Genomic DNA, 69,785 nt, shown 5'->3' on the forward strand with positions numbered 1-69,785 from the left:
TACATGCTTATATGCACGGAACATGCAAGAGATGGGGAACGTATTCGTGAGGTACTTAGCGCAAATGAGTGCTTTATACAAAAATTTTTGTGACTTTTCGTCAATGTTCACTGGGTGAAAAATAGGGGGGTTGGTCCCGAGAAGAAGAAGAAGAAAGAAAGAAAGAATTAAAGCCGCAAGCGGCATCCAACGGCCCTCGCGGGCCGCCGGCCTTCCGACTCTGCTCTCTGCATTTTACAGAGATGGCGCTAACGCAATTGTCTAAGAACTAAGACAGCTACACATTGGACATGTACAATGCTGTGCTTAACCAGTGCAAATGAACACAAATGTCGGTCAAATGTGCAGCTCCAGCGCACAGAGACCGTGACACTTGGAATAAAAATATGGATAACTTTTGATGCTCCGCTTGTGTAGATTATTTTTCCCAAATATGAGCTTGATCGAGCTATTGCCCACAGAGGACTTCATTAAAGTGTGAAGCGTAAATGTGAACATTTCAAGGATTTGGTGTTTTTCCCATTTGTGACAATATATTTGCAGCTCCACGGCACAGAGACCGTACCACTTAAAATCAAAATATGGATAACTTTTGATGCCCCATTTGTGTAGATGATTTCCCCAAATATGAGCTTGATCGGGCAATCGGCCTAGGAGGAGTTTGTTAAAGTGTGAAGCGTGAAAATGTGGTCATTTTAGAGATTTCGCTGTTTTCCCATTTCTGACATATATTTGCGGGTCCGCCACACAGAGACCGTAGCACTTAGAATCAAAATATGGATACCTTTGGATGGCCCGCTTGTGTAGATGATTTCCCCCAAATATGAGCTTGATCGGACAATCGCCCTAGGAGGAGTTTGTTAAAGTGTGAAGCGTAAAAATGTGGTGATTTGAGCGATTCTACGATTTTCCCATAAGGATAACATGGGATGTTTCTGTCAACGCTACGGTTACGCCGTACAAAATATGACTTTGGCTCTCATACTTTTATGATCAGGATGGCAAATTAGAATTTTGTTCAAAATATCATGTCATTTGGAAAAACTCTATTGTTTATAGGCCACTCTGAAGGCCAAATAGTCAGAATTCTGGGAAACGTTTGCGGCTCCGTCGCACAAAGACCGTAAAAGTTATCCTTAAAATTTGGATAACTTTAGATACACCACTTGTCTAGAGGACGTACACCGATTTTGAGGTTGGTGGGCAAAACGCACTAGGAGGACTTCGTTAAAGTGTAAAACATAAAAATGTGGTAATTTGAGAGATTTTGTGGTTTTCCCATAGGGATAACATGGGAGGTTTCTGTCATCGCTACGACTACGGCGTAAAAAATTAGGCATTTTTGTGATTGGCTTTTGTGATCGGGACGGCAAAATAGAATTTTGGGTAAAGTTTAGACAATTTTGGTAAAACTAATTTTTGACCTTCAATGTTAATTTAAAGGTCACTCTGTAGGGGGCGCTATCACTGCCATTTCAATTTTGTCATCATAAACTGGTCCAAACTAGAAAGTTTAACAACTGATTCAAATTTGGTCCTAATCGGACTGGTTTTGATCAAATGGGAGCAATTTTTAGACCTGCAATATTCCAAAATAAGTTGTCCAACTTTGCGGCTGCGCCGCACACAGACCGTAAAAGGTATATCAAAAAATTGAATAACTTTAGATGCCCCACTTGTCCAGAGGACGTACGCCGATTTTGAAGTCGGTGGGCAAAACGCCCTAGGAGGAGTTCGTCAAAGTTTGACGTAAACAAAATGGCTAACTCAGCTTGTTTTCATTTTCAAAGGAAGATGGCGGCCATAGGGTAAGTTTGGGGGCGTGGCCACAATGATTTTTTTTGTTTATCCTCACGAGAGGAATGCGTGTCCCGAATTTCGTAGCTTTACGCCAAAGTTGACCTCGGGGCGTCTCCCATAGGCGCAATGTATTTTGACTTTTGTCGGTGGCGCTGTCGCGCCATTTTTTAACGAAAAAAAAAATGGCCCAGAAAAAATAAAATTTTTCGCCGATTCTGAATTTTGGGCAAAGTTTGGTGAGTTTTTGAGCATGTTCAGGGGGTCAAATTAGAGATCAAAGCGCTGAAGAAGAACAAGAAAAATAATAATAATAATAATAATAATAATATTTTTAGCAAAAACAATATAGCCGTTTTTACTATAACAACAAATGATACATCGTTTGAAAGCTCTAAGCCTTCCCGATGCCGCCATGGGGTGGAATCATCATTACGAGCGCTTACGCGCTCGTCACTCCCTATTCCGTCGGGATGCCCCGCCCACTCCCCATAGACTTCCATTGATTTGAGCAGATACAAGCATGGCCCATGCCTGCGGCATGGATTCTCGCATACGGGACGATGCCAGGAGGGTTTTTGGAGGAATGCAGCGCTTCGCGCTGCTGTTGTCAACAATTAGTGAATGGGCTACGCCCATTCACTAATTGTTGACTATTTCTGTCATAGCAGGAGTAAGTATGCATGATCCATGCCTTCGGCATGGGCTAGTTCACTGTACTTGCCAGGGGCGACGGGGTACCAAACATGCGGGCTGCGCCCGCATGTTTGGTCAGACAGTTGCAACGCTGCCTTCGGCAGCGTTGCGGGAGCAATAGGCCCTCCCCCTGCTGGGGCTCGGGCCTAATAATATTCCGATGCGAAAACAATGTTTCCCATTTTTCAAATATCATAAACTATACATTTTCGGAAAGCGCTCGCGCTTTCCTACCTCATGGTGTGGGTCCCTGGTCACTGACGGGTACTTTCGTTAATTTTGAGTGGGCTCCGCCCACTTTGTGTTTTTGGCCCTCTATACAGTAATAATGTTCAATTTTTGCATTACATGCTTATATGCACGGAACATGCAAGAGATGGAGAACGTATTCGTGAGCTACTTAGGGCAAATGAGTGCTTTATATGGGGATGACGACAATGTAAAGTGCTCGTTTAGTGCGTACTTTTGCACGGGCTTCGCCCGTTTACAACGGTAAAGTTCCATTTATGCTGTTCACTGCACATAATGTTTATCTTATTGACAACAACTGTAAAGTTTCAGATCTCTAGGAACAGGCATTTTGGTGCTGTTGACCTTTTTGAATCAAAAAGTATATTCGGAACAAGTGATCCAAATATGTGCCAACTATGCCAAACTGTTTTATTACAATTTTAACTCCTCTATGATCATAAAACATACATTTTGATGTTTTGTAGGCCACTAATACCTCTGACAGTCTGTCAGAGGCTAGATTTTTGCGCAGGAGGTGGCTAGATTTTGCGCATAACGTTTTCTGATTTTATTAGCCTTTTGGACGTGCATTTTGTTAGATATATGTATTATTATACCAATACAAAAATAAAATAAAACATTTTTTATTCTTTTTTTTTAACCTCTATATGGGAAATTCATGGGTAAACTCATATTTACACATTTTCACATATATTGTATTTAGCAGTTATAATAGGTATTAGTGGCCTCTTTTTTAATAAATTTGCAAAAATGTCTAGACTTGTGTTTTCTTTCTGTCAAGATTATGTGCTGAGTGTACATTCATGAGAAATACAATTCACTTTTTTGATTTTAGCAAATGGATGCAATGAAACAAATAATGAAAATGTTAAAGTGGTCTGAATACATTCCATAGCCACTGTATGTGCCACTGTATGTATTAAAACTAATCAGGATTGTAGCTCTGCACCTGATGGACTTTCGTCTTCCCTCTCTGTGCTGCCAAAAAAAATCATTACATAAAACACACAAAAGACATTCTGTATTCTTTTTCTTCATTCAATTTTAATTAATTTCCAGGACTTCTACAAATTCCTCAATTTGATTCATTTAGCCATCCAGATAGTCCTGAGAGAAGACCTGACAGAAGCTGCTTAAATATCACTAAAAACCCTTTTTGTCTATTTTTAAAGGTAATTTTTATAGATAATAGATCCAAAACAACTATTGCTATATTATCCACTTTTTGCTTTAGCTTCCACCTATAGTTCTAAATCATAGATAGGATAAGATAACCCTTTGTCCCACAATGGGGAAATTCCAGAGTTGCAACACAAAATAGGTATAAAAATGAGGGGGGGGAATATCAATGTTGTTTCTTTTATTTCCTCTTTTTTCTACATTTTCTGTCTTATCTTCTGGTGAGCTTCTTCTTCTGTGGTATTCCGAGGCGAGTGTAATAAAGTATGAACATGACAGAGTGACGCTGCTCTGAGCACTCATTTGAGTCTCTACAAAAATCATTTATGACAAGAAGCCTAAACTATAAAACTATAAAACACTAAGCCCATTTATATATTTTTCATGTTATATTTTTAAGTTATGTTCGGCCTGCGAGCCAGCCTTAGCATTGAGACAGCCCTCTCTTCCTCTGAAGTGGACCAGAGCGTCCACATTCACCAGCACAGAACACCTGGTTCCAGTGGATCTGTGGATCTGTGTTCTTCTGTCTGCAGCAGGCAGGAGCTGGAAACAACATTGTTGTTGTTGATTTAAAGATGCTTTGATAATCTAAATGTGTTAATACATTTTTGAGAAAAAATACTTCAAAACTGTACTTTATCCTGTGCTGCTTGGTGGAGGAGTTCAGCAGGATGCAACGTTGTGTGTTCGAATCTGGCTCTCGTTTGATGTGATGTCCTTCGCCAGTCTCATTCTCATTTCATGCTACACTGTCCTGTACAATAAAGCCTACAGGGAAAAAAAAATTATAAGAAAATAAATTGTATTTTATCGTTTGAGAATAATCTAATACTTACCTGTCTGGGTTTGGCAGATTTGTCAATGATGGATATGTTTCTTCTCTCGCATACACTGGCAGGAAGTGATTTGGAAACAACTTTAGTGGTCCGTGTAATTAAATCAAAAGAAATGTAAAAATATGTTTGATTTCAGGACAGGATTGTAGGAGGATTAAACTGGACTCAAATGCAATGTTACAAAAATGCAATTATCTCAAATGTTTGTTCCAAAATAGAATGAGAATACCTTGTGATTCTCTGTGTGCTCTCTCCGGTGGTGCTTCAGTGCAGTGTGTGGATGATACCATGGACAGCTCCTCTTTTATGTGTTGTGAACTACTCACCTGAACATGATACTTTCTGACTCTAGCCTTATGGTAAAACTGTTTTTGTGTAAAGAAAATATACTAAAATACAACATTAACAAGATAAATGAGTGTAGAAAGCCAGGTGTAATATGTTGGACATTGTGAACGCTGGCTGCAGTTCTTACAATCTAGTAACAGATTACATTAACTTTGTTTGGTATTGGAGTATATTAATAATGATAACTATGTTAGTTACTTATGCTTAAGCTTCATTGCGAGCGGTGGAATAAGGCCAGTTACGTAAACCACCCCAAAAACCTGTGTGTGGAAAACAAGTTCAAGGTCCAGGGCCAACGACAACCTGGGACATCCTGGGGAATCGTACGGGCGACACAAACGCCCCCGTCTCATCCTATCCTGTCCATCCTGTGGAGTCGTTTCTCCCCCGTATTCCACCGGGGGTTAAAGATATGGATGGTCAAAAACGTCTCATTTCTTGTAACGTTGTGTTTCTTATCTCTCTGAGTAAAAGATTTAGGACCAATCATTTGGTCCTTCGAATGCCGGATTCCAACATGCCTAAGACTCCCGACGAGATTTGGTGACCCAGGAAAAGTCTGTGGCCACAGCAAAGAGACCTGTTCAAGGCTGACTCGCCGACTCTTGGCGGGGTCCGACGGTTGAAGGAAAAATCCGAGGAGAAGGGAGACAACGGAAAAGTAAGGAAGTTGAAGAAAAACTTAAAAGAAAGTCAGACGAAAGTGTTTGTGAGGGATAGTGGAGGAGTGCAAGCATATTATCGGGGGAAATAGAGGTCGTGGGAGAAATGCAAGGGGAGGAAGTAACCGAGGTAGAGCAGGGCGTTATAAACCAGATCATCAAGGAAATCAGGGCGGGGCCAATACAGAAGGTAAAGAAAGATTATGGTGACAGTGTGGTAAACCAGAACATATCAAAGGAGACGTGAAGGTTACAACAGAGAATATTCACCATGACTAGGCCAAAATGAAGGGGAATATTGGATGGACGAGACTGAAACTCGCCAGACTTGTTCCCTAACCCAAGAAACTACGACTGGAATGACCTAGAGAACTCAGAGATGGGAAAAGAGTGGGAGGACGAACACATAATGGCAAATATACAGGCCGCGCATAAGACCAAAATCTGAATACAGGCTTAAATAAATTAATAAGAACTTCATGGGTTAATTATGTAAAGAAAAAAATAAAGAAGAAAAATCCAAGACTAAAAGTAATAAAAAAGTTTGCTTGATTCAAAAGTGTGATGGAAATCTTAATTTAGAATTTAAATCAGAAAAAGGTTTATTGCCATTATCAATTAACAGAATTCACAACATAGGAACTTGTCTTGGTGATTTGGTGCAAATAAAACAACCTGAATCGAAAAGAGAAACAATTCAAATCTGCTAAGATGCAAAATAAGTTACAACTTTTTAGAATAGAGGTAAAATAAATATTTGAGACATGGACGACAATGACTGAAGACAAAATAAGCTATTTTGGGAGCACCGATGCCAGACTATTTTTTTTTTTTTTAATGAATTGTCATTTTTTGGACTTACAAATTAATGCAGGTGCAGGAAGCTATACAGAGATAGTTTAACCTCTAAATAACATTAGATATAGTAATGAACTGAAGATGACTGATAGTATAACTTGGACAGAAGAAGCAGAGCTTTCACAGATCTAAAACAAATGCTAATATCTAGTACTTTTTTGGCTTTACTGGATTATAAAATAATTTTGAGCTAATGGTGGAATAAAATATAAATGGATTCATGATGATTTTAATAGGACAAAGTCAGTGTTAATCTTAAACCTGTGAATTTATAACTCTTGCGTTTCAGCACTACAAATGACTTATAGGACTCATCCCTGATAAAAGGACTTGTTTATTACATCGATGGCTCAAGATGAAAACAACTCAGAGCAGAGTGAGGTGGGCTATGCCATTGTCACAGATAATGCTGTAGTTAAAACATGAAAACTACAATTAAGTTAATTGGCAAAAAGAGGTATAACATCAACAGGAAAACCTGTGACATATCAATGACTGCAGACATTATTTAAAGCTATCTAAGCTATGTTGCCAATCTGTAAATGTTCAGCCTACATAAATGACAGATTCAGTTTATAAAGGGGACGCCTTTGCGGACCAACAAGCTAAATTAGCAACAAAAAGACAACAAACTGAGATCTTACACACAGAAGATAAACAATCAGATTACACAATAATGCTAGGCATGCAAGGAAATGCACCGGAGAAGGACAAACAATTGTGGGAAAGAAAAGGTGCAACCATCTAGTTTAAGTTGATTGAGAAAACATCTCATTAAAACTTTAGATGAAAGAATTAGGGCAGAAAATGTTCTGTATTTCTGGGATAACTACACTCTAATTAATTAACTAATTAACTAATTCTGTACCAAGCGATTCTTGTGTGCAGGACAGATAAATGCCAAACCGGGTGATTGGATATTCATCTGAATGATAAGAAAAGAACTGGTCCAGTCCGTGGTGAAAAGAAGCTTACCAAGTTTTGCTGACAGAGGAGAGTGACTTGGATTAAACAACGGCTCCTGAAGTGATCTGTAATAAGTACAAGTATTCTCCGATGGCCTGTATAGGTCCAGTAAAGAAATATTTGACCTTATAACAGTCACAAGGGGAATTAAAGGACAACTGGTGTTGAGTGCGGTTGTTCTTATCCTGCTTGTGACCAGTCCCTGAATGCTTCCAGGGACCAATGATGACAACCAGAAACGAAGTCAATGCTCACATTCGGGGCGATAGAATGACAAAGGTTTTAGTGACTCAACAACGGACTAAAAATGTTTTTAAAAAAGGAGGAAAAGGAAAATGTATTTAAATGAGCAGTAATATTGAGTCATGATTATTTCCTGTCTCAAACAGGGGGGAGGTATTACAAGTAAACAGATAATCAGAATATATACAAAAAAAAAAAAAAAAAACTGGGTTAATAGAACTTGTTCGTCTCAACGTCAGTGAAGAAATAAAGGCCTTTCAGGAAGTGAACGTGCTAGTAACCTCTCCTTCCTCAAGGTGAAACAGAGACTGAAACCTGAAGAACTTTTACTTTGAAGAAGAAGAAAACAAGGAAATTTGGTCACAATTGCATGCTTTCGCCTCTCATTACTCCGAACATGTTGAAGCTGAGCATCCTGTCCCGCCACGTGCTGCTGAACTGCCAACGTGGTCTGAGGTTTTGGTGAAATCCCTCTCCAGGAAGTGAAATCAACCTCGCTGGCACGGGCCATACAAAGTCACAGCGCCATCTACTGCCGTCCAGTTGGAAGGAAAACGACAGAAGTGGTATCATTATTCTATGCTACGCCCAATTGACTCTTGATCATGTTGCCGTTTGATGTTCTGGATAGAATCCAGATCAACAGGGGGAGGGGGAAAACGACAGAAGTGAGATCGGTAGGGAAATCCACTCCCTGGCTAAGTGAAGCTGACCCAATCTACGTCGATGCCATAGGAGTCCCACGGGGTGTACCAGATGACCGCAGGATTTGAATCATTATCTTGCCCGTGGTGTACTATAAACAAAAACGTTGATAGAATTAATTACATCCATTATAATATTCAGAGATTGCGCCATGATAGGGGAGGAGCAATGGTACAACATTGCTCCTTTTATACCGAATAACACATGCAAAGGGGGCCGTTTGACCCATGTTGTTGACGGATTGTGCACACTAAATAAAAAGATGAAAAAGCATTCAGGGGTAGACACATTCATGTGGGATACATGGATGAATTACTTATGAATTATGAATTACATGGATGAATAAGGGTTAATGGCCTCTGTGATACCGCCCCTCGCCGTTTTCCTAGCCATCTTGGTCTTGTGTGGGTGTGGCTGCATACCTTGTATCAAGACCCTCATTACCCGCCTGGTGGAACGAACGATAGGCGGCTTTGTGGCTCAGGCAGGCGGAGGTCAGTATATGTTGGTGCCAAAGGAAGAGGCTTTCCTCCCGGAGGAAGAGGAATGTTGTCGACTCTAACCTTTCCCTTTGTCCAGTGTGCTGCGCTGTGCTTTATTTTTCAGAGTTGTCTGGTGAGCTGAACAATGGGAAGTTTTTTAACTAATGTGCCTCCTTTACAGTTTTGTAGTAGACATATTTATATTGATGCACAGTTTACTCACCAGGGATGGTTTAGTTCTATGTAAATTATTTTTATCTGGGTTCTGATTGTGATCTCCTTCAGAGATCAACAGGGGGAATGAAGTATATTAATACTAACTATGTTAGTTACCAGGCCAGTTACGTAAACCATCCCAAAAACCTGTGTGTGGAAAACAAGTTCAAGGTCCAGGGCCAACGACAACCTGGGACATCCTGGGGAATCGTACGGGCGACACAAACGCCCCTGTCTCATCCTATCCTGTCCATCCTGTGGAGTTGTACGAGGGGCGTACAAGGGTCCGTGCCGGACCACAAGAGGGCTCCGTGACCCGGACTTCGTCCACGCACACATTGCACAATTATATTGTGTGACTATTCAAGCCTGGGTTCATGAGATATGTGTCGTCCTTTTGTCTGACTGGCATTAAAGGCACACGTAGAAGTGTGAATGTCAGGGAGCTCAAGGCCCAGGCGCGCCTGTATTAGTAATCCTCGGTTAGGTTGAATAAACTTTTTGGGACTGATTCGGATGGCTCCTGGTCTCTCTCCCTTTGATGCGTGAACGCGCTCTGCAAGGGTAAAAGGTTGAACCCTTCAGTATCACATTAGTGAGACTTCTACGTAGTCTTCCTACTACTAGAAGAAAACCAACAATATAGCAATATTTTAAAACTACTTAAGATTGAAAATAGATAATAAATGTAAAACCTATGTAGGGAAGTTGAAATTGGCGGAGCTGAAGGTGGCAAATGCTGCTGATTTGGTGTTGCCAAGCCCTGAGTCTCAGCAGAGGCGGAGGAGGAGGGCTCGTCTGAGCTGTGATCAGACTGCTTCTTCTTCGGGGGTTCTTCCTCATCTTCATCATTCCTGTGGCGCTTGAATCCACTAAGAGTGAGAAAATCCAAAGCAGGACCCATGGGGGGAGGGCCAGGAGCAGGGGAAGAGGAGGGCGCAGGGAGGGCAGCAGCAAGAGAAGGCGGACGATGCTCCTCTTCCTGGCTGGGCTATGGAAAACATTTCCATTGCCCAACATGGTGTTCCAATGGAAACCATTGGAACACCATGTTGCAAATCTCATCCTGGAACACGCTGTCCCAAATCTCTTCCTGGAACACGCTGTCCCAAATCTCTTCCTGGAACACGCTATTCCAAAAACTCCACCTCAGGGAAACGCTGGTTGTTGTCCTCATCTTCTTCCTGCACGTCCTCATCTTCTTCCTGCATGTCCTATTCTTCACTGCTGTCCTCCGAAACGTAACTGCAGTATCCAGAGTCCAAGTAATCCCAGTCTGAGCCATCAGAGTCGTCCTCCTGACCATCAAACGGCTGTAACTCACCTTCCGCAAGAGCGTCCCCTGGAGCGCCCCATGGGTCCAGAGCCACTGCAACATTTTACAACATGAACAACAAAAGATTACAAATCTTTTCTTGTTTTGTAAGGAGTCAAACATCTACACACAAGTTTACAGATATGTCCAGCTGCTGTAGCCAGGGATTTGCAAAGGTGTGCCAGTGCTGACCAGAATAGGTTTAGTAGGTCTCTAGGCCTACTTAGCAGGAATTTTCTTTTACTTTTTTGGACGTTTTCCCTCATACTTGCACATCTATGTTAGCACTCGCTCTTGACTCAGATGTTTGGCTGGTTAGAAACAGCTGCTTATGGGCAAAACTGTTCATATCATTAAAGGCGTAATGGACGATTTTTCACTCAGCACTCAGGCGGAAGTGCGCACTCCCCCGTGCTGACTGACACAACACACACATGCGTTTGTTTATTAGCGCGACGGATCGCATCGCATCTCTCGTCTCCCGTAGATTTCTGTCTCTATTGAGTCAGCTCGAACTGTCTTTCTCCATCTTAATTTTGTCCTGTACCCTGAGGGAACTATATTATGATAGATCAATGCGCTTAGACACACAGAAACCTGCTGCTCTCCTGGGGACGAGCCGACGAGGCTGCAGTCCACGCCACGAGGAAATGAGACTCAGAAAATCATCCATTAGGCCTTTAAGCATTTTGATTATTTAACGCATTCTTTCTTTCTCTTTTTCTTTCTCTCTCTCTCTTTTACTCTCTGTCTCTCTTTCTCTCCTTGTTTTTTTATGAAGCAGGGGTGTCCAAACCTTTTTCACAGAGGGACTCATTTTGAATGTTTTACGGAGCAGAGGGCCTCAGACAACCTGACAATGAAGTGAACCATTCAAAATGTTGCATTTGACAATTTCAATGAACCCCCACACCTTTAATAAGACTTGGAAGATTAATATTAGGTTGGTAAAACAAACATGTTTGATTTTTTTTTCCAATTTTAGACTAAAAAGTACAACTTTTTGTGGTTTGGGCCAACTTAGCAGAAAGCCTGAGTGCCAACAAAAATTGGTCTGAGGGCTGCATTTGGCCCCTGGGCCATAGTTTGGACACCCCGGGTGTCGTATAACACATACTTTGAAGACGTACAACTACAGTAGGTGGCGATAAATGCAGCTTTTCAGTTGGCTGCCAACTGCCATTAAAAGTAAGAAGTGACTGATCTTACCTCCGGGGTCCAAGTCGTTTCTGACCAATTGTGCCATTTTTAAACTTGATCAACTTGAGCTTTCAAATTCTCAAAACACACTGTATTCGAAACTGTGACGAGCATTACACAGTCAGTATTAGTTCTTGCATTCTTTATTATTATTTTCTTTTCTTTCTTTTTGGCATTCAAAGTTAATTTTGTGGGGGTTAGTCATCAAAGTTGTGACTTTTCCTATCACTTAGAGCAGCGTAATGTTGGTGCTTTGTAACATCATCGTCATGGCAACTGTAAAGGATATGGTCGTGCATTACGCCTCTCTTTTTCTCTCCCTCTTTCTCTCTCTCTTTTGTTTACATTATAGCATAAAACACATACTTTGAAGACGTACAACTACAGTAGGTGGTGGTAAATGCACCTTTTCAGTTGTCTGCCAATCGCCATTAAAAGTAACAGAAGAAGAAGACATAGACACTATTAGATACTTAGATCTTTATTGAGTGACTGCGTAATCTTCTTACTTTTGATGGCAGTTGGCAGCCAACTGAAAATGTGCATTTACTGCCACCTACTGTAGTTTTACATCTAAATTCTTCTTTTTTGGAGTTTAATGGCGGTAGGTATCCAGATCTTAGCCCTGAGGGACACAGAAAATACTGCCTGTGAGGTCACAAAAATCCAGTGACTACCCACCCCTTTTCGTGGCCCACTCACCGTGCCTGTATGGCCAGTTCCTGTGATGTTCGGCCGTAGTAATCTGTCTCGTTTCTGTGGTCCCTCATCCCTTTTTGCTGGTGCGCCGTGTGCGTTGCTCCTGGATTGCCCAGATGGATTGTGATCAATGAAATGTAAATTGTTCTCCAAAAGTTATGAAAGAAATGACATTTAACGTTCAGCAAACATTCAGTAACTGACTGAGGCATCAGTAGTATTATCATGGAAAGTTCTTATTTTAAAGGTGCACAATGTAACTATTCTGATGGAGGTACTCGACTACTTAGAACAGACCCCTTGCCTATGTTTCGTAGGGCATATGATATCTCCATGGAGACAAGCAGTTGCCCCTCCAGGCCCAGTTAAAGGTCCCATAACATGCAAAATCGACTTTTCAGAGCTTTTAACCTTCTTACATTGCTATTTGTGCTTCATATATGTACCCAGAGTGTTTTTTTGATTGATTCCCGCAGTGTTTAGCTATATTACAGACTATCTCCTTTCCTCGAATCTCCAAACTGACGGGCGGTGGGGCAAGACCGGGTCATAAGGGCAAGCACGCGTCATCATCCCCCTCACCCCTCACTTGGCCCACGATTTGACAAAAGAGTTTGATTTGATGGAACACTGTGGCTCATGCACTTATTCTATATTTTCAAGGCAAGAGGCGTAACTTAACCTCCTTACTTAAACGCTTCCACGTTTGTTTGTATTTACTGCAGAGTCAGTTCAGGTGCACAGATAACTACAATAGACTAAATGTTTTGCTCTGTATATCAACTCTGAAGTTGTAATGCCCATAAACTGAAGCACAGCATTGGTGAAATTACACTTGTTTTTCTTCATACATTTCAGTTTATGAGAACAAACGCTTTGTAATTTATTTTAAAGGTGGTATGGACGATTTTTTTCAGCAATTTTTTTTTAATCATATTTCCTCGTGGCGTGGATAAATCATTAGTCCTGCCACGTTTCAATCATAAAACGCACCTACCGCTCACCTGCAGCCGCGTCTGGCTCGTCCCCACGTTTCCATGTGCCTAAGCGCATGGATCTATCATAATATAGTTCCCTCAGTGTACGGGGTAAAATGAAGACGGAGAAAGACAGTTCGAGCTGACGCAGAAGTGGACTGAAATCTACGGGAGACGAGAGATGTGATGCGCTCCGTTGCGCTAATAAACAAACGCACGTGTGTGTTGTATCGGTCCACACGGGGGAGTGCGCATGCGCACTTCCGCCTGCGTTCTCAAATCGCCGAAAAATCGTCCATACCGCCTTTAATTGATCCAGTAATTGCTTCAAAAACAGTGTAGGCTATATAAAGCTTTTTATTTCTTGTATTTTTTTTATTGTTTTATGTTTTACGATATGTTCGGCCTGAGCGTCGAAATTCGGCCCTAGAGTTTGACACCCCTGCTCTAGAACTAATAGGACAACAACAATACACTGACTGAACACATTTAGTAGTATGTAGCTCGTGAAGATTTGGAGCTTGCATCACAAGAGAACAGGTTTGGAAGTGACAGCAGCAAACATTTAATGTTGTTTTTTATTTGGACATTTTAACATAAAAAATGCAGTTCCTGCAAACAACATATCTAACTCGGTTCTGTTTGTGTCAGCATTTATTTAAAAAAAAAAAAGTTTTCGTTCTGTTTAATGACGACAATACATATTATAATATTATATTATAATAGATCCATGTAATACATGCAACGTTGTCTGGCTCGCGGACAGAGGGGGCGTGTCTCCTGCGCACAGACAGTGGGTTGGAACTACGTCACCACAGACAGTGGAAGGATCACTTCCGCTTGGGGGTGTAGCCGTTTAGCCGCCAAGAAGAATAAATTATAGTTTAAAGATGGCGCTGCCCGGTGTTTTACTCGTGCGGATGAGAGCACTCTGCAGTTTGGGCAAATGTGTTCAATCAAGTGTCCAAACTGTAACAAACTGGAGCGGGGAAATGCGATGGTATCGGACCAAAGCCCGGAGTCTGCAGGACCACGTGACAGACCACGATCAGAGCAAACAAGGTGAGTTTTAGCATCGGCGGCTAACGATGCTAACTGTTGACAGCTCACATAATGCAGCAGGACTTCAAGGGCATCCTCGTTTTGTAAAGATGCTGATCTGACGTTCTTTGTTTTAATGATCCTAACGTGTTTTTTTAAAATTATTGTTTGTGTTATTTGTAACCGTTCTGTGTCCAGGAAACCTTAATCCCAGTCTTTTGAAGGACTTTCCAGATTCTAAAAGTCTTCTGCACAATGCAATCTCCCGTTCTCTGGGCATCAGCGACACTTCCAGACTGGTTCAGTACAGCTGCAGTGAACATGCGGGTGTCAAGGTTAGCAGGAGGAATGGACATGAATGCATTGAAACAAACGAATGTGCTGGAATAATACACACTATCTTCTACTATCTACGTTTGATGGGCATATTTTGATTATAGAAAGCAACAGTGACCGTGCTCTGGCCTTGTAAAATTGAAGAGGAGGCTTATGCTTCCAAAAAGATTGAGGCTGAACGGGCTGCTGCAGCTGCTGTGTGCCAAAAACTCAAAGTAAGTCTGGCTCTCCTTCTATAACATCGCTCTCATTTTTTATATTTAGAATGTACTTATGATTAGGGTTGGGGTCCCTTTACCACTCACTATGGCGTTGATAAAAACATAGCTGTTAGAGACATTTAGCAAGTGACCAAAATATTGTTCATGTGCAATACTGATTTAACCATGTGCAATACCGTCATTTTCATGTGCAATTACTGTTGTACTCGTATGCAATAATGTCACATTCATGTGCATATAACTGATGAAAATGGAGCGTTTATTTTACCATTATTATTAGTATTATCTTGTCTTGCGCTAGCTGTTTTTATTTTATTTTATCTTTATTTTCCCCCTCCATTCCTTATTAAGAAATGAGAGGTTTTGCCCATAGGAGTTTTTGTTTATAAGAGTTCTTCTATTAAGAGTGTTTTTAAGCTTTCTTCAAGTTATCTATCCTTTTCCTTTGTATCTACCTGCGTTGCAACAATGAAATTTCCCCATGTGTGGACAATAAAGGATTATCTTATCTTAAACAAAGAACTAGCATTCCATGCTATAGGGATATACAGATAGGGTGACTGCCTGTCCCACTTATTTAAAGAAGGTCATATCTTTTAATTTAATTGTATAAAAAGTGAGATTTATAAACATGATTATCTATATATATAATCAAAAAACATAAAAATAACTCTAAACCTTTTTATGGCTTTCTGGTTTGTGTTGACACCTATCGGCATTCCAATGTCCAAGTGTGTTATGATTTGATTATAAACCGAATATCATAATTATCTAGGAGCTGAAGTTAATCCCTCCATGTCCCACCACTTTTATTTTATTTTTTATTAGAAGCTTGTAGTGTTTGCAGCGACATGTCAAAAGTCCAAAGCTCTTACATTTCTGAAGTTTTCAACGAAAGCCAGGTTCTGTATTTAGCATTTTAAAATCTCCATCATACATTAGGCTAACTAAATTCTCTGAAGTATTCTTAGGACACACTTTTTTGAATATATTTGTGTGTCTGGGATTTGATGGTGCTCAGAGGGAGGTTGGTGTTTTCTGTACCACACTATTGAGGGATATTTTAAGCACTAAAGGCCACGAGGATAATGTATGTTTTGTTATTCCTTGCAGGACATGGGTGTGATTGGTCCAAACAATCAACTCCCACAAAGAAGAGCGGGCAGAGGAAGAGGAGGGAAGAAGTCGATCCTTTTTGACAAGGAGGATTTTGGTGAAGATAACACTCGTGTGTCTAGATCAATATCAAATGGACAAAAAAGTATGCCTATTGAAGAAAATCCAGAAGTTTCTCAAGCGGTTTCCCTTTTTCCACAACCCAAGTCTCTCCTCACCAGGGTCATCCAAGTGGCCACGTCTTCTCATAGAATCAGGGTGTGTAGCATCAACAGGGACTAGTAAAAAAGTGAAATCGTTGCCCATATTATGCTTTCTATATTTTGTGTTTGCAGGAGCTGATGCAGTATGAAACGACTGGGGGAAAAGTTAAAACGTGTGAGCTGACACTGCGTTGGCCCGAAGAGATCAAATTTAAAGCCACAGCAAACGGCAGAGCGACCGCAGAGAAGAGGGCGGCCGCTTTGGCATGCGTAAAACTCAAGGTATCAATCATTGTCAGTACCACTTTAAACCATTTTAATGTGATGAACATACATCTAAATGTGTTCTTAGGAACTTGAGCTGCTGGATGAAAACAACAACCCCCTGTCTCATGCGAAGTACCACCGTGAGCTGGTGAAGGAGGTTGGAGAGAGGGAGAGGCGGCCATTTCTGCTAGACGTCCCAGAATATCTGGAGAACAGTATAAAATCATACCTTTCAGAGGTGAGTGAATACTGCAGACTTATGAAAAGCTTTTACGTTAGTATTGTAGAAAAAAAAAAACTACACTGGCACTATTTTTTAGAATGTTTTTTATTTGGTTTAAAGTAATTGTCAATATATCTAATTTTGTGATACAAGCCAAGCAAATCTCATCTCTCAATGTCTCATTTTTCTTTTCAAATGTGTTTTCTTAGACATATTTGTATCTTATAATATTTTTCAACTGACTTATTTTAGTGAATAAATTTTAAAATAATAACTATGTGCTGCCCAGTGGCCAAGTGGTTAAGGCCACAGTTTCGAGTTTGAATCCTGGCCCGACAATTTACTGTATGTCCTCCCTTCTCTCATTCCCATTTCACAATAAGCTGTCCTGTCTAATAAAGCATCTAAAATATGGGCTAAAAATAACTACATTCCTTTATCATTGGATTTATATAGCGCCTGTCGTGACTCTCAAAGTCCATGGTATTCGCATCACAGCTAAATATACAAAATGCTTTGTTATAATTGACTTTTATGGGCAAAATTTTCAGTGTAGTAAGAAATATCTCATTATCTTTCTATTTAGCTAACATTATTGTATTTTTGTACATAATCAGTATCCAGTAGCAACAGAGGTCCAGAAACTGTGGGAGGAGGAGGAGCAGGTAGCTCAGCTGCAGGCGGAGGAGGAGGATGAAGACCCTCTAACAGACGCCATTACGGGCCGACCATACAGAGCCATGTCCTCACAGCAGGCCCAGCAGCTCAGCTCGTACCTGCAGGAGCAGTGGGAGACGGCGGACCCCGGCTTCACTGTGGAGCTGCCCGTCGATGCCCATCAACAGAGAGTGCTGTCTGCTGTCCAGTCCTCCAGGGTGGTCGTGATCGCAGGGGAGACGGGATGCGGAAAAACAACCAGGATTCCCCGCTTTCTGCTGGAGGAGCGAACGAGGGGAGGAGAAGGGGCCGACTGCAACATCCTGGTCACACAGCCCAGACGAATCAGCGCTGTGTCTGTAGCACATCGAGTGGCTCAGGAGATGGGCCCAGCTCTCAAACGCTCTGTAGGATACCAGGTACACGCACGACCTATGCGATTACAGCTTCTATAGTGATAAAGTGATTCATGACTTATAATGTACAAATACAAACAAGGGAAATAAAACACTCATTCAGAACCCAGCTACTAAAGGTTACATTTTATATTGAACTATTTGAGCTATTCTAAAGTGTAGTTAATCAGCATATGTCGTCTTTTGGACTGTAAGTAAATGTGTCCCTATCCAGTTATTAATGTCATCGAGAACAGAATGTTGATTATGTATCGGAGAAATGAAACAAAAATAATGACCATAACAAATAATGTAGTGAGAAAAAGAAGAGACTCTTAAGACTAGCTTCAAATGTTTGTTTTTGCCTTGTTCCCAGGTGCGACTTGAGAGCCGACCTCCAGAGCACAGCGGGGGAGCCTTGCTTTTCCTGACTGTGGGCGTCCTGCTAAAGAAGCTCCAGTCAAACCCTCATCTCAAAGGCATCAGTCATGTGGTGGTGGATGAGGTGCACGAGCGGGACATAAACACTGATTTACTGCTGGCTTTGTTGCGCACCAGTCTGACGGAAAACCCTGACCTCCGGGTGGTGCTCATGAGCGCAACAGGCGACAACCACAGACTGTCCCAGTATTTCGGAGGCTGTCCGATTGTGAAAGTGCCTGGCTTCATGCACCCAGTGAGGGACAGGTTCCTGGAGGATGTGCTGAGGGAGATGGGAAGACCACTGCCACGCCAAGACAGTGAGACGAGGGCTGAGGTAAGATGGCGGATTGTTTTTAGCCTTTCCCAAGTTTAGATTAAAAAAAGGTCTTCCTTAAGAAAAGTATTATACCAAGGCCATGAGTGTTTTTCCAAATCCAATGTCACAGGATTGTCCAATTGCGGTGTGTTTTCAGGTGGAAAAAGATGATGCGACACTAGATTGGAATTTGGTGGCTGATGTAATTGAACACGTTGACAAACATGGAGATCCAGGTAAACCTTTTTTGGTGTCTTGCATTTTAAAAAACAGTTTGATTGTATTTTGGTCATGCCTTAATTGTATGCGTTTCCAGGGGCTATACTGTGTTTCCTTCCTGGTTGGCAGGACATCAAAATGGTTCAAGAGAAACTCTCATTTAAGCCCAATTTTTCATCAGGAAAACAGATGGTTGTGCCTTGTAAGTTCATCTAAACACATGTTACCCAATGCCCGCTGGAGAAAAGACATTGATTATTTGAATATTTTCTGGTAGTGCACTCCAGTTTATCAGTGGCCGATCAGCAGACTGTGTTCCAGCACTCACCTCCAGGCCAAAGGAAAATCGTTCTAACTACTAACATCGCTGAGACGTCCATCACAATCGATGACATCGTGCATGTAGTGGATGCTGGAATGCACAAAGAGCAGAATTATGACCCAAGAACTAAGGTCAGTGCTGAGGAAATTGACGAACCATTGTTTTTGTATTTACCGCATTCAATAAGTTAGTTTTTATTTGTTTGTTTGTAGGTCTCCTGCCTGGACACAGTTTGGATTTCCCGCTCCAACGTCACACAGAGAAAGGGCCGAGCAGGACGATGCCAGCCAGGACACTCGTACCACTTGTTTTCACAGAAGCACCTGAAATCTATGACTCCCTTTCCCATTCCCGAGATCCTTCGCACACCTTTAGAGAATTTAGTTTTACAAGCTAAAATTCACTGTCCTAGTATCCAGGTACAGAAAAAAATAAATAAAAAATTCTAACATGTTATTTTAATTTACTGGATTATGGTTTTTTTTTGTGTTTGTTTTTGCAGGCTATAGATTTTTTAGCACAAGTACTTGATAGTCCTGATAAGGGAGCAGTTAAAGATGCTGTACAAAACTTACAAGACATTGGTAAGTATTTTCTCATTTGCTTCAATATGGTAATTCAATATTATTTCCATTTCATGCCAAAACAATATTACCCTATTTTCGGGACTATAAGTCGCACCTTTTTTCATAGTTTTGGCCGGGGTGCGACTTGTACTTATATTTACACTTATATACTTGTACTCCGGAGGGACTTATATGTGGTATTTGTTATTTTCACACTTGCGACCTCATTTCATACTCCAGTGTGTCTTGTATTTGTTTTTTTCTTCTCTATTATGCATTTTTTGGCTGGTGCCACTTATACTCCGGTGCCACTTATAGTCTGGAAAATACGGTCAATTTTCAAGATAATCTAATCCTAAAGTAAAACTGTGCTGGCAAAGTCCTTCTGAATCATTTAATTTTATTTGCAATCCAAGTCATTTTAATCGATGTGTATATATACACATTTTTGTGATGTTTCCTGTCTATCTCATGCCGATGTTGACCCTTTTGCAGGAGTACTGGACAAAACGGAGACCCTCACGCCTTTGGGAAAGCGCGTGGCCCACATGTCGTGTGACCCTCGTCTGGGTAAAGTGCTGATTCTGGGAGCCTTGTTCCGATGCGTCCTCCCTCTGCTGTCTGTGGCCGCCTGTCTCACCCGGGACCCTTTCCACAACAGCCTACAAAACAGAGCCCTCGTCAACAAGGTTGTGATTTACTCAGCCATGTTATGAGTTTAGAAAATGTATGTCTTTCAAGTTGGTAATAATTGTTCCCTCGTTTAGGCTAAGGAGTCTTTGAGCCAGTCTAACTACAGTGACTATCTGGTATTGAGTCAAGTCGTTTTAGGCTGGAGAAAGCTTCAAAGGGAGGGAGACCGAGAGGAGAGGGATGAATATTTGGATAAGTACATTCTGTCCAGGACTGGGCTACGCTACATCAAAGGTATGTCTCAACTTTTGTTGTTGTTGTTGTTTTATGGCGGTTGGCATCCGAGTGTTGCATTACCGCCAGACTTTATTCCTCAGACGTTTCGTAGTCCTCAGACTCTGTCGTAGTCCGTAAAAGTACTCCCCCCATTGCTTTGGCGTACAAAGCCCATGAGGTCATGATGTGTTTTTGTGACTAGAATAGTTGTTGTGTCAGAGACCAACCGGCTTTATTCCAGGGAGACTCTTCTTCACCTTCCTCGCCCTCTTTGACGTTCGGTTAGAAGTCCTTCTTCCATCACTTTGGCGTTTCTAGGCCCACGAAGTCCAAGCGCGTTAGAACATCCTCTTGCTCCTCATCCTCGGCTCAGTCTCCAACACCCCCCACCTCTATAAACGTTTACCCAGCCCTGTGCTACATAAGTAAGCAACCACAGCCTGACACAAACCCTGTGACTGGATCGCCAGAACGTTCCGCAGATTGAACTCCCGCCCATTATTCCGAAACCACAAGGCCAACCCGGCCCTTTCCCTATCATAAGCCTCACAGCAAATCAGCACATGCTCGACAGTCTCTGGCACCTGACAGTGACCACACAGACCGGTCGGATGTTTGCCTATCCTACTCAGTGACCAATTGAGTCCAGTATGGCCAATCCTCATGCGGGCGAAGGCCCTTTCCTCCCACGCGTTCCTGCCCATAGACCCGCAAGGACCCACACTACCCTGTATGTGATAGAGATGCCGTCCAGTAACACAGTGGCTCCAAAATTCCTGCCAAAGGCCGACCACATGACTCTTGATAACAGGCTTGATTTCAGACTTGCCCAACTCAACCGCCACATCAATTGATGGCCGCCGAAGGGAATGTTTAGCCAGTGCATCAGCCATTTCGTTACCATCCACCCCCACATGCGCAGGGACCCAAATGAAGGAAACCCTCACATCCTTCCTGGACAGGGAGAGCATCAGACAGAAGATGCCATTCAACACATCCTGTCTGCAATCCGATTTCCCAGATTTAATGCTTTGCAATGCAGAAAGGCTGTCAGAGGCCACCACAATGCCGCAACACTGCAAAGCAGATTCCGCCCATTCCAACGCCAACCGTATCGCTATAAGTTCCGACGTGAAAACAGAAAGGCGATCTGTCAACCTCTTCTTGACCGCTAGCCCCAGGTCAGGCACAAAATAAGCGGCGCCAGTACGCCCACTCTCAGGATCCCTAGACCCGTCGGTATAAATAAACACATCACCTGAGTGCTTATCGATGATCGCTTGAACGGCAAACTGCGGTGCCCTCCCAGCGACTCCTCTAAGCTTGCCATGCAAGCTAACATCAACAGGAGCCGGGACAAACTTCCACGGAGCTATAGCAGACAAAGCCACCGACGGGCTCACACGCAGATCACCAACCCCCGCAAGCCGCGCCTTCGCATTTCCTACCTGGCTGAAAACCATACCGCCAGCCTCACTCTGCCCCCCATCAACCCTGAGAAAGTCCCTCACCGGGTGAGAGCTCGTATGACCTTGCACATTCACCCAGTAAGCCAACAGAAGTTCTAGCCTCCGGAGCCGTAACGGCAATTCCCCCAACTCAACCTGCAGCGCCGAGACAGGGGAGGTCCTAAAAGCCCTACAGCAGATGCGCAAGGCCTGGGCTTGCTCCACATCAAGCTTCTTTAAGTTAGTCTCAGCCGCAGACATGTAGGCTATACAGCCATAATCAATAGCCGCCCTCATGACGGCCCGATAAATACCCAGGAGCGACCTTCTGCTGGCCCCCCAGTCCTGGCCGGATAGACAACGAAGCAAGTTATTCACCCTTTTGCATTTACCACTGACCTCATCAATGTGCCGACGCCAACTAAGCCTCTCGTCAAAGGTGACCCCCAAGAACCTCACCTCCCTGACCTGTTCGAGCACCTGCCCATGCAGTCGAAGGGAGACGTCCCTATGCCCATTGAAGAAACAGATCACTTGAGACTTCCGTACGGACAGTTTAAACCCCCACTTCAGGGTCCACTGCTCCACCTGCTGTATTGCCCTTTGCAGTTTCGCCTCGTAAAACCGGAGATTCCTCCCTCTCACCCATAGAGCGCCATCGTCAGCATAAAGGCTCCTCCCAACAGACCCATCCACGTCGTCAAAGATGTCCTTAATCATAACATTGAACAAGATAGGGCTACACACACTCCCCTGCGGGATCCCATTCTCCACCCCATAGACCCCAGAGTAAGCAGCGCCCACTCTGGTTTGGATACGCCGGCCAGACAGAAAGCTCCGGACCCAGTTAAACAGTTTACCCTTCACACCACACTTCCGCAGCTTAATGAGGAGCCCATCCTTCCAAACCATATCGTACGCCTTCTCCACATCAAAGAGCACCGCAATAACCTTTTCTTTCTGAGCCCTGGCCAGCTGGATATCAGATTCCAAACACAACACGGAATCCATGGTGTTCCTGCCCCTACGGAAACCACTCTGGTGCGCAGGAAGCAAACCCTGACTCTCCAAGAAGTAATCCAACCGCTCGGTAACCATGCGCTCCATCGTTTTCCCGAGCTGCGACGTCAAGGCAATCGGCCTATAACTTGAAGGGTCAGACGCTGGCCTACCCGGCTTCAGAACCGGCACCACCGTAGACTGTTTCCACGCAGATGGAACACAACCTGAATCCCAAACACGGTTGAAAAGACCCAGGACTAGCCCAAGCGTGTCATCAGTCAAATGAGAGAGCATGTCATAGCACACCTCATCTCTACCCGGGGCTGTCTGTTTCGCCTTAGAAAGTGCTCTCCTTAGCTCAAACAAACTAAACGGAAGGTCAAGGTCATCTTGAGTCGAAGGCTGGTGCCCAATCAGCTCAGAATTCTGGGCCAAAGTACTCTCCCTGTAGTGCCTTTCCGCAGGTGAGAGATTGTCAGAGCTGTGCACCGACACAAAGGTGCTGGCCAACAGTTCAGCTTTGTCAACGTCGCTGACTGCTTCAACACCATTCAGTATTAGGACCGGGGTCCCATGACGGCGCTCAACCCCATGCATCCGCTTAATCATCCCCCAAACATCCCCGAGACGCGTTTCTCTCCCAATTTTGGAACAATACCGCCTCCAATAGGCACTCTTGGCCGTTCTCACAGTTTTCCGCACAACAGCGCGGGCCCGCTTGTAGTCAATGAGGGCACCCTCAGTGTGGGCAACCCTTAGCCGGCGAAACGCCGCATTTCTCGCCCTAACAGCATGACCACATGCTTCAGTCCACCACGGCACCCGCTTCCTATGTCCACTACCACCACTCTTAGGAATCGTGCCTACCGCTGACTGCGTGATGAGCGAGACAATTGCACTATTGAGATCATCCACCTGAGTCAATCCTCCTTCCTGCAGAACCCTAGAACCATCATCAGCTTTCCTCAGGAAAGCCCCCCAGTCCGCCCTTGCCAACTGCCACCTCTGGATCCTCGTCCCCCTGACCACACAGCTCCCAAAGCCAATCACGGTGCGGACTAGATAGTGATCGCTACCAAAAGAAAGATTACCAAGAACCTCCCAACTACAAACACCAGCTAACTCCTTGGACACAAGTGTAAGATCTATTGCACTTTCCGCACCGGTCCCCATATCATAGCGGGTCCCACCCCCATCATTCAGACAAACCAACTCCCTTTGATTGATAAAACCCTCTACCACCTGCCCATACCTATCGGTACCACTACCGCCCCACAAAGCGCTATGCGCATTAAAATCCCCACACCAGACGGCCTTTCCCCGAACATCCTTACCGATACTATGCAAGGACTCTAACGTTAACTCACCACACGGATTATAAAGGTTAACCACAGTAACAGCTTCACCACCCAGCCAGACCCTCACCGCCAGGGCCTCCGGCGCTTTACTCACACTGACAACAACGTAATTTAGGTCATCTCGGACAAACACAGCCACACCTCCGCCTCTACCCTGCTCCCTATCATTCCTAACACACACATACCCTTGTATCCCAAAACCCCACCTAGGTCGTAACCAAGTCTCCTGCACGCACATAACGTGAGGCTTGTTCAACAAGGTAGAGACAAAATGCTTAAATTCCTGGCCATTAGCACGAAGACTACGCGCATTCCATTGCAAGACAACCACCGCCATTATGAGCCCCCGGAACCTGACGGCGCATCGGGAGCCCCCCCACTCCCACTGCCAGAATGGGGCAGGGCGCCCTCCCGCAGCGCATCCTCTATCTCCGTCCACTCGGGGCCCCCAGCTCCAAAGTACTTCCCTGCAGCCTTAGCGATGATCTTAGTCTTTTCGGATCTCTTCTTGGTTTGCCCAGTACAGTTAATCACTTCCACTATAAAGAGGAAGAAATCTTTCCTCTTCACAACCAGTACATCCTCCGCACCCACAGGGCCTCTGCCCGTGGAAGGCACACTCACAGGCATCCCAGTGAGGACCTCCCCCTGGCCGCGGGCAACGCTGCCCCCTCCCCTGTCGCCTAGGACACCAGCAGCACTGGCAGCCCCCACTGCATCCACCGTCACCTGACTACCAGACACCTTCTTGACCGCATCTGCGTAGGATATGCCTTGAGAGGCCCTAACTTTTTGCACCTCAGCAGCCCTCTTGCTGAACACGCATCCCCCGTAGGCAGAGCTATGCTCTCCCCCACAGTTACAGCACTTGAGTTTTGCTCCGTCGTCACACTTCCCATACTCGTGGTCTCCTGCACATTTACCACACTTCTGCTTCCCTCTACAGACCGCTGCAATATGCCCAAAGCGCTGGCACTTGAAGCAACGCAGGGGCGGCAGAACATATGGGCGTACGCCATAGCGCATGTACCCAACGCACACCACACGAGGCAGGATCCCACCTTCAAATCTAATCATTATCGACAGGCTGTCACACCTTACCCCATCCCGGGTCATCTTCAACCGCCTAGCATCCACCACCTTAGCTCCAGTCAAATTCTCCTTTATGTCATCCACAGATGTCGTTGTAGGGACGCCTACTATAACTCCCCTAACCGTGCCTCTTACAGCATCAGACACAAGAATGTCCTTCCCCCCCAGAGACTTAGCTTCAATCGCCTTCCTTTGCTGAGCCACGTCCTTGCACACGACCAGCAGCGAGCCATCCCTAAGGACACTCGCATGCTTGACCACTCCCACAGCTACAGTCAGGCTCCTTGTCAACGCCATCGGATCCCACCCCTTAAAGGACGCATTATCCTGCGCGAGCTTTATGAACACCTTACACTCTGAACTCACATCCCCGACATCTGCAACCCCCTCGCCCTGCTCCTCACTGAGAGAGCCCTCCATAGACGAGCAAGAAGACGCCCTACGCTGCACAGGATCAGTGGCTCCAGGGGAGTCCTCCCCGCTGTTCATATCGTCACCGACCAGGTCACGCTTCCTCTTCTTCTTCCCCATCATACGGACCGAGGCGTTCCTCTATGTTGCCGTAATATCCAAACTGTTGTCGTTGTTGTTTTTTATGGCAGTTGGCATCCAAGTGCACGAGGTGTTGTTGTTGTTGTCAGACTGACGTTGTCCACGCCAGACTGTTCCAACCAAAGCTTAAATACACAGGACTGACGAGTTGTTTGGCCTGCAGGTCTTATTTCTCAGTTCAGTGAAAACCTGAATGAAGCGCAGATAGTGTCTCGTGCCAGCGACTGTCAGCGGCAGGCCTCGGTTTACAATGAGCACTGGGCTGAGGACGAGCTGCTGAAGGCTGTTTTGCTGGCAGGAATGTACCCAAACCTCATTCAGGTAAAGCTTTAGTTTAAACACAGTGTGCTTTTTGTTTTTAGTTAGTACACGTTTGTAATGTAATGTAAAAACGTTTTCTCTCGCAGTTAAAAAGAGGTTTTGTAACCAAAGACGGGCGCTTTCGACCTAACACTTTGGCCTTTAGAACAAGAACGGGTCCAGTGGTTCTTCACCGCTCCACTGTCAACAGGTTGGACTTTTACTCGCTGTATAACCAGTGTTTGTCAGATTTGTGTTCGTGGTCAATGGAAAGTCTTTTTTTTTCTAGAGGAAAAGGGGATCTTCCCTGTCGCTGGCTCACATTCTTCAGCGCAGTCAAGTCCAATGGTCAAGTTTTCATCAGAGATTCTTCAGCAGTGCACCCTCTGGCCCTTCTGCTGCTCACAGACTGTGACATCAGTGAGAGAGGTCGGGTTTCTATGTCATATGTAACTTATCCATATACTGAGGATTATCATGGTTTTGGCTAGAAGTTGGACTCAGAAAGTCTTCAGACACTATTTAATTATCTATTATTATATATCTGACTATTCTTTCTGTTTGTTTTTTCATAAAATTCTCCTGATGACTCTACAAGAAGTGATTCAATAACAGAATTTTGGGCAGTTTTGCACAGTCCACAGGTGTTAAATGCCACTTTCTTACTGATTTCATTTACAATTGTAATCCTTTTTTCTTGGCAGTGACTGGAGACAGGGTACAGGTGTCGTTCCCTGGAAATCACCTGGTGCGTTGTGAGATGGCGGCCAACACCTGGGAGCTGCTGTGGGAACTGCGCACGTCTATACTCACCATGTTGCACCGAAACCTCAACGAGCCCGAGAATATAATCGCCAACGCTACACAAGACGGCAAACTCGTCTCTCTGCTGGTGGAGCTGCTCAACAACACAGACTCTAATCCATACGTGCAGAACAGTGATGGGGAGGTGGACTGACGCATGCAATTCCTTCGTTTTTTTTATTATATTAACTTATTCCGTTTGTCTTTCGACTACTGTGTCCTATGAAACGTTTTCCGTGATCAATTATAATCCATTTCTTTGGATTGGGTTAATGTTTGCTTCATAGTAAGCAAAAATTAAACTTGTTCTTTATGAGTAAAATTATGACTGTGGTGACAATGAAGAGTTGTCAAAGGTATCGAAAATCAGATACTAATTGATATAAAAAAACAAGTACTGATACTGAAATGATAAACAGAACCAAACTTGTGTTTTTCAGAACAGTTTTAGAATAATTTTGAGCTTTAGCAGAACAAGTAGACAAAGTACTATTATTTAAAGGTTGAATGGACGATTTTTTTTCCTCGTGGCGTGGACGGCCGATTAGTCCTGGCACGTATCAATCATAAAATGCACCTACCGCTCACCTGCAGCCGCGTGCGGCTCGTTCCCATGAACGGCACTTTTCCGCGTGTCTAAGCGCATTGATCTATCATAATATAGTTCCCTCAGTGTACGGGACAAAATGAAGACGGAGAAAGACAGTTCGAGCTGACTCAGAAGAGACGGAAATCTACGGGAGACAAGAGATGCGATGTGATCCATTGCGCTAATAAACAAACGCACGTGTGTGTTGTATCAGTCCACACGGGGGAGTGCGCATGTGCACTTCACCCTGAGTGCTCAAATCGCCAAAAAAATCTTCCATTGCGCCTTTAATGTTTTAAAATGTCAGGCTATTGTTTGAAACATTGATCTAAATAAGACTTTTTTTTTTCTTCATTGTGGTATCGAGAATAGAATGTTTCTCAATATTGAAATGAAGTTTGGCATTTTAGTATCGTGACACTAGGACAAAGGATTTTCCTCAGTTTTTTTCTTTTATTTCTTTTTCTTTTACAAATGATTTCTATTCATTTTTTACATTGGTATAAATGTAAATAATATGAAACATTAAAATAAAGGTCTCCTAATTCAAGAAAACTCATCCATGAACTGTGTGTGAAAGGCGACTAAGCGCGTCAGCAGGTCCTCTATTTTGTCCCTTTTGGCCGTAATGCAAAATCTGCAAAAGAGTTGTTTATTATATGCAATTTGTGTGTATAAAGAATTCGATTAGATTTTTCATTCTCATATTTGTAGCATACCGTATGTGGTAGGTTCCATCTTTTTGTCCATACTCTGATCCAGGGGCGATACATGCACCGGTGTTTTCCAGAAGTCTGAGGCAGTAAAATGTATCTGGCTCCATTTTCAGCTCCTAATATCACAATGCATAATTCTGACATCAAGATTTGTAAAAGTATCTCTTGTATTTACTTCTAATATCACAAACCTAAGCCTGTTGGGACAATGTGCATATGACAGGTTAAACACATTTCACTAAAACTTGGGATTCTATTTAAGATATGGCTAAAAATTTTGCCCATTTTCCCCCTGTTTGACATTTTTGGGAAAGTGGATTTTGGGCAACTGTTCCCTAGCAACCATAAACCAGGGCCCTGCATTTTCAGTTATTGGAACTCGGCTTTACTCCCTGTAAACTTTTAGTTAGAATTTTAGAACTTTGATAAATATTTACAGCTGGTCTATCCCACCAAACAAGGTAATAATTACAACTTTAAACACTATAAACTTTGACTACAAACTATACAGTAATTTGATAATTCCATTATTATTTGGTGACAATCCATCAGATTCTATTGTATAATGTATTACATGATTTATTTTTTTGAGCAAGTGAAAATAAAGACGTCTAAATCAATTGTGTTTTTCTTTTGTGAATTTAAATCTTATGGCAAATGATTGTATTTCCAGTTTTATTTTTGCAGTGCCCTGACTTTCTAAATGGGCTTGTGGATCCTTAATATCAATGTTCTAACCTTTGCAGTACGAATTGCTTTTGATGGCAGGTTTAGTCTTGGAAATGCAAAGGCTCCACCCTCCACTGGCTGAGAGGAGACACCGGGCAGGCTGCTCAAAACCTCATGCACTCTTCTTACATTACCCGTGACTGTGGTTCGGATTTGTTGTGTCTCCTACAAAAAAAAAACAAGCCAAACTTAAGCATTTTTACCTTCCTAAATGACCAGTAATACAGTTTAATCATGCACTAACCACTGCGTAGAGGGAATAAGAAGGGTCTCCCGGTTGTGGAGGATTTGCCATCACACTCAGGGCAATCTGACTTGGAGTGGGAGTATTGTCTTTGGAGAATATGGTGAACACGTGCTTCATAACCGCTGGGTCCATGTTCACCAACTCAACATAACCACCTCGCAAGCCACACCTGGGTCGATACAATTAGAAAAATGTAAACGTGTCATTTAATTAAAGGTCTATTAATCTAATATAGAGGATCCCAAAATCTCAATACCAGAATCGCATAAATTGTATATAAATGTTATAATAAACACAATGATTTAATGCAATTTAATAAGGTTTAAACATATTTTGAATAGTTTATTTTAAAATTGATCAAAGTTTCAATCAGATACAAAATATTAAATTTAGATAATTGCATAAAGTGTCAAAGCAATTATCTTTTTCACCCCATTACACAACCAGTTTGGAAATCCTTGATTGAGCAGACATTGTGAATTAAAGTGAATTACAGATTTATATTATTATATTTTTCACGTTAATACCAGTAATAGGAAGGTAGTAATAATGCAGAAGTGGAAGAAGGAGTCAAGTAAAAGTATCACATTCAAAAACATACTTAAGTAAAGGTTTTGAAGTGCCTGTTTAAATATGTACATTAAGAGTAAAAACTAAAAGCATTTCATACAAGTTTTGACGCGATAAATGTGCTTAAAATGACAATTATTTTCTACTTTTCAGTCCAGTTCAAAAAAAGTATTTTCCACCACTAAGGAAGCCTGCGTAAATTCAGCCTGGAAGACCTAACTCCATCCATCTACGTCAAGGCCACCATGGAAGGACCCCTCTCCCCAGCGCCATCATCGCACTCAAGCGGGCGCCCGCCTGTCCGTCTGTGAGAGTCAGATCCCTCACTTCACCATGGACTCTCCCAGGTTTCTGCGCTTATCCCAAAGATGTTATGCAGTTTTTCCCGGCCAAGAAGTAGGGTGAAAGGTCAGGGGGCGTCTGTACCATGGCCCTCGCATCTGCTCCTCATCCCCATTCAACGCTCTCAAGTCGCTCCTCCCCGCTCCAATCGGCACCAGGCGGTCGCATTTAAGCCCTCAGGCAGATGGCTCGGCCGCTCAAACCGTACTGCGACCCACCGCCTCCCCAGCTCCTCCTCTACATTCCCCTTATCCTCTACCTTCTCTCCACATCTACCACCACCAGTCTCCAGGCTCCGGGGGGAGACATCGAATACAAATAGATCATGGAGTGCCCATGATTGCAACGTCTTCCGCCGGGGTCTGAGCGCCAAATAACTCACGTAATAAAGCTTGCTAAACAGTCCTTTCTCGTGGTCTCCGTGTCTCTCCAGGGTGAATTGTAAATGTCATGCCTGGTCAATCTGTGTTCAGACAGTGTAAAAATTAACCTGTTCAGAATGTACTGCACACCCTGTACAGAGCCCCACCGTGGTGTACATAACACTACATAAGCTCAAAGTAATATACTTATAATGATGCATTCAGAATAATACTGTGGTGCCAGTCTCCTGTTCTGTCAGGCTCCAATGAACACTCTTCAGACTCTTATTATAACTCTGAAGTATAAGGTCATCAGTCGCCTAAATGACACGATGAACTCTGTCATGGCAATGCTGCTGAATCCCATTAAAGCAAGGCATGGTTATTCAACAGGAAAGAATGTATTATTATGTATATTATATAAATCACAAAACAGTTTAAGACATAAAAGAGAAGAGTGCAAATTAAATCCATTCAGTCATATGCACAACTAAACAAAAGTGATTTTAGCTTATATATGAACATTGTCAGAGTAGAGGCCTGTCTCACATCTTAAGGAACTGTTACAGATTTTAGCTGCATAAAACTGAAATGCAGATTCACCATGTGTATCTTATCGACTCTAAATCAGGAAATGAATGAATGAATTAATGAATAATCATAATATACTGTAGTTCAAACGGAATACTAACTCTCCCAGGAAGCCTTTGGATGTAGAGTGAAACGACGCTAGCTCCACTGTGTTCGAAAAAGGTGGTCCCATCTCAGCCAGAACCCTCTTATAAGACACAAACTCTATGTTCTCCTTGTAAATACAGTCCTGATAAACCTGCAGATGAAATTGAATTTGCTCACATCAAATGTCACAAATGTACAAGTGTGTAACGGACAAACCTCATCGGCCAGTAGGAAGAGCCTCTTCTCTGACGCAAACCGAATCACGTCTTGGATAGATTTTCTACTTTGAACATGACCTGTCGTATAAATAAGTTTTTTTTTTGTCAATACAAATACTGCACTGTAAACTGTAAATGAGGCAATGTGATCTCAATATGTCTCAATAGATAGTCATTTCGTAAAAGATAAATGTTCTGGGTAAAGGGTGAATATTTTTAGTTGCAATTATCCATATTCTAAGTAACATTTTATTTATCAATTTATGGTATCAAAAAGAGAGATAAGCTCTAAATATCAAAGCTTTCCCCCCAAAATACTACGTTCTTGTTTTTATTAGCACTATTCCATAAAGAGATTTCAATTTGAATCTTACCTGATGGATTTCCAGGATTGATGATGTAAATGGCCACAGGATTACACATTGGTTTTGCAGCTTCCAGTGCTCGGTTCAGCTCCTCCACCTCCACCTTCCAGCCCTGCTCCTCGCTCAGGTAGTACGGCACGGACACACCTCCCAAACCCATCAGGGACATGATGGAAGTGACGTGAGTGGGCACTGGAGTCAGCACCCCCGACCTGACCGCCCCATCACCACCACCAGCACCACCACCACCATGCACCAGCAGGTTTAAAATGTTCTAAACAATAAGATTACATTTTAAGAATGATAGTTAGTGTGTAGTAAATGTGCAATCAGGGAAAGGTTATAAAGGAATTGCTTGAAACAGGACAAGAGAGAACAATAAATAAACAAAAACGAGAGACAAAGAGAATTAAGGCACAAGTCCAAAATAAAAGTCCCATTTAGTCCAAAGTCAGTCAAATTTGTCCATTTTCTGTATGACAGTTATAAAGCACAGATGTTTTTTTAAAGATTCACTCTCTTTGTCTTTTAAAATCGAATGAAAACTCCTGATTGAGACCAATTCTGGGAGATATACTCTGACTGGAGAAAGCTCCTCACATGAGGGTCAGACAAACCAAACAGATCAATGAGCGCAGGGCATAATGACCCTCCGCTCTGCGCCCCAGGGCACCCTAGTAGGGAGGTGCACAGCCACATATAACTTTATACACTAAAAGCATCCAATGTGTGAACCTCCTGGCACCTAAAGAAGGCCATCCAGCCTTGGTATAGAGTTCACAGTGATGGGTGAGCCTCCCCCAACCCGTTGAATCTCAGAGCACAGTGATACACAGTATCCAACAATTTACAATTTCAGACATTTGGCAGATGCATTTATTTATCGGGCATTGCTATAATCTAACAGAAGCCTAAACGTGTCCATTTCCAGATTTTCTTCAAGGGTATACTAAATACATTTTCAAAGTATTCCTTTGAACACTGGTTTACACTTTGTCAAATGTATGAGACATTAAAGCCTACCTGCAGTGCCCATTGAGAGCCGGGAGCAAGGAGGATGTTTTCAGGGTATGAGGGAACGCCACCATCCCGTCTGGTAATGAAGTCTGAAATCTCCCGAACCACCTGTGGAATGCCGGGTAGGTCTGTGTATGAGCCTGAAACAAAAGATATTTTGATGAGAAAAATACAACAACATATTATAAACAATTCCCTAACATGAAAAGCAAAGGTACAGTCATGTAATGAAATACTCTAAAATATATACATTTATGTAACTTTATTATAGTAATTGTATTTATTGTTACCGGTATTTCTACCACAGCTACATACTTACCTAAGCTGCCCCCCTGACACTCACTGAGCAGTGCTTTAGCTCTCTGTCTGGCATCTGCAGGAAGTCTATCGTTGTCCAAGAGCTGAGGGTACAAACATGCAGACAGCACCTAACACATGTGAAAATTAGTCTACTAAACATTAAACGTAAACAGATGAACTTGACAAGTGCGAGCAGAAGTCAGACCTGTCGGACAAATGTAAGAGGTTTAATCCCAGCACTTTGAGGATCGCCCCATATCAGGTTTATCAACTGTCTGAAGGACTTTTTCACACCCTGCACAAAAATGAAAGACAGTGTTTGAAGGTTCAGGCATAAATTGTAACAAAGTTAAGAGATGAATTTATGAAAGAAAAACAAAAACCTGTGTGAGCTCCTCTTCGATCTGCCCTGCTCTGAGGGCCACGACTGAGGACTGCAGAGGCTTGATGCTCCTCACACGGGGACTGATCTCCCGAAGAACACCACACATCTTGTTAGTCACAGTCTCTGCTTCTTTCACTGTGTGCTAGATGCTTTATAAATGTTATACCGTTGTGACCTTAGAAAATGATTCTTAACCTGAACTTGGATAGTCATTTTGGAGATTAATGTTTAACTTAACTGTGGATGTTCTTGAAGTATTTTAAAAAGAGGGATGGCATTTCAAACATTTCTGTTCATGAATGTTTTTTGATCAACTATAAATCAATTTACAAAATAAGAAAAGGGTTTGTCAAGTGCAGGATTGTTAACAACATCTTTTAATGTGAGACAATGCCAAATATTTAGAGGCAGAGTTTTCCAATGTTGACATCAATGGACGTTTCTGACTTTCCATCCATGGGTGCATTAAATTATAGTTTCATCTCGAGCTCCATTCATGGGTTTCTGGCTTCCTGATTTTGGTGAAGGATTTTGTGAATACCTTTCCTCATTCAAAATATATAATATTTTAAGTTGAATTGCTCTATTGCTATGATAACGGAGTCATGGCATCTTTGTATTTTTCTCAGAGGTTTGTAGATCATGGGTTTGACTTGTAGTGAACTGAAATATGTTTTCAATTTTGGTTCCTAGTCGGACATAAATAAAGGGTGTGCAGTAGTACTTCCTGTTTTGTTTTTCTTTCACTCTGTCTGCTCGGTTCGGGTAGACATGGGTCGCTCATCAGAACGTAGTGAAGACCGTACTGTCGACCCAGGACAACACGCTCTGTTGAAGGCCCGGAGGACCGTCTGATCCTCGGTCTTCAGCTGCGGGCTTCTGTTGCACCTGCGGCGGGACTGCGCTCCTGGTTCGGTTCGCCGCAGCAGAGTCATGGCTCTGAGCTCGGGATGGGCTCCCCCAGCCCCGCTGCCTGCCTCTCAGCAGGCTGTGTGCGGCGGCCCTGCTCCCGCTGCCTGCTGCAACACGGTACTCATGTCAGTGCGGGTTTCGGTGTGCCACTCCGGGATCCGGCCGCTGTGCCTTCCCGGGGCAGGGAGCGAGGCGCTCCGCCTGCAGCTCTCCATGGACCCGAGCCGTGCCGGAGAGTTCCGCCTGGCGCTGCGGGACACGAGCGGCAGCCGCAGCGTGGTGAGCTCCGCAAACATGTTTTCATATTCATTTACATGTGTCAGTTTTAGCTGGAAGGTTCTGAATCAACCTGATGCATCATGATGTCATATCGGCCTGTATCTCGCCATTTTAAGGTAGTCAAACATCACAACTTCACTGTGCCACAACAATGATCCCACAGGCAACAAACATCCACACATCCCCAAGTCACTGATGATCAGGGACATACCGTAATAGATGTTGGTTTGTAAGGCAGTATTCCTAACTTTAAACATATTCAGCCAATGTTCAGCCCTATTCAGCCATTGCCAACATGTCAATCATTTTTTTACTTTAATTTTCCCTTAAGCTGCATCACAAACACATAATATAGGCTAAAGGGTTACTATATATGGCATCATAATAATGACAGCTTGATGGACGAATTACTTTCTGTTACTGTTAAACCTTTTCTGATTCTGATTTAAAAGTGATTTTTATCTCAATGCTCAAACATCTGAGAGATTTACAAGTGAGACTCTTGCTCAGGAGAACCTTGCTGGAAAACTGTTCTGCTTTTAATTTTGTTTGTTGAATCTAAGAACCTGAACATAGGGAGTACAACACAACGTTGATTACCTTTTAAAAGATGTGTTTTTCTGCTTCATATCCTCCAGTTCATTGCAGAGTTTGACCTGCGCTCAGTGCAGTATGAGGTGAAGTCCCCTCGCTGTCATGAGATGCGCCTGGCCGCTCCACCCCATGACTGCATCCGCTTCAACTTCCGGTGTGACCGCGAGGCCGAAGAGTGGGCCACTGTGGTCATGTCCTCGCTCAGAGAGGCTCATAGAGGTACCTTCACCTTCAGAACATAGGGGAGAATAGAAACATTTATAATATAGCAATTGTGGTTTTGGAAATCTGCAAAATTAAAAAAACAAAATATATTGTCTATAATTTTATATGTAAACGGGCAGCAAATACTGCAGATTAAAAAAACAAACTTGCAATGTTGTATTTCACATATTCGTACACTGTATACTGTGATATTACACTGTGACACTGTGATATTTCTGCACTTTTTTTTTTTGTACGTTTAGCGATTCATTCATTCATTTCAATACTTTAACCTGAACATGACATTCACAGGCATGTTTTGGTATATTTCTGATGGGTTGCCATAAAAACGTTTAAATATTGTCACAAAATTATAATCTAGATTTGTCCATTGTTCCTAATGGAAGATGCTTAAAATCAACCTTTTTGGGGTTGCCATAGTTTAATGCTGTTTGTAAATGTTCATAAGCAACAACATTAATTCTGTTTTTTTCAAGTTCATGCATTTTCACCTGACTCATTTTGATTAATGCATCATCCACCATACAGGGCTGCCACGATAAAGCAACTAATTGTAACTAGTCGTGGTTTGATAATTGTAGTTATTATCTGGACTATGAAGACTCTTATACTTACATGAAAAGACCTTTTTATAACAAAGATAATACATGATATCTGATTTTCATTAATAATGCACTTTATTTGCAAATATGATCAGTCTAAAGGTTTCAGTCACCTTACTTCAAACTTTATTTGGTTGATAATGTACTTTAAAAAAGGCAGATTCTTTAAAAAGCAAGGTTGTTGTTACCTTTTAATTTATTGTGAGAAAATGAGGTTTAACAAGAAAGTCATTGGATTTAGTTTTCCCTTTTTAATTGAGTTTGTATTTTTTTTCAAAGTTCAAATTACCTCACAATGTGGTGTGTTTCATTCAGTATGCACAGTATTCCACCCATTATCATGAATATTGTACGATGACAAAAACATTTGTAGTTTCAGTTTCACATATAAACCCCAGTGACTCGGATGGTACGCAGACGGCAGTAGAGGCATTCACCTCAGCTCCCTCTCTCCCTCGCTCTGGTGGGTTCTTTGTTTGTTGTCGTGTTGTTTCTCAGATCTCATGATCCACTGACTTCTCTCCTCTTCTGCCACAGAGGAGCTGTGCCTGGAGCTAGCTAAAGCAATAGAAGCCGGGGACAGTCAAGCAGCGTCACAACACGCCTCAGCACTGGCACGACAGAAAGCAGAGCTCACCATCCAGCTCGCTCCAAACAACTACACAGACGGGGAAATTAAGTAAGAGGTCCAGGGCGGAGGTTCAGGTCGAATTGTTGAAAGATTTCTGTTTTAAGATTGTACTTCTTCCCCCCCAGTTTATCAGTGGTAGTCGAGGATGTGTCGTCGTCTTGCTGTGTCACAGTTAAAGTGTTCCCTTACATGACAGTGGCTGCTCTAAAACAACAGGTCAGTTCATCCAAAAGCACAATGTTCATTTGCTGTCTGATTAAAAAAAAAAAAAAAAACTTTAAAAACCTTCTTTATTGAGAAACCTATGATACTTACCTATGATGCCATGTGATGGCTTATGTACTATTCTAACATGATATTGGTGTACATAGTACATATGTGAAGTTGACAGCCTTTTATCTCCTGTAGGTATTCCTAGAGTATGGTTTTCACCCTCGGGTGCAGCGCTGGGTGATTGGCCAGTGCCTGTGCACAGACTCCAGGACTCTGGCCTCTTATGGGGTGCAGAAGGACGGGGACACAGCGTACCTGTACCTGATCTCTGCTCGACAGGCACGCATCACCAGACAGCTGTTCCAGCAGGACCTGGATAGCGCCCTCCTCGCCCCTCCACCTCCTCCAGGGAACGGCCCCATGTCCCAAGACCGCAGGGGCTACAGCACCCTGCCCACCAGGCTGCATAATAACCAAGGTAATGCCACCACACTTCTACAAATGCTTAATGCATTTACACAGTAACGTTCAGCTCAGACTGCACACAGTGCAGCTCCAGGAATCTGAATCAAACCTTAATTAAAAGCACAGAGAGTACTGTCCGGTGGTCTAGTGGTTAAGGCGGCAGCACACATGCCAGGCTCCATGTAGAGCCGGCCACACTGTCCGCTGCTCCAGATTATTTCTGTTGAGGTCAGTTTTGACTGGACACCGCAGCCTTCCACAGTAAATGATTAGTTACAGCGGGAGCCTGTGGGCTTCATGTGGGCTGCCCTCTGCATGAACACCGCTCCAACACAGCGCACCGGGTGTAGTCTGAGCAAGGTGTAATTATGTGTACATTTGTGCTACATTCAAGGATTTACAGTGCTTGTATTTGACACACTGTATACATGATTAGTATTTTTCATTAGCAGGAGGGTCAGGGCCAGGGGTCGACCTTAAAGATATCCTCGACTTTGAAAATCTACAAATAAATGACAAAACCAACAAAGCCAGTAAAACACAGGTAAGTTTAGAGATATGAAGTACTTTACTATGAAAATCTTCCTTTTACTTTGTTACTTTTGGTACTGGTGACTGAAGTAGCATAGTATCATAATCTCACATATTTCTCACTTGTAGCAAACCGAATGGGCCTGTCCCTTGTGCACGTTCATCAACAAGCCATCTCGCCCCGGCTGTGAGATCTGTGCCACAGCTCGCCCCGACACACACGCCCTTCAGGTGCCCCGTAATGGCCCGCCAAGGATTTACACTCCTATCAGCTTTCATATTAACATGCTTTATGTGTTGTACAGGATAAAGGAAGGCGAGACGAGCGAGCAGACGCTGGTTTAGGCAGCAGCTGACTGTCTGGTGGAATGTTCTTAAATGTGTATAATCTGATACCGAATGGGGGTTAACCTCTTATTGATTAACTCTAAAACTCACAAGGCTGCGTTCACTCTGTGCAAGCTGTACTGGTGCTTTTTATTTAGACAAAGGAGAGTGTAGCAAATTATTTTTTCTACAATGCATTTAGTGTAACGATCTTAAACCTTTTAATTAAAATGGGGTTCGATGTTTTCTGAAATAGTTCTACGAATCCATCAAAATTGGATTAGCAGTTGGCAAAGCGACACAAAATTCTTGGTTGTTTGTCCCGACTTGATTAATTCCCTGTAAAGAATCAAAAGAATTTGTGGCTGAGCTCAGCTGGTAAGTAAACGGAGCACACTACATTTTATTATATTTTAACTGCTAAACTCCTTTAGCATTTTTTCCCAATTTCCAAACCTCAAGAAGTTGGATTAATAATGTTTTTACTTATGTAGTTTTGCTTTTGAGGAGTGTTTCAATATCAAGTTAATCAAATATTTAAACTCAACCTAACTAAAATACTCAAGTCTGAAATTTGATGGTGCGCCATTTGACTTGAAATTGTGTTTGTCACTTGCTTGTTTCCATGGAGATTGCGTTTCTTGGAACGTTTACTTGTACCGCATTAAACTATTCGATTACATGTATAAAAACACTTTGAAAAATGTGCATTCTAACTGTGCACATGGATTGCCTCTCCACAAATCTGACTTGTTACGGTACTTGGCTCACTGGCAACCCTTTCTTGTCTTCTTAGATACGTTTAAAGACATAGTGCGGATCTTTCCAGGCAAAGCAATAACTTGTCCATGGAAACGAGCAGGTGGCAGAGCAGAAAAGTCACACAGCGCTCCGTCCAAACGGCACGTTGACCAGGTTCTTGCACTTTTGTGAACGCAGCCTGCCTTTATTTACACGGAGAGCACTGAGGGTCCGCGGGACACTGTAGGACACTGTAGCATGTAAGCCTTCATAGTCACATCACATGACGCCACCACGACCGCCCTGATTTTGCCAAGACTATTTATTTTTAGGCTTGTTTTGCTGCGGAGACGAAACACAAACGGCTTCTATTTATTTAACAGGGGGCGATTGATAAGTTGTCTTTGGAACTGGACGTTTGGTGGGACGTTTTGTGACATGAGGCGGTTGAAACTGAGTTGAGGGAAAAGCCTTGTACCAACTGCAGCTGGTGCCATTTAACCTTATTGAAAATGAATGCTTTTGGGGAGAGATGCGATAGTATGTTGTTTACAGGGTTCGTCAAGTGCTTTTAATTTTTATAACATTGTATTATGTGTATTATTTTTATGGAGATTGTGCAAAGGATGTACATTTTCACTGTTCATCTAATTTACTTGATTCTGTCTGAAAGGATCTGCTTCAGTACATAACGCTGTACAAAATTAGCAGAATAAACACAGTTCAACTATGATTATGAGCAGTTTCTTTTTTTAGTTATAGGGAGTTAGGATGGTAAAAGGTAAATATTGATACTAAATTGGATATGATCTGACCTTTTTAGCTTTATAATACTTGTCATATATACTAGTTCAGATAAAGAACTATTTTGCCTTAGTCTTGTGTTGTATTCAACCCATTCCTTGGTATAGATTTGGACATCTTAGTATAGTGACAGCACTTTTAGAAGTTAATCTAAATAGCCGAGTTTAGTCTAATCAGTGAGTTAGTGGGAAATGCTTGTCAATAAAACATTTTATTTGAACAATATAACAAATGTAAAAGGCGTTTGTCATATTGACTCACACAAACCTTCTCCCACAAGAAACAAAACAGTGCATTTCAAACAGAACATTAAATATTTCTTTAAAAGCCAAGCAACATTTGTAACATCGTTATTACTGATTTACCCTTCTTGGTTTAAAATGGTAAATCAGTGTCTGAGCTTTGGGATTGAGACATGGGATTGCATCTTCATTTGTTCATTTTTTACTGACTTTCCAACAGTTTAACCATCAACAGAATGTGAAAGAGTTGCCAAACATTCCAATTACGTCTGGTGTGAAACGTTTTGCTGAAAAATAATTTGTCTTTCAATCTTTGTTCAAAATTTAAACAGCACTTATTCAAAATGTAATCATTCAAATAAATATACAGTGTTTGGCCACACATACATCATAAAACCCTTTGATAAACACAATATTTAAAGGTGCACTGTATAAGTTTTCGGTTCTGCAGTCTGTTTGCTTGTCTCCATGGAGATTGCTTTACCTAGAATGTTCCAACCAAATCTATCTTGTATTTACTCAAAAACAGGTGTTTTTCTTGATAAAACATACATTTCACTTTGAAGGAAGTTGTCTCTCCACTGATCTATCTCCATGGAAACCAGAAGGATAAGAAAAGTGATGTGGTGCACCTTTAAGTACCGTACATACCTGTAGTGTCTCCAAAAGAAAGTAAGTTCCCTACATTCCTAAGTCCTTCAAATATCACTTGAGGGCACAATACTCTTGCATTAACTTAACAGATGCTTATAAACCACATTCACTCATATTATCCCTTGGGTCAAAAGTCATTTAAACCCTTTGAATAGGTTCAAAGCCCATAGAAGTCTTCTCAAAGCGGGCTCTAGTTCCAGAACAGGATGTTCCAGAAGAGCAGCCAGCAGGGGTAGACGAGCAAGGAGACGAGGGGGTAAACCAGGGAGCCGAACAGGGAGTGGTCCAGAATGCCCTGAGATATGACGGACAGGAAGAGCATCCAACCCTCCTGGAAGCTCACGGGCAGCTCCTGCAGCTCCTGGAAGAGGAAGACTGAGAAGAGCAGCGTGAAGGCCGGGCTGAGGAGGACCAGGATGAAGGCGGAGAGGACCCTGGGAGAAGATGAACTGAAGATTATTTACAACTGACGCTATTGACTATAATAAGGCACATGTACACCAAAACTAAAACCTATCCTAAAAGTCACATACTCTAATATTTGGTTTATAGCCTTGATTGCAGCACACATTGGTTGCGTTTTTGCTTGATGCCAATGATTTCCACATGGTTGTTTCAGAAATGAGAAGCCACTCACTGCAACAGTTGGGTTTAAATACGGTGTTGCAGTGAATCCAGGTGGTGACTTTCTATGATTCATAAACAGCACAGAAGGAGCCCTACGTATGACATCACAAAACTGAAAAATTCAGTTTTTTCTGAAGCTCTGAGAGGAGAGGAACAACTAAACAGGATTCATCAAACTAGCATGAATGGAGCTAAATAAACCTCCAGAGCGTTAGAACATGGTTAAAAGCTCATTGTGTCCTTTGAATGATGCTTACTTGGGGACATGAGGCGTGACAAAGGCTGCGATGGGCACCAGGGTGAGAGCCAGGATGAAGCCCAGAGAAAAGTTAATGAGAGCGGTGCAGCCCAGCAGCACGGCCAGGTACAGCACGGCCACCAGCTTCAGCACCCTCCAGCCCTGCTCCGTGCCCTCTCCAGACAGCAGCCTGCAACACAGCAACACAAACTACTCAGACGTGTGCTTAAAGGGAGCAGCAGGAGCAGCTTTAGAAACTTTAGATAAGTAGTTTAGATCAATCTTAAAGGAGACATATCATGCTTTTAGACCTTTAGTATTGACATTTTACAACCCTACGTGTATCACTTGGAGTATTCATTCATCAAGAGAAATTCTAACAAAGCAAAGGGACGTGGGAGGGGATAAGGGGCAGGTGAAAATGCAAACTTTCTGAGCACTCGAGCCTCAGTGGCAGAACAAAACAGAATTAACGCATGACATAACATGCGGGAATCAATACAATACAACTTTGAGTAAGATAATGAAGAAATGCTGTTGTAACAAGGGTTAAAAGCTCATTTAAGTTGATATTAGATAATATGTCCCCTTTAAGCAAGATTTGTTCAAGAGTGCAAACAGCAATACAACAAAGCTGGTCCATTTTAGTCTTTGACATTGTTTAAAAGCTGGAAACAACACTGAGGCAGGCGGTTACTCAACACATTTAAATAAAACAAAAAGTTATCAACCCCTTGTAGACTTTCTAGGGATATAGCATTAAAAAACGTGCATAAACCCCAGTAATGCATATTTGTTGTTATTTGTTCTTAAATTCATATTCAGTCAAACACACATTTACAATACGGACCTTATCAATGAACTGTAAGGGCATAAAAGAAAAGTACCATTTACTGTTAGAGATTTTTATTGAATTTATTTATTAAATTGAAATTGGTGATTGGTTAAAAGGTCAAATCTAAGGACTCCAGGGTTCATAGATTTTTTCTATTTTTTTTTTTAACAATTTAACAAAGGGTTTCTTTTTACAATTTCCTGTTGTCCGTTTGTTCTGTGAATAAATCCTAGGGTTAAAATTATCTTCAAAATACACAAATAAATCTAAGAAATCAGAGAGGAATTCACTTTCTAATATTCGTACCTGTGCGTGTTGTGCGGCAGAGCCAGGCCAGCCGTGTAAACCGCGATGGCCGTCAGCACCACAGCCTCAGTCTCCGACACTGGGAAGTGTTCCACGGCCACCTCCTGGAAGTGGATGGGGAGTGCATATAGAGCCACCCCGGTCACATGACTGATCACCAGAGGGGTCAACACGGACAGGACCCCCGGGTTGGACTGTAAATACCCAAAACAATGTAATATCACGTGTAAAAAGTATATATATGTTAAATAAATACAATCTTACTTGTTTGACGTGAGCCAGGCCATCTTCTGGGGGCGGGGGCGGAGCTGTAAGTTGAACCCAAAGATCTAAGGCCTGTTTGGCCGTTAAGGGCAGTAAACATTGAGCAGGTAATAAATATTTAATGATTCATGCATTTGAAACACTGACAGTCTAATGCAACATAATGAAGCTCACAGACACAATTAAATACTGTACATGCGAGTGTAAATTAGAGGTGCGCAATAAATATATTTTTCTTTTTATGTTGTTTTAGAAGAAGAAGATATGCTAAATTTGAATATTGAGTATATCATTATAGTAAAAATGCAACAGAAAGAGCTTAAAAATAAAAGTTGTTGTAAACTTTCAAATAAGAGTATATGGTAATATTTCTGCATGTTTGTCATTTGTTTTACCATCATTTCACATTAAAACATTTACAACTGATTCACATCAATACATTTACAACTGAGTGACAAAAAAATGTCGGACTACTTCATTTTTGTCAATATTGTCTGTAAAAATACTTGCCTAACTGTACTGTTACCTTTACTATTATGTGTCCTAGTACTACTGCATGTGCCCAGTTTAAAGGATACACGCATGAAGAGGATGGCGGCGAGCAGACCAAAGGCAGGCATGTAGTATCCGATGGAGACGAAATGAGACAGTGAAGGCATGAGGTAGAAGAAGTAGGACTGGTGAAGGCGTTCCAGGAGATTGTTCAGCTTTCGGTACATTCCTTCAAAAAGTCTAAAAAAGATCCATGAAGTATTAATTAGTATCAATGAAGAGATTGTTTAGTTTTTTTAGAAATGGGTTTGTTTAGGCAGTAGCTCGGTTGACTGTTTTGCCTGATTATTTTAATTAAAATTGATCAAAAAAATTTTAAAAAAAGTACAGAGACAGGGTGCAAAAAAAACTCGTAAAAGTAGCACATAAAGAATAAATAAATACAAATGTACTTCAAGGTACAAAAAGTATTTCACACAACTGTTAAATTGAGTGATTTTGAAAAAGAATAGTACTGATTTTAAGTCTTCAGGAGCCAATCAATTTATTAATTAAAGTTTCTGTTTGTATTTTTCTCAAAGCTGGGGCTTGAACTCAAAACCTTTAGGCATAAAGTTGTCATAAACATGCTAAAAATAACCCTTTAAAATCAAATATAGTACTTTTTACTTTTCAGTTCAGTTAAATTTACTTCTGTACATATACAGTACTTTTGTGTACTGTATGTGTAACTAATTTATGTCAAAAAGTGTACACTGACCTGCCAATAGTGGTCGCGTCCGTCTTGTATTGCCTGAAGCTGTTGACTCCTTTAATGGTGGCCGCCTCGATGTGGTAGCGCAGAAACAGACCGTGATCTCCCCAGGGCCGACCACTGGCCTGCTTCATCACCATCAGCATCATCGTCTGAACGGCGTGGCTATAGCCCGAGACACTGTCCCAGTCGTTCCTCTGCAACTAAGGACACATGCAAAGAGCTCAAACACAAGACCCGTTATAATTCTGTTTTTCGAAGCTGACGATGCATTACTTTCTACCTTTCCTTGTATGGTGCAAAGGACACCAATCTTCTGGCAAAAAGCATAGAAAAGGTTTGCCAAGTCCAGGTTGGGAAGCTGTCCATTCAGACCCTCTAATACAAGGTCGAGACTGGTCACAACATCGCTGCTCAGTTCCAGAGACAGAGCGGCTTGGATTGAACCACCACGGCCGTGTAGAGGAGACCAATCCATACCTGAAAGAGGCACGTCATTGTATATTGTGGTTAAAAATGTATGGTATTTCAGAGCTAGGCATATAGATTGTAAAAAATATATGAAGCATGAAGTATTTATGGATTGTATACCTGTTGTGTTGGTGTGGTGGTAACCCTCCAGCCATGCCTGCATGCCAATTAGATCATGCTCATTCACCAGGAAGATGATGTCCTTAGCCCAGTAAATCTGATCTGATAGTCACAACATGTAATCACATTAGCTCTCTATAAACAAATTATAATGTAAATAATCTGGATAAGGGAAGTGCAGTTTTCCACCACAACACAGACACTAATTTGGTCCAAGATCTTGGTAAAAGATGCAGATATTAAGTACACATGTATATAAAAGGTGCGGTGACTAACTGTCTAAATCAGACCGCTGTGTGCTGTTTGCATCTAATTATTAAGTATGTTATGGATTGCCTGAGCGTTGAAGGTCTACCACTGCTTCACTTTGCTCTAAATCATAACTGCGATGCACCGAAAAGGTCATAAGAGCTAGGAAGAATATTGACACATTTTGATTGCCATGACTCACTGTGTGTTTGTGGATGACTTACTTCTGAAGTAGTGTGCCAGTCCCAGCAGCAGCCCTACAGCCTGGTTGTTGTCTTCTCCTGGACTGCACGGAGCACTCAGCACCAGGGCTTCTGTCCGTGGAGCTCTGGGGGCTCGCAGGATTCCATACACATTTGTGCCTTTCACCATCTAGTTCAATTAAATGTATTATTACAAATTCTCAGTACGTTTTGGCATCTCGATATACTGAGCATAAATTAAGTGTTTTATTGACTGTATTATGCAATACACAGCTGTCAAATCAACTCACATATCGCTCCTTGTTCTCATCGGGGAAAGGGAGGGTGCGAGAGAATCTTTGGGTGAAAACTTCCAGCCCTCGAGCCTCCATTGTCTTCACCAGCCAATCCACTGGCATACCACTGGAGAAGATACATTATTCAGCACACATATACAACTGCCATTCTTCAACTAAAAAGTCACAAATAAATAGTTGTTAAGTAACATAAATATTGTGTGGTCCTTTGGTGAGGTTTAATTATAATGTAGAAGCTGTTGTACATTAATTAGTTGAAGCTGGAGCAAAAGAATAAATGCAATTACAATAACTTATGATTCAACATAATTAAAGCTTTCAGAGATCTTCACTATCATTACAACTATTGGGGAAATATTCTACAGCTTTGCACCAATATTAAAAGAACACAGTGCTGGATGTATAATCAGATGTTCTTTTCTCTTTCCTCACCCGGCTTTCCTCTTGTGAGCTGCGAACTCTCTGCCTGTGGCCAGAGCCCTCTCTCCAGCAGGGAAACGCTCCTCCACCATGGTGGAGCCCATGGCATTCTCCGACATGTATGTCCGAAGGGTGAAGGGCTCAAAAGCCAGGCCCATGAACCAGGCCACACCCGCCATGTAGCACACCACACTGAAAAGAGCATGTGAAATGGGATCATTCATTCATTAATTGTATTTATTTATACAGTGAAAACCCAATGAGAAAAGGTCTATTTTTCATGGATCCCCTGTTAAAACACAACACAAAATAAACAACAAACACAGGATACTAAAAACACAAATAAAACGTTCAATAAAATGAACCAATACAAAAAAACACAATTACACAAACAATATGAGATACAATTATATAAAACGAGTGCATTGGCACTGCGTGTAGTCCTTGACCAGTGCTTTAAAATCATTAAAAAGGCATAAAATTGTTTAGTTAAAGTCTCAATGTTTTGTTCCACAGGGAGGGAGCCAGGTTGATTAAAGCCTTTTTTCCCGTCTCTGTGTTGATATGACAGGACTGTAAGATAAAAATGCCCTGAGACCTCAAACGGCGAATACTTGAACTGATGTGCAATAAACTTGATAAATAATCAGGCAAAATGCCAACTAGAGCCTTATGCACAAACAAAAGGCAGTGCTGTTCTCTTCTTGCATCTAATGATTGGCATTCTACTTTAGAATATAATTCACAGTTCTGTATTCTTCTCCTGTAATGAACCTTAGAGCTGAACCTTAGAGCTGAACCTTAGAGCTGAACCTTAGAGCTGAACCTTAGAGCTGAATGACAAACCAAGTTCAGAGGTTTTAACACTGTTGATGTAGAATGCACATATATAACATCACCGAAAAGAACCGAAAGAAATGTAGCCTGGATTAATTGTTTCGTACAATTAAGAGGAAAACAGGTTTTATTTATAAAGAAGGCTTCGATATTGGCTTTGATATTATTCATCTCTTGTATGTCAGAAGGTGTACAATGTGGTTAGAAGCTTCTGCACATTGTAATGAATGCAAACCTACCATATGGGAGCGTTGAGGCGAGTGAGAAGAGTGATCAAAGCCCTTCTTCTGTTTGGGTCAGACAGGAGCCCCATGTTGGATCTAGTATTCAAAATAAAGTAAGCAAATCAGACTCCGCAATGCAAAATGTCTCCTTGTTGTTTACTGCCTTATAATACTGGCAGAATGTGGTTTTAGAACTGTCGCTCTACACTGTAATAGACTTTGTGCCACCATTCATTCACAGAAGTGGTTAGCTTGTCACCAGCATCAGCTTCAATTATTACACTTTCAAGCACGTATATATTTGTGAGGTCGGTGATTTATCTCTTAAACTATTGATTTAGTAGAAACATATAAGAAGACATACCTATTTAGACCGTACAGGAGGTGACATCCAGCTGTAGGAGATGGGCTTGGATCCTGAGCCTGATGCTGCTAGCGCTACCCGCCGCTGTTTCCTTGTTCCGGGGGGACAGAGAAACCTGACGGACCGGAAACAGAACCCGGACATAACGCCAACAACAAAGATGCTAAACATGTCGCAAAGGCAAACGCTTAGAGCTTTGGTGAATGACCGTCTGTCTGCGGCGGCTGAAGAAATATTTGTGCTGTTTGAAAGAATCATAGTGGACTATGAGCAGCAAGTGTGTATTTACAAAGAGGAGAGCCAGAGGAAACAAGGGCTCCTGGACTCGGCTTTAGCGGCTCTTGGAGGTTCGGGTTCTCAGATACAACACTCGTTTGGTTCTGGCCCCGCGCCGAAGAACCAGAAAATACAAGAGACTCCACAGATGGATGAAGAAGCAGCGGGACAGAGCGTCAGGCGGGAGTCCGAGCCCGTGCTCACGGTCCCGGAGTTTAGAGTCTGTGTGACAAGAGAGGGCTCCGTTTTTCACCAGAGACAAGCTGAGCACAGGCAAGAAACAGGGCAGGACGACACCAACACCGTGTCACAGCCTGGACACTTTTCTAACGCCGATGAAGACTGGGAATCTCCATTCAGCTGGTCAGTTGCTTTGATGAACGCGGAGACTAATGGACTTCACTACAACCAATTCCAGATCAGAAGCAGAAGCGCCGCAGTACTCAACTCAGGTCTGTCCAAGTACAAGACAACACCAGAGATGAACTCTGCTGGAAACAATGGACACATGTCTCTTATTAACCAAGGGACTGAAAAACCATTCAGCTGTTCTACCTGTAAGAAAACATTTACCAGAAAAAGTACTCTTAAGCTGCATATGAGAACGCACACAGGTGAAAAGCTATTCAGCTGTTCAATTTGTCAGAAAACCTTCACACGAAAGAGTTCCCTGGAGTCACATAGAAGGATCCACACAGGCGAAAAACCATTCAGCTGTTTCACCTGTAAGAAAACATTTGTTCGAAATAGTGCTCTTAAAATGCACATCAAAACTCATAAATACCTTATCTGCAAGCAAATAAGTCAACACGTTCCCTTGCAGTAGCTCTTACAGCTACTCAACCTGCATTCAACGTTCAAAAGGAAATGTGCACAATGAAACTTGGTTATTTATTCAGTATCTCAAAGAAACTAAATGAAGAAAAACATTGTTTGCTACTTGTAAATATGTTCAACTTACCAGATGATCAAGTTATTGTAGATTAAGTTTGACGTGGATCGCAATTGAGTTATTGCAACTATATATATATAACCGAATCTGTCAATGTTATGAAATATTTTGTATTCTTACTATTTAAATAGATTTACTCAAGTAAAAATACTTTGTAGTCATTTATTTATTACATAATTACAGGAATGCACTGATGTATTTACACTCTTGAACTTTACCATGTGTACACTTCAATGTTTTCTTATCTGTTGAAGTCATACTGATAAATTCAATTCATTTTTGTATGGGTTCTAGTGAAAACGGCATGTGTCTAAAATTCCTGATGTGATGCAAAATGGACAGACACAATGTAATAATGCAGCCAACACTCTTTAACCAGTTACACAAGGATTATGATGATGAATAACAAGTCCACGTTCTCCTGACAGTTACAACTCCATCAGTCTCTACTGAGCTCTGAGGCCTCTTGTAGATGTTGTCGCACAACCTCATCCAGCACTTTGCTCACACCTTTACAGGCCGTCATTGCAGCCTCCATCATGGCTTCCAGATGATCTTGATGCAGTCTGGCATCCATCTGAAGCAGGGCGATTTGTCCACCACGGGGCAGCAATGCTAAGGCCAGTGAGCTGATTCCTCCACTTTCTTCTGTGTAGCACAGGTCAGCGAGTGGAGTCTCGTCCACAAAGCCCACGGTGCAAGCACAAACGTAGTCCCGCATTGGGATCCCAGCATCAATCACTGCCAGAGTAGCAGCATTTACACACACACTGTAGTTTCCCCCATCGGACTGCAGGATCTGGAGGAATGTAAACAAGTTTAAAATGTATGAGTTGTGTTATTGTGATATAATCTGTAATTTGCGTAGTGTAGTGGAGTGTTTTAATCATAACTCACTAACTCTTCTTAACGTTGACCTGGGTTTAAGTCACCCCAGACTAGTCTGAGCAGAGGCCAAGTGAAGCCCTTTAGTCTCCCCGTGCAAAGTAATTATATTTGGTTAGAGTCCGAGTCGAGTCATTCTCATCTAAAACCGACCAGTCTAGCCCATTTAAGAATACTTTATTATTATTTACCAACTCATTGGGTACCGACTGAATTCTCAAAGCTGTAAACCCACTTAAACCTCAAGGTTTTGTACACTTTATTGTCCCCGTATGAAAATTTGTCCGAATCAGAAAAGTTGTATTGCCATTGTCATTGAACACAGTTCGCAAACATAGGAACTTTTTGTTTCTGCGTTAAGGTGCAACATGAAACCAAGAATAATAATAATAGCAACGTTTATGGTGTCAAATATGGCATGCATAATTTAAAGAATATATTAATAAAATAAGGTAAAAAATAAACCTGGTCTCAGTATGTACACAGATATTTTCACAAAAGAAATAGTGTAGAAAGTAAACAGTGCGTGAATAGTATTGGTTGAGTTTTTTTAAAGTGGCAGGTGTTAAGTGTTCATGAGTTCAACGGCAGAGGGAAAACTGTTCTTGTGGCGGGAGGTTCTGGTCCGGATGGACCATAGCCTCCTGCCTGAGGGGAGTGGCCTCCTGCCTGAGGGGAGTGGCCTCCTGCCTGAGGAGAGTGGCCTCCTGCCTGAGGGGAGTGGCCTCCTGCCTGAGGGGAGTGGCCTCCTGCCTGAGGGGAGTGGCCTCCTGCCTGAGGGGAGTGGCCTCCTGCCTGAGGGGAGTGGCCTCCTGCCTGAGGGGAGTGGCCTCCTGCCTGAGGGGAGTGCATTTTGTCCTTCAATGCCACTGTCATCCTCCAGTTTGAACCTCATGTCACCGGCCTCAGAAACTTACATGGCCGAGCCAAATCCCAAGTCATCAGTATTTAGATGTCAGTAGTACTTACTCCATTAATGTGTTCTTCAGTACATTTACTTGAGTATGTATTTGTACTTCTCAAGAGTAGTTTTCAAACACTCCACTTTTACTCTTAATATGCAGTAGTCCCTAATAAAAGTTTTGTTTTTTTCTTCCCACTATAAACCATTTATAAAAAGGTATTTATTTAGTCAATATGCTGCACTGTACTGAACCATGGTCATAGCCACTTAGTCTTTTTTTGTATTATTTTTTACTCTTCCTGCAAATTGGTTTTATTAATTTATGTCTATTTTTAAAATTATTCATATATTCTATGCTTCCATTCTCCTGCTGTTCTTAAACTGTGCATTGCAACTCTGAAAGTTCCCCATTGTGGGAAAATAAAAGGTTCTCTTTTCTTAAATATCTCAAAAAGCATTGTTTTTTTTTGACAATGTTGATTTATGATTACATTTCTCCCATTTTAGTGTGTATATATATATATATATATATATATATATATATATATATATATATATATATATATATATATATATATATATATATATATATATATATATATATATATATATATATATATTTTTTTTTTTTTTTTTAAATACAAGATTTGTGCAATATTGATTTCTTGAACCTATGTATGAATTGAATCTATGTCAGTCATTATATTGAAGTCGCCGCAGTGACTTGGAAATCCAGTCAGAAGTCTGGGCATGTGGAGCTCGAGTACTACATGTCTGACCTTGACAAAGATGTCGATCTGGGAGCGTGGGTAGAGCTGGGTCAGGATTGCCGCTTCAAAAGTCTGTTTTAGATGGAGGCTCATTTCTGTGGACTTCTTGTCTCCGTGAGGTCTCCGCTTTCTCTCTGCTGTGCTGAATGTGGCCATGCTGTACTGACAGTTGATAACAGCACGGTCGTGAAGAGTGCGACTCCGGGACCCTCTCATCTGGAACACAAGAAAAGGTAAGAGAAAAATGGAAATGCCATCAATGTTTCTCAAACTATACTCAGGCTGTTTTATTTAAATCAAATCTATTATTTTTTTTGTCCTGGTTTGGAAAGATAATTATTTAGAAGTGTTTTTGTCCATGGATTAGTCTATTTTTAGACCATGTATAAGCTTAATGTATACTTGATTTATTCCTGGTCACTGGTAATTTACATATTTACATGAAGGACAAACTATGTACTGGGATCCCTCCAGCTAAATGTATGCAATAAAGCAACATAGAAATGTAAGTACAGTATCGGAAGTATTTTCAACTTTTTAGAATTTACATAAATCCAACATAATGACTCAAGTGTAGAAAGAATACTAAACTCTGACATTTCTTTATTCGGTGTGTGATGCTGTAGCTTATGCGGCTAAGCTAACCGTGCTACTTACTTCATGAGGGCCGTAAACAACAGCCAGAGCTTTGGTGTTTCCCTGCTCTATATAAGCCGAGCCGTCCGCCTGAGCAAACACTCCCATCCGGGCTTGGACCTTCCGCAGCTCGGTAGCTTTTCTTCCATCCAGGCGGTATCCCTGGTCCGACAGCAGCTCCAGACCCGCCATGATTCCAAATGGCCCACGTGGGCTGCAAAACTACATTACCCACAAGTCAGTTCGTAACCACGGCCAGGTGCGCGGCACCTTTAGGAAAGTATTTATTTGCTGGACAATTATCACAATATCTGCATTTCCTCAGACGTAGGTTCTATAGCAAAAGAAAACTTAACCTGGACTAAAATTTTTTTTTTTTTTTTAACGTATGAATATATTTCGCTACTCATAGCTCCTTCAGTTTATCCGGAAGGGAGTCACTGCCTTATATCTGTTTTAAGGGAGGAACAAACTACACTGAAACTAAAGAGGTCAAAAAGGCATATGTTTCTCTCCAGGAAACACAATCCATATCTCTGAACAGAAATTGGGCTTTTAGGTACAATCTGTAATTTCCAACTCCACCCTCAAACCCAAAACCAAGAAAACAATCAGAGGACACCAATAGAAGTTAGATGAATCATTAGTTGAAACATTATGCAAAATATGACCCAGGTGAAAGTTCACACCTAGAGTAGAGAGACAGGCTTGACTATACATTGTACTGTAAACAACAAGGGTGTGTTCTCTTCAGATAGATACCAAGCAGTGAAAAAGCTTCCTGGATGAGTGGCGTTTTGCATTTTCAACAAAGACTATTGACCATTTGACAGTGTTACATTTTCTTTTGCTATAATTTCATACAATTATAGGTTATACAAATGGCATTTAGGGGACAAAGACATAAAGGAAAACATTCAGCATTAGTAACCCCCATTTCTATAAATAATATTTTTCTATAGATAATGATAGGGTATTGTTTTTCAAAATGTTCTATTATTTAGAAATATAAGAATCTGTGCCATTATTTACCACACTCAAGTTACTCAGTACAAAAATAGTATTGTTTCTCCAAATAAGTTTTTAGGCTTACTTGAGTAATTGCTTGGGTCACTATAAAGATGCACCGATCAATCGGCCGCCGATTCAAAAAGCCGGTTTTATGCTGAATCGGCCAGAATCGGTGACCGGCCGGTCCATGTCGTAATTACCGGTTTTCGGCCGATCCAAACTGACCCGCATGCGCGCATGCGCGGTGCGCAGCAGCTCAACGTGCCCAGAGCAAAACAGCTAAAAACTACAAGAGTCTTTCAGAGCGCGGCGGCCAAAGTGTCCACTTTACATTCAAGTCTATGTAAACGCGTGTCGAACACCTCCTGCGTTTCCCGCGGCGCGAGTCCTGCTTTTTCGGCGTGGAGCGCGGCGCGCGGAGCGGAGGGTGCGTTTTGCCGTTTTCCGCTCTAGACAAAAGCTTTGACAGGCATAAGCTTCAAAGCGTTAAAATTGTTCGGGGCAAAAAAGTTCAGATTTGTTCAACTTTGGTGGAACACAAGAAGGACGAGCCTGGAAGAGGATCAGAGGAGACTGGACTGTGGGGTAAGTTATTACAACTTTGAGACTATTACAATCTACGTGTTGATAGTTGATGCGGTCAAAATAATTTGCGCTGGTTTGTGTTTGACAAGTTAATGTGTTTAATCAGAGTTATCTGTAGAAGAGTACACATTATATGAAGGGGCCAGAAGAAGCAGCAACAGGGCTGTCAGAAGAGTTAGTTGTTGTTGTTCTGCTCAACTAGCAGAGAGCTAAGCTACGAGCTAATGCTAACAAGAGATCTCATCCACCTGAAATGAGACTTTAAAACACTTTGATGCATTTGAGACAAACATGAGGTAGATACAAAACTTAAATTACTGACTCGAACAGCGAAATAAGTGACTACAATCTAATGTCTGACTATTTAGACATGACTATGACTATTTAATTGTCCCACCGCCTCAAAGAAATGTTTACACAATCAGCTGTGCACTAGAATCTATAGTGCCCTAGAATTTATAGTGCTCAGCTCATTGTGCTTCTAGTGAGTGTGTCAAGTTATCAAAGAGCTGATGAAACTGGAAAACAATATTGGCAACATATGTGCCTCATTAAATATGCTGTATTATAATAGTAAAAGTTTGAATAATATTGCAGTAAATGTACTGGGCTCAAATATAACTGCTGTATAATGTTCTTTAAGATCTGCCCCTGCTGCTCCTGCTCCTTCAGGGGATGCTGGCCCTTCTGCTGCACCCACAGGTGTGTAAAAGTATTTGGTTGGATTACAATTTGTTTTTTAGCCCGTGTCATCTAAATTGCAATGTGTGTTTTTTTTGTAGAACCACGAGGAAGAGGACCTGGAGCCAGAGTCCTCCAGCTTTGAGAGGGAGGTGCTGGAGCCAGAGTCCTCCAGCTTTGAGAGGAGGTGCTGGAGCCAGAGTCCTCCAGCTTTGAGAGGAGGTGCTGGAGCCAGAGTCCTCCAGCTTTGAGAGGAGGTGCTGGAGCCAGAGTCCTCCAGCTTTGAGAGGGAGGTGCTGGAGCCAGAGTCCTCCAGCTTTGAGAGGAGGTGCTGGAGCCAGAGTCCTCCAGCTTTGAGAGGAGGTGCTGGAGCCAGAGTCCTCCAGCTTTGAGAGGAGGTGCTGGAGCCAGAGTCCTCCAGCTTTGAGAGGGAGGTGCTGGAGCCAGAGTCCTCCAGCTTTGAGAGGAGGTGCTGGAGCCAGAGTCCTCCAGCTTTGAGAGGAGGTGCTGGAGCCAGAGTCCTCCAGCTTTGAGAGGAGGTGCTGGAGCCAGAGTCCTCCAGCTTTGAGAGGGAGGTGCTGGAGCCAGAGTCCTCCAGCTTTGAGAGGAGGTGCTGGAGCCAGAGTCCTCCAGCTTTGAGAGGAGGTGCTGGAGCCAGAGTCCTCCAGCTTTGAGAGGAGGTGCTGGAGCCAGAGTCCTCCAGCTTTGAGAGGGAGGTGCTGGAGCCAGAGTCCTCCAGCTTTGAGAGGGAGGTGCTGGAGCCAGAGTCCTCCAGCTTTGAGAGGAGGTGCTGGAGCCAGAGTCCTCCAGCTTTGAGAGGAGGTGCTGGAGCCAGAGTCCTCCAGCTTTGAGAGGGAGGTGCTGGAGCCAGAGTCCTCCAGCTTTGAGAGGGAGGTGCTGGAGCCAGAGTCCTCCAGCTTTGAGAGGGAGGTCCTGGAGCCAGAGTCCTCCAGCTTTGAGAGGGAGGTGCTGGAGCCAGAGTCCTCCAGCTTTGAGAGGGAGGTGCTGGCAGCGCTCTGGGACTGACCCTCCTCATGTTCCACCTGCTTCCTCTCCTGCAGAGGGTTCCAGCTCATTCAAAAGAATGTGTAAAATTACAAATGTATAAATTACTATATGAAAATAGTTCATTTGATTTCAATCTGGAACCATTGGAGCTGCATCTTCTGCAGGAGAAATGGACTCCTTTTTCCTCTGTGTCCTCCACTCTTCTCCAGGCCATATTAGTTAGTATATAGTTCTGTATTTATATATTATTTTTATATATAGTTATTTATTTTTCTATTTTTCCACAAAATAAATTACATTTTATATTATAAAACGTGTGTCCTGTATACATGCAACTTTTTCACATATATAATGGTGTATGGTGTGGCCTGCTGGAGCAGCAGCATCACAGAGAGGGAGAGGAAGAGGCTGGACAGAGTCATCAAGAAGTCCAGCTCCGTCCTGGGCTGTGCTCTGGACTCGGTGCAGGAGGTGGGGGACAGGAGGGTCCTAAATTCACATCTATGCTTGACCATGAGTCTCACCCCCTGCAGGACACTCTGTCCGCTCTGGAGAGCAGCTTCAGTGAGAGACTGATCCACCCTCGATGTGTGAAGGAAAGGTTCCGTAGGTCTTTCCTTCCTGCTGCTGTCAGACTTTATAACAAACACTGAACACTCGCAATACTGACCTAACCTAATACTGATGTGCAATTCTGTCATATGTGCAATTACTGTGAAATTCATGTGCAATCTATGTGCTGTCGTGACACATTCATGTGCAATTACTGTCGGGATCACATGCAATGGTATTTATTTGTCTATGGGAGTTTTTATTTATTTATAGGAGATCTTCTACTGAAAGTGTTTTTCAGACTTCCTATAAGTGATCTGTTCTTCTGTATCTACCTCTGTATCTACCTGCGTTGCACCAATGAAATTTCCCCATGTGGGACAATAAAGGAATATCTTATCTTATAATACTGGGGAGTTTGTTGGAAAATCAGTGGCTAGATAGAAAATCGGTTTTGGCAGGTCAGACCTCCTTAAAAACCGGAAATCGGTATCGGCCAAGAATTTTGAAATCCGTGCATCTCTAGGTCACTACCTTTACATCTACGGGAAGTATTTTTAAGTAATGTTACTCTTGAGGACAAATTGTGGCCACTTGACCCACCTCTTAAAATCACTACGCATGTTCTACATTTTAGAGGCTAATGCACTTTGAACACATAAACATTTTTAAAAATAAAATTTATTAGCATCTCTAATGTGTATAAATAAAAACATATGAAACAATGCTTATACGTATAATGTAATGAGCGTAACAATGACAGGGTTACATGTGATACAAAGGAGCAGTCCTCATTTTATTCAGCCAGTGTTGGAAAAGTGTAGAATAAAATCAAGCCTTCAAACAAGAATACCTTAAGGTTGCAAATAAACATTCTTTTGATGAGAATAAAATCTGTTGGTGGGTGATAAAAAGGGACATCATAAATATTTTCTTACCCATTTATTAATTTTTTTTTCACATCTTTATTATATTATAAACTCTGTCTTATTCATTTGTTTCTTTAATAATGTCAAGGCACAAAGCCAAAACATTTTCTTTACTCCAATAAAGGGATTTCATTCTTTTCCATTTTGTCAATATGGTTCCAAATGTAACAACGGTCTTCAGAAGCAGACCTGAAATACTGGACCAAATGACAAAGCGGGGCTGCACTGTATCGTTTGACAGAACATACCAATATTCATATCCTGAAAGATGCACTCTGCCATTGTTTGCTACGCTGCCTGTGGCTTCCGTGGCCAATGTGGCGGAGGCTACTTGCCGTTTGAGATTCTCCAACCAAAACTACAGCTAAATGTCTTGTTCAAAAATCAGTTGGATATATTACAAAACTAGACTTTATAAGAATCACAATTGCAACCTGTAACAATACTGAATATTACCATGTTCTGCAGATACAGTGCAGCTCTACTTCTAGCCTATAAGGTTAGTCACAGCAACAAAATGTAGATACAAACATGGAAATTTTGACTAGCAGACCCAGGAGGATCAAAGAAAATATACTTCATATGTGTTTTACTAATGTAACAGAGTTTGTTGTTGACTAGAATGGCTTGCTGTACCTAGGTCATAATTCCAAGAAGACTGAACGTGTGCAGATGCTTCTTTGGATCGGACCAGTGGGCTCTCTAAGGCAAAAGCAAAGAAAGGAACAAAACCTCTCTTCTGGTGTCTCCCAATGAACTAGATTTGGTCATGATTTCAAAAAACACTGAATGTGTTCAATAAAGTTTTACACAACTGACATGATATGCACATAGGACAATACTAGCTCTGAAAGCGGGCCATTGTAACAGACCACCCAACAGAGGGAACACCCCACAACTCACATCAGCATGTCAAACCTCAGCTCAACTTCAGTTACCGTGTATGGGCTATCATTGGCCTTTGTCTCAGTTTTTTCCTCAAACTGAAAATAATCTCACATTTCAAAAGGGGTATACAACATCCAAGACTAACTGCTTGAAAGTAAAAAAAACAAAAACAAAAAACAGTGAAGGTAGAAAAGTAAAAGTGGTGTGTCTGCCTTTAAAGCAGGTGCACGTGAGAGTGAAGGTGATCGGCACCGCAGGGTTGTGTTGAGCTGTATGGAATGAAGGAACTATGTTGTAGATCTGAAAAGAAGAAAACCAATGGTCTCTGCTCCATCCCAAAGTCTTTTTGAAGAGTGCAAAGATCCCCTCATTTCCCTGATATATCCACGGTCACTCATCCTAAAACTCGGCAAACTCCTTTGCACATTTTTCCGTCACAGAAACACGGATCTCCTCCTCTTCATAGTCGTCGAAGTTGCTGGTGTCCCCTGGACCTCTGCACTTTGGTATGAATGGAGCTTCCACCTTGAAAACACAATATGAAGACACGCATTAATTCTCTGCTTTTATCCAATAAGTACAACTACAACAGCAACATACTTTCAGCACCAAGTTATGTACATAATAACCAGCAGAGGGGAGCAGAGGATGAGAACTGTACACCTTTTTAGAACAGAAATGCGTGTGACGTCGATGTTTTGTTATCGTTATTGATCATAGATTTCTAAAGGGTTTGGTTGATTAGTCAGCAGGCGCCAGAGAACAAGGGATTCATTCCTCACACAGACCTGCATGAAACGAACTCAGGATCATAGAAATGTAAGAAAAAGTCAATGTAAGACTTTAAGCCTAACAGACTTACAGAAAGCAGCTTCACACTAGCGCTAAACATTTGGGCAACAAAGACAGACAAACAAGTAAACAACTATCAAAAGATGAAACAAAAGTGAATATAAAAAGGAACAGAATCATATCAAAAGTTGACCCACTATGATGCAGTGCAACGTGTGACATCCCTCATTCGCTGCATTTATCAAACATGTGGTGTTTAGGCTCACGCTGAGGTCAAAAGATAGCGGAACAAAAATATAGGACAAGCTGAAAGCAAAACTAAATAAAACAGAGAATGCATTAGCTTCTCTTATTGAGGTGCGAAGACAAATTTAGCCTGTCCACTCCAAAAATAAGGACAAATATCTTGAAACGAAACAGAAATAGTAGCAAACTAGACCAATAATGTGTCTGAAAAGCGAACCAATTCAGTCAAACTACACCAGTCAAGCTCAATATTGTAAATTCAAGTCATTTTAACTAATGTAAAGCCTTTACAATTGGACGTTTTTCACAACACTGACAATTTATCTATGCCCAGATATACATGTCATCTGATGGTGAGGTCAATGCCTTTAACCAGCGTAACAGCTATTTTGATTGATCAAAGCTGTCCATTATGTGGTCTTCCAGGGCTAAATGGCTGGTGGCAGTGAGCACAGTGAATCTGGGTGATTTCCAAGTGACTAGAACCGCTCTGATGGCTCTGTGATAACACTCCACTCAAAAGCAAACAATACTGTCCCTGTTCTTTATTCACAAGAACATAATCACCCTACACAACCATAATACATCAGAAAACTGTCATAATTGTCTAATAAAACACTTTTGCTGCGTCAGTTGGGAATCACTGTACGGAAACTAGTTCTAAATCTATAAATCAATATCTAATTAACGTTGTTTTCATGGAGGCAACAGTGTTTGGTGTCGGTGCTAAGCGTGGTCTTGCCTTTCGTTCGTAGATGGCGATCCAGTCCGTTGTGGCGAACCATTTGTGTCCTTTGATGTCGCTGACGCCGTTCTTCAGGTTGCCGTAGCGTTTGGTGAGATCCACCTGCAGCAGATTTCTCAGAAGGTCCTTCAAGTCTGAGCTGAAGTGAGAGGGGAATCGTACCTACGGAACAAAAAACAACCATTGTGCGTTTCAGAGCTGTGGATACAAGGTTGGAGTGAATGAGGGATAAACTGCAGTATACTACCTTTCCAGACACAATTTTCTCATAGATCTGAATGGGCTGATCTGCGAAGAATGGAGGATAGCCAGCTGCCATTTCATAAATGAGGACTCCTAGGGCCCACCAGTCTACAGCTTTGTTGTAGCCCTGTGAAAGGAAGGTATTTTTACAACTAGAAGTAAAATGTAAGCTCCTGATGTGGTACCACACTCCAAAAGCAAAAATGCATGCCAAAAATCACAATTTGAATGGTCACAATTGGCAAATCACAAAAACTAGAATCATACAGCTAACTTTATTTCCACTGCAAACAATCAAATATCCCATCTTATTATGTGCATGATAATAATGGCTAAGTCTCATTTATAGCCATTATTAAGTTCTTATCATCTCTTTTTATCTTTTTCGTCATCCAATTTGGAGCAAGCTGTTATATTTAGTGTTGACTGTTACAAAAAAGTGTGCAATATTTTGAAATTTAGATATCGTTTGGAAAAAAATACATAGGTTTAAAACCAAGTACGTTGTTTAGAGTTAAAAAAAAATAAATGCTACAAATAGAGTATTTAAAAAAAAGAGATGAAAACAGGTAAACTTAAGAAAAAAATATATAGTTATATTCCGAAACTTTTTTCCACAATTATTTATATCGTTTGCATGATTATGTTGATTGTACTGATTTTTACTGAATTTTGCTTTTTTATTGTATCTTATTGCGTCTCTGCACCTAAAACACCATGTGCCCGAGACTAAACTTTAAATTAACTTTAGTGATTCATTTAACAGACATTTCACATTCGTCTGATAATTAAACCTCATTTCTCACACATTTCTGTTGGATTCACATAATATCATCTGACTATCGTTATCGGGACACTCCCAAAAATATTTAAATCAAGAGTTTCAATATCACCCACCCCTTCTGAATCACAACGTTCAAACTTTCCTATTGCGATGTCAACATTCAAAGTGGCATACAGGACACAAGTAATTCAATCTCCATACTTTGCTGAGAATAATTTCTGGTGCTAGGTACTCCGGTGTCCCACACAACGTCCAGGTCCGTCCTTTTACCCTCTTGGCAAAGCCGAAATCTGTCACCTGAACAAACAAGGAGATTTGAACATTTCTTTGAGCTCGACTTTTAAAATAAACAGCAAGTCATTTGATTTCTCACCTGAATGTAGCCATGGTGGTCAATGAGGAGATTCTCGGGTTTCAGATCTCTGTATATGAGATCTAGTGAATGGAGGTACTCGAATGTCAGCACTATTTGGGCAGCATAAAACCTTGCGTGTGGCTCACTGTAAAAAAGGATCAGAGCAATATTACAAAAAGCAAAAATTGGGAGAAAATTGGTAAGTCGCCTTTTTCATACCTAAACCTGCCAATTCGTCTTAGGTGTGAAAACATCTCCCCACCAGGAACGTACTCCATCACCATGTACAAGTTGGAGTTGTCCTAGAATAGAAATGCCTTCTTAGAGCACAGCACTTGAGGCAGTAAAATCCTGTTTGAAAGAAGACAACCTTACCTTAAAGGCATACTCGAGTTTGACAAGGAAGGGGAAGCTCACGGCCTGTAATATCCTCTTCTCGTTTAGCGTGTGTTCTATTTGCTTGAGTTTGACCACCTGACAGAAGAGGAGAACATGACCTCAAAGTGTGATGGACAGTGGAACCACGAAAGAGAGTTGCAACGAACACCTTTTATAATTTTATAAACTGTACACTATAAATACATGGTAGTCTGAAAGAAGACGTTTGAAACTAGATGTTCAAATTCATTCAGAAATGATTCATATCTGACATTCTAAACAGATTATTCCACTTATTTGACTGATGCTTAGGTTTGATTGTTTAGGCGAGCGAGCTGAACGTGTTCCATTTGTATTTGATGTTTAAATGCACTTTTATAGTCCCTGAATTAGCATGGTCGATACGCGATGCTTTGTCCCTGTTGGAATAATGCTATAAGTTCATATCTCCTGATTTCGTTAAGCTTTTTATCTAAATTTTTCTGTTGCACAGCAGGGATTTTGTTACAGAAATAACCTGCAAACTATTTCAAGTGTCTTTTTTATTTTTTTAAATCAGTTTTGTTTTTGTCAACTGAGGCCCCTGTCACTCACTTCCCTGATTCTTTGAAAATGTCAGATATAAGAGGCGGGGCTTATCAGTTGTGCAGTTTTAAACCAGAAGCCAATTTACCCATTTTTATTACGCAGTTTGGATCAATATTGAGATTTAAAATGAACAAAATGTAATCTGTTGATCTATTTATGTTATAGTTCAAGTCTAAGTATCATAAAAAAGCATAAAGTCTCTTTTAAACTTCTCTATCTCCATGGAAACAAGCAGATGACACTACCAACAGGCCAAGTGAGGTCTGTAATGATAATTTTTCAGGATTTTAATTTTCAATATGTACCATTATAACATTATTGTTACATCGTACAACATGTACAATATAATACTTGTAATAAAAAAAATGCAAAACACTGAATATAAGTTTAAATGTCATACTGTGGAACATTCCAGACAAAGCAATAACATATCCATTGAGACATGCAGGTGAAAGGTTACGAATACAATGCACCTTTAAAACAACATTGTATTAGACAATAGTTTTGGGGACTGACCTTCTGCTTGTCCAAGATCTTCATGGCGTAATATTGCTCTGTTCCTTTGTGTTTGACGAGCATGACCCTTCCGAAGGAGCCGGTGCCCAGGGTTTTTATTCTGTCAAAGTCATCTAGGCACGTTGTGCTCTGTGGGGGCAATATATCACATCACATCGCACTGTTAAGGTGTATTAGAATATGTTACAGTAGTTCCCAATGGAAGGGGAGGGTCTAATTATGGGCTACTATGTTGTCATGTACAGGCAACTCAGAGTACACATCAGATTGTTGTAATAAAACCACTCTGAGCATTTTATTTTTAGCCATGACAGGAAATACATTGTCCTCAACGAATTTGCTCTCTGCAGTGCATTTAAACACATTCAAACGGTTATAGTTTTTATTTCCCCTATAACAAAGTAGAACAATGACACAAGCAAGTCCACAATGAAAGTGCCCTTTAGAAATCCAGTTACATCGGAATAAAGCAGATTATTTTGTCTCCAATGATCACTGTATTAGAAGGCTTATGCTTATTATAAAACATATATACAGTAAATATTAAAGTATTTATTAACATCTTCATTCTTGAGCTCTTTTAAAAAAAATGGCATAAACTGACCTGTGGTGGGCATTCCCATTTGCGTAAGAAGTCTTCTTTGGCTTTGGCTAGAAACTCTTTCACTACAATCAGAAATAAATTACAGTTAGGGAAGGGAATTCTCCACAAAAGGTTCGTAAGAGTGAAAGAAAATTGCAAGCGCGACTGTCAGTTAGGAAAAGGAGAACGTTTGGAAAGTCTTGAACAATGCTGAAGAGGAAAGGACAACTCTCATCTGGATATACATTCAAATAACAAAAGGTAGCAGCATTATTCCGCACTATAAGAGGTCACAAAACAACATTCAAGTAGAGTGACCACCCCCAAAAATGTGTAAAAGGAGGCAAGTTTTGTGATGTGCTGTAAAAATGTGCAACTCGAGAGATACAGTAAATGCCTTGATGATATCTCACCAACTTACCAACTGTGAAGGCGGCTAGAAATTATAATCATGTTTTAGCAAGCAAATATTGAGAAGGAGGAAACGGTTGGAATAGCAACATATTCAAAATGGTCCAAATTGGAAGTTCACATAATTCTGTCCTAATTGAATGTGTAACTGGATTAAATTTGGCAAGAACAGCAACAAAAAAGTACAACTTGATTTTAATGCAAAGGAAAAGGCTCAAAACCAATTCTGATACCACAATGATGAGAACAAATATGTTTCGTTAGACATAAAAAAAAATTGTTTCTTTAATATTAGAATATTATATTTTCTGATAAAGACCCAGGTCATTCTAAAAGTCTTCTAGAAGGTCCATGCATGGCCCTAGTTGTATTAGACTAATTATTTTGCAGGGATTTATATCCACAACAGCAGGAAGGAGAACGCATTTAGTAAATTATCTTGAGATTTGGGAGGATTTGGGGGGAATTATGAGTTTAAGAATTCCTTTTTTACAAATAAATACATTGTTTACTGGTAGTCTTCTGTGTAAACATTTATATTTGTGCGCTCTTCTGTAATCTTGTCAGTGCACTTTGCTACAGATTCATGGTCAAATCACAGAGATATTTGTTTTAGATTTTTTATTTGAATAATCGATACACGCTTTAGTCTTCTACAACCCAAATAGATTTCGTATTTGATTTAGGAGAGTCATCCCACATGAGAAACCATTTTCACAATTTTGTATTTGTTTGATTGAATCTTTTTGCCGTTTGGAACAACAGCTTCTCAAGGTCTAAATTCACCAAGCCAAATGTAAGATCATTTTACACATGTGCACATAATCTTATGGCAATTTTTTATCTTGTGGCTCCTGATCTTATCCCATCCCTACATTTTTGTATTGATTATTATTATCATAGTATAGATTTTTTTGGACAACCCTAGTTCAGACGGACACAACATTTTAAATCCTGTACTGTAGTGTTGAATTAAGCTTGAAACTACTACAGAACTGAAAGTGAAGGATTTTCTGTTTGAATATTTTTCTGTAATAAAAACTGTCACTACACATTTAAGTCCCACATTCTCCACTTTGAAAACAACTAATCCGCGGGCTGCTCTGCAAAATTCCTCCAGCACAAAAGTGAGACGGGTGGTCACTCTACATTGAAGAAGGGTAGACACGTGATGCAGGCCAAGATGCTCGGATTTTGAGCTGTTAGTCTGAAAACCAAACGCACAACCACAGAACCACACAAAGACACAACCACACAGGTATTATTACAGGGACGCTGGGCCAGAGCTCCTGCTGCATCACACACCACCACCACCACAGGGAAGCCTACAGAGAACACACAGCCAGAAACAAGCGGCGACAAACCAATGTATGGGCAACACAGCAGACAGTAGATATCCAGATTGAGAGAAGAGAATGCAGATAAAAACAAGGACGCATTAATAAATAAAAAGGCATGCAGATACACAAGGCAGGCACAACTAGCAAGAAGGAGGCCACACACACAGCAATGCTAATCTAAATCGCTTTCATCGCTTTTTTGTTTTGTTGCGTACCAAATGTCTCTACAGTTCACCAAAGTTTTGCAGGAACAATCACCCACACGGATGGGATGAAGAGAAGACAGGAGAGAGACAGTATACAAGTGTAAGACATCAACATGTACAGCAATGCAACATAACAAGCATAATGTCAAGAACACAGTGAAAAGCTGACAATGCCGTGTGGAATTTAGACACAGATCGACTTGCCTATGGTGGTTTCAGAGAACAGGTGTACCCGGAATGACATGGTACGTTTTGTCATGCATTGTAAGACGGGATATAAAGATAAGATGAACGACTGAGAATGCATGTAATGTGGCGTGAAAAAAAGCAAAGTACAAAAGTAAAAAGAACTGTACTGAAATATCATTGTGTTTTTCTAATGATGATGTTTGTTGAGATTGTCCCTGTGGTAAATAATTATCATAGTTTTACATTAGTCAAGTTGCAGTTTGGCAAGACAATTTTACAATTAAATGTTGAAAATTACAGGAAGTAGAGCCGAATACCTCCACCAGAGATGTCATCACAAAGCGCCATTCCACCAGAAATGTAGAGAAAATGTTTCCACATTATTTGTCAAATTATTTATCAAAACTATTTGGCCCTTGTATATTATCTGGTTGCTAAGCAACAGTTGTGAATTACCTCTACTTATGTCATATTTGCTGGCCATGTCCACATTATAAATGTCCCCGGAATTTCCAAATTGGAGAAAAACAGGCAAAATGTTGGGTAAATTCTTAAATATAATATTATTCCCTTTGTTTTACTGCAATGTGTAATCTAATGTGTCATTTGGACTTTCAGTATATTTACAGTGGATAGGTCAGCGTAATCGCTCATTCATCCAGGAGTGTTCCATTGTAGAAAAAAAATTGGCTACGACTGAATCTTCTCTTCAATTTACAGTGGATACTTTTTACTTTTAGTTCTACTTTCTACTCCAAAGTAAAAGTGCAAAGTTTTTATGATTGAGTGTCTGAATTGAATTGTTGTTGTTTTTATTTTTTATGGACACATCTTGCCTGTAGGTTTGAAGTTCAAGGTGTGAGCAGAGGAAAATATATACATTAAAATAAAATTTACTTCAAATGTTAAGTCGCTTCTGTTGACCAACAATCAGTTAGATTCTTTATGAAGATCACAACATTTGACTCTTCAATAGTTCCAAAGTATAAGTTTTACTTTTTTACTTGAAAAGTATATTTCTATATGTATGTATATTGAAGTACATATTATGTACTTCAATACTTTTACTTTAACATTAAGTGCATATTTCAGATTATACTACATTACATTACATTTTGACTAGTTCTGCCAAATTTAACTCTTTGTAAAGTTTATAATTGCACTTCCTGGTTGGACATGGGCAGCAAATATGATATAGTTAGAGGTAATTAAACTGTTAAACTGTTGTAAACGAGGGCCAAAATCCATATACATTTCATAAAACATTATGATTTCAGAATAAATAGAACTCAATTACACCGGTTTTGTTGAATTAACATTTAAACTATCAGAAAATGTGTACGTAAAATTGCGAATAAATTGTCGGTTTTCTCATTGGCAAGTCACTTTTTGATGACATCACAAAGGGATTTCAGAAATGTTTCAACTTTCTGTAATTTCAAAGTAAATTTTCCAAAATGTCTTCCCAAACTGCGACTTCACAGATGTAAAACTGATATTCAATTTTTACAGCGGATTCTATATCACCAAACTAAGTCATAATTAGAAAAACGGGAGAACCTTTCATATAGACTTTAAGTAGATGTTTAATGTGATACTTTGACTTTTACTCGAGTACATTTTTGCACATGAATCTGTAATTTTACATAAGTATCAAAATTGAGTACTTCTACCACTGTAATGTCAAGCTATGTCTGGCTGAATAGTTAGTGTGATTCCATGGCACATTTATAGTCGCTGTATGGTTTATGTACACACAGTTGAGTACACGCTGGACTTGGACTTTGTTTGGCGTAGACAGTGTTTATGTCACAGCGGGTTTGCTTTGGTGAGGGAGAGCCATGGGAGGTGAACATCTGTGGCCTGACAAGGACTAAATCTTGTTGATTTAGAGAGCTGGGTGCAAATACGCCAAACTACGTAGTAAAGGTTCAATATCCATCAAAATACAATCGGGAGGTTAAAGGTAAATCACATCTACGTCTCATATTTCTCTGATGATTCTGTGATGAAGATTGTAAACAGTGTAGCACATAGTACCTATAAATTATGATGGATGACATTATATTAACAATATGTAGGGATGTCAAAATTATTCGGTTGATCGATAATCATGATTATTTAGGGCACAATATGATCATAAGAACTAAAAAAATAATAAAGTGGTTTTAATTCAATCAATAGTTTAAAAATTAAGTACATTTTTATCTGGCTGTTTTGGTCATATTTACTTTGTTTTGTCATTCAGACAGTTCAATTTCATAAAGCTGGTCACAAACTTGAGAAATAATAGTGTGTTTGACGAGATTTCACACAGTCTCTGTAATAATTGTGAATAAGCGATAAAACATGTTGTTTTTTTTTCCCTCACAGTAATGGTAACACTAAAATTTGACATTGTGACATCCTACCTGTTATGACAATTACTCGATTTATTAATATGATATATTAATATGACTGAAAGAATAATAATTGGGCCTCAATAATTATCATGGATGTTTTTTTTTTTATTTGACCTGTAGAGAGTAAATTAAGTCACTTGTATGACTCATTGCTGATGCCATCAAACAGCTTAAGTGTTAACAGTAATTATATTATTTATTTATGGCAGCAATATATTGATCTAAAAATCTATTTTTGCACATTGAAACACTAAAAAGTAAAAACAGAACTATTAACTATGACTGCTATATGTTCTAAACATGACATAACATATTTACAGAAGGATCAGGATACGAACAGGCTGCGGGGAAGTACATTTTACAATACATCTAGGGCAGTTAGCAGTAGAGTTTTCCACTAAAATGTACACACCTGCAACCTGATGTGTATATACGTGTATGTGTACGTGTACCGGTATATAAATGTGTATATAATATATGATTATTGTTTTGATGTTTTGAGTGCACTATGTGTGTAAATGTACACACCTTAAAATATATAAACTGTTAAGCTTTGCATACATGATCCTGGTTTGAGGCTGCAACATTTTCTAATTTCAAACTTGTGGAGTCTAAATATTGCGCGCAAGTAAAATCCCATAATTCATTAGCGCTGCAAGATAAGATTAATCACAATCAAATCGAAATTGTAACTGGAATGGACACATAAGACCAATTGCAACGGCTGCATTTTTTTCCACACACAGCACAATATTAGTTCCTTTTCTGCACAAACACTGCTAAACCTGTAGTTTAGATCATAAATATTTTAGTTTTTTTTGGGTCAATTCTTCCCAATGTGTTTAAAATGTACAAATGTCTAATCGCTATCATCGCAACTAGATGTTTCCCCCCAATCATGCAGCCCTATTATTTATGTAATTATCATGCAGCCCTAAATACATATTAGTATTTATAGCATGATTTTGCCAGATTAAAATGACCTTTGTGTACAACCATTATGCATTCAGCCTCCAAAATACTCCTTGATTGGTTCCGCAGGTGTCCTTCAATCACTTCGCACAACGCTGTGGCCAAGCTGAAATGGAAAAGTGAGCTGAACCTTGCTGTGAGCCGAGGCCACTCAGGCATAACATAGCAGGGTTATGTGATTCTCTGGCCCCGTGTGTAACTAACAGTGCCAGAACCTAGTGCGGTGTGAAACTAAAGAGGTGTCAGGAAGATGCCAACTTAATCTGCCCATGTTGTAGACTACGCTAAACAACAAAGTGCTGCTCTTTTATACACCGCTTGTCCGTACGCTAAAACAACGCTACACAATGAGAGTACCTTACTTTTTGGACTTAAGGCGCCAATTTCCCCCCCCCCCACACTTTGAACCCTGCGGCCTGTACAACGATGCGTCTAATTTATAGATTTTTCCTCGCCAACGGCCACCGGGGGGGGGGACTCTAGCAGGAAGCGCAAACGTTTGACACAGTGTCCAGGGGACACGTCGTGTTCTCTGTATTTTAAGCTTCAAAACGCGGTGTGTTTTATTACAATTAGACTCATATTCACTGAGAAATTAGTCTAATGAGGAAGTGATTCTAGACATACGATATATGGCGGTCTGTAGTTTAGAACCTGCCACATTGAAATAAGACTTTCTTGGCCCGACCTGACCCGTAGAACACTTGTGTATCGGTAAATCAGCTCACACAGAGTCATCAAGGACAGTAGGGACAGTATAGTGACAGCTGTGATGTGTTTTCTGTTTGTTAAGCTTCAAAATGCTGTGTTTTATTACAATCCAACTCATATTCACTGAGAAATTAGTCTAATTAGCCCCGCTGTGAAGTGGACCACGGGTGCGCTGTGAGACATCCGGTTCAAAAGAAAACCGGCGCATCACTAGTGCATTTATTTATGTGTATATCTCATATTAAAACATGGGCACCCGTGGTTTATTGACAGGTGCAGTCTGTCTCTCTTCTCTTTTTTTCTTCGTAAATTTCATTGCTGCAGCTTTTATTCAGGAACGCTGTCTAGCCCGAAAAGTACAGTAGTAATCAAAGCAGTCCAACCAAATCTTCTGTGCTGACTTTTTTCTTGTACAAGCAGTGTATTTAGAGAAAGAGACAGAGAGAGCTGGACTGTAGGTAACTGGGTCGCTCTGCAAATCTGCTTGTAGGGCCATAGTGTCAGCTTAAATGGTTTTAGCAGTTAGCCGGTCAGGATCTAGGGATCATGACCAAGAAACGCAATCTTCAGCTCTTGTCTGAAGTCACAGGTTGGCAATGCCTCAG

The 69,785-nt window shown here is 41.4% G+C and overlaps 6 protein-coding genes across 9 annotated transcripts in view; 2 read left to right on the forward strand and 4 right to left on the reverse strand.

Moving 5' to 3' along the window:
• The first annotated feature begins 14,297 nt into the window (after positions 1 to 14,297).
• On the forward strand, positions 14,298 to 27,392 carry dhx30 (DEAH (Asp-Glu-Ala-His) box helicase 30). The gene is made up of 19 exons (XM_072441599.1): positions 14,298 to 14,496; positions 14,674 to 14,810; positions 14,916 to 15,026; positions 16,146 to 16,406; positions 16,484 to 16,633; positions 16,704 to 16,856; positions 17,459 to 17,917; positions 18,270 to 18,650; positions 18,790 to 18,868; positions 18,949 to 19,053; positions 19,129 to 19,304; positions 19,386 to 19,592; positions 19,676 to 19,757; positions 20,235 to 20,428; positions 20,507 to 20,666; positions 26,264 to 26,421; positions 26,508 to 26,611; positions 26,690 to 26,829; positions 27,105 to 27,392. Exons 1-19 carry the CDS (start codon positions 14,325 to 14,327, stop codon positions 27,356 to 27,358), a joined length of 3,483 nt encoding a protein of 1,160 aa, XP_072297700.1. The 5' UTR covers positions 14,298 to 14,324; the 3' UTR covers positions 27,359 to 27,392.
• Positions 27,393 to 28,290: 898 nt separating this feature from the next.
• LOC140356569 (alanine aminotransferase 2-like) lies at positions 28,291 to 33,844 on the reverse strand. The gene is made up of 11 exons (XM_072441600.1): positions 33,721 to 33,844; positions 33,543 to 33,632; positions 33,357 to 33,465; positions 33,044 to 33,177; positions 32,030 to 32,294; positions 31,654 to 31,733; positions 31,452 to 31,588; positions 29,483 to 29,654; positions 29,248 to 29,403; positions 28,513 to 28,625; positions 28,291 to 28,430 (listed from the first exon to the last, which is right to left on the reverse strand). Exons 1-11 carry the CDS (start codon positions 33,826 to 33,828, stop codon positions 28,340 to 28,342), a joined length of 1,455 nt encoding a protein of 484 aa, XP_072297701.1. The 5' UTR covers positions 33,829 to 33,844; the 3' UTR covers positions 28,291 to 28,339.
• A 591-nt stretch (positions 33,845 to 34,435) lies between these two features.
• Positions 34,436 to 39,975, forward strand: sharpin (SHANK-associated RH domain interacting protein). Of its 3 annotated transcripts, none has more exons than XM_072441623.1 (9): positions 34,436 to 34,913; positions 35,552 to 35,726; positions 36,708 to 36,797; positions 36,872 to 37,013; positions 37,091 to 37,181; positions 37,374 to 37,656; positions 38,093 to 38,187; positions 38,304 to 38,405; positions 38,480 to 39,975. In XM_072441623.1, the coding sequence occupies exons 1-9, from the start codon at positions 34,656 to 34,658 to the stop codon at positions 38,528 to 38,530; spliced, it is 1,287 nt and encodes a 428-aa protein (XP_072297724.1). In that variant the 5' UTR covers positions 34,436 to 34,655; the 3' UTR covers positions 38,531 to 39,975. The 3 variants fall into 3 exon arrangements, with proteins under 3 accessions (XP_072297724.1, XP_072297726.1, XP_072297725.1); XM_072441625.1 differs by having other exon boundaries at positions 36,714 to 36,797; XM_072441624.1 differs by having other exon boundaries at positions 34,437 to 34,913; positions 38,096 to 38,187.
• Positions 39,976 to 40,353: 378 nt separating this feature from the next.
• Positions 40,354 to 47,779, reverse strand: gpaa1 (glycosylphosphatidylinositol anchor attachment 1). Its single transcript, XM_072441601.1, has 13 exons — positions 47,643 to 47,779; positions 47,294 to 47,374; positions 46,230 to 46,409; positions 45,792 to 45,903; positions 45,523 to 45,670; positions 45,050 to 45,151; positions 44,742 to 44,938; positions 44,465 to 44,661; positions 43,791 to 43,944; positions 43,213 to 43,284; positions 42,949 to 43,142; positions 41,827 to 41,997; positions 40,354 to 41,376 (listed from the first exon to the last, which is right to left on the reverse strand). Exons 2-13 carry the CDS (start codon positions 47,365 to 47,367, stop codon positions 41,133 to 41,135), a joined length of 1,845 nt encoding a protein of 614 aa, XP_072297702.1. The 5' UTR covers positions 47,368 to 47,374; positions 47,643 to 47,779; the 3' UTR covers positions 40,354 to 41,132.
• A 1,428-nt stretch (positions 47,780 to 49,207) lies between these two features.
• exosc4 (exosome component 4) lies at positions 49,208 to 52,308 on the reverse strand. The gene is made up of 3 exons (XM_072441603.1): positions 52,087 to 52,308; positions 51,439 to 51,645; positions 49,208 to 49,669 (listed from the first exon to the last, which is right to left on the reverse strand). Exons 1-3 carry the CDS (start codon positions 52,255 to 52,257, stop codon positions 49,310 to 49,312), a joined length of 738 nt encoding a protein of 245 aa, XP_072297704.1. The 5' UTR covers positions 52,258 to 52,308; the 3' UTR covers positions 49,208 to 49,309.
• Positions 52,309 to 56,565: 4,257 nt separating this feature from the next.
• prkacbb (protein kinase, cAMP-dependent, catalytic, beta b) overlaps positions 56,566 to 69,785 on the reverse strand; it is a 15,561-nt gene continuing 2,341 nt past the window's right edge. Inside the window, exons 2-10 of one of the 2 annotated variants that reach the window (XM_072441605.1) lie at positions 62,971 to 63,032; positions 62,367 to 62,495; positions 61,260 to 61,358; positions 61,104 to 61,186; positions 60,903 to 61,029; positions 60,731 to 60,826; positions 59,750 to 59,872; positions 59,500 to 59,664; positions 56,566 to 58,244 (exon numbers count right to left, since the gene is read on the reverse strand). In XM_072441605.1, coding sequence (XP_072297706.1) covers positions 58,119 to 58,244; positions 59,500 to 59,664; positions 59,750 to 59,872; positions 60,731 to 60,826; positions 60,903 to 61,029; positions 61,104 to 61,186; positions 61,260 to 61,358; positions 62,367 to 62,495; positions 62,971 to 63,032 — 1,010 coding nt within the window. In that variant the 3' untranslated portion in view covers positions 56,566 to 58,118. Of the gene's footprint in view, positions 58,245 to 59,113; positions 59,665 to 59,749; positions 59,873 to 60,730; positions 60,827 to 60,902; positions 61,030 to 61,103; positions 61,187 to 61,259; positions 61,359 to 62,366; positions 62,496 to 62,970; positions 63,033 to 69,785 lie in introns of those variants that run through there. The other variant, XM_072441604.1, reaches the window with a different exon arrangement.

This window comes from Eucyclogobius newberryi, unplaced genomic scaffold (assembly GCF_026437365.1).
Source record: "Eucyclogobius newberryi isolate DKJ021-1_F unplaced genomic scaffold, fEucNew1.0.hap1 SCAF_12, whole genome shotgun sequence".
Classification (NCBI taxonomy): domain Eukaryota; kingdom Metazoa; phylum Chordata; class Actinopteri; order Gobiiformes; family Gobiidae; genus Eucyclogobius; species Eucyclogobius newberryi.

Bases quoted from the DNA above. Each gene is read 5' to 3' on its own strand.
- dhx30 (XM_072441599.1), top strand. From the start codon at position 14,325: ATGGCGCTGCCCGGTGTTTTACTCGTGCGGATGAGAGCACTCTGCAGT. The intron at 16,407-16,483 runs GTGTGTAGCATC...TTGTGTTTGCAG, and splicing joins CGTCTTCTCATAGAATCAGG to GAGCTGATGCAGTATGAAAC. The intron at 26,830-27,104 runs GTCGGGTTTCTA...TTTTCTTGGCAG, and splicing joins CTGTGACATCAGTGAGAGAG to TGACTGGAGACAGGGTACAG.
- LOC140356569 (XM_072441600.1), bottom strand. From the start codon at position 33,828: ATGTGTGGTGTTCTTCGGGAGATCAGTCCCCGTGTGAGGAGCATCAAG. The intron at 33,178-33,356 runs GTAAGTATGTAG...CTTTTGTTTCAG, and splicing joins GTGTCAGGGGGGCAGCTTAG to GCTCATACACAGACCTACCC. The intron at 31,734-32,029 runs GTAAGATTCAAA...TTTATACGACAG, and splicing joins CAATCCTGGAAATCCATCAG to GTCATGTTCAAAGTAGAAAA.
- sharpin (XM_072441623.1), top strand. From the start codon at position 34,656: ATGGCTCTGAGCTCGGGATGGGCTCCCCCAGCCCCGCTGCCTGCCTCT. The intron at 37,014-37,090 runs GTAAGAGGTCCA...CTTCCCCCCCAG, and splicing joins TACACAGACGGGGAAATTAA to TTTATCAGTGGTAGTCGAGG. The intron at 38,406-38,479 runs GTGCCCCGTAAT...TGTGTTGTACAG, and splicing joins CCGACACACACGCCCTTCAG to GATAAAGGAAGGCGAGACGA.
- gpaa1 (XM_072441601.1), bottom strand. From the start codon at position 47,367: ATGGGGCTCCTGTCTGACCCAAACAGAAGAAGGGCTTTGATCACTCTT. The intron at 43,945-44,464 runs GTCAGTGTACAC...GATCTTTTTTAG, and splicing joins GACGCGACCACTATTGGCAG to ACTTTTTGAAGGAATGTACC. The intron at 43,143-43,212 runs GTAAGATTGTAT...GGGTATTTACAG, and splicing joins GCCTGGCTCACGTCAAACAA to TCCAACCCGGGGGTCCTGTC.
- exosc4 (XM_072441603.1), bottom strand. From the start codon at position 52,257: ATGGCGGGTCTGGAGCTGCTGTCGGACCAGGGATACCGCCTGGATGGA. The intron at 51,646-52,086 runs GTAAGTAGCACG...CTTGTGTTCCAG, and splicing joins TTGTTTACGGCCCTCATGAA to ATGAGAGGGTCCCGGAGTCG. The intron at 49,670-51,438 runs GTCAGACATGTA...ACATTCCTCCAG, and splicing joins AGATCGACATCTTTGTCAAG to ATCCTGCAGTCCGATGGGGG.